General features: G+C 34.6%; 3 protein-coding genes and 1 pseudogene across 4 annotated transcripts; 2 read left to right on the forward strand and 2 right to left on the reverse strand.

Annotated features, from left to right (window-relative positions):
- Window positions 1–889: 889 nt before the first annotated feature.
- On the reverse strand, window positions 890–42826 carry LOC133182514 (breast cancer type 2 susceptibility protein-like; the record flags this gene model as incomplete). Its single annotated transcript, XM_061317359.1, has 27 exons — window positions 890–1236; window positions 1988–2272; window positions 2469–2541; window positions 3414–3514; window positions 6269–6377; window positions 6626–6722; window positions 6821–6902; window positions 7534–7650; window positions 7959–8068; window positions 8536–8686; window positions 8923–9102; window positions 11251–11409; window positions 18341–18479; window positions 18935–19006; window positions 19108–19236; window positions 21803–21972; window positions 22055–22502; window positions 22597–22669; window positions 22781–22834; window positions 22989–26649; window positions 26802–26863; window positions 29296–30607; window positions 31721–31761; window positions 36487–36644; window positions 36844–36943; window positions 41335–41496; window positions 42709–42826. Coding segments are annotated over 27 exons (8361 nt in total), but the record flags the coding sequence as incomplete, so codon positions are not given.
- Window positions 42827–48431: 5605 nt separating this feature from the next.
- On the forward strand, window positions 48432–50780 carry LOC133181978 (uncharacterized; annotated as a pseudogene).
- On the forward strand, window positions 50644–52778 carry LOC133181977 (uncharacterized). 2 transcript variants are annotated; one of them, XM_061316657.1, is made up of 4 exons: window positions 50644–50776; window positions 51365–51530; window positions 51660–51788; window positions 51889–52778. In XM_061316657.1, the coding sequence occupies exons 2-4, from the start codon at window positions 51368–51370 to the stop codon at window positions 52656–52658; spliced, it is 1062 nt and encodes a 353-aa protein (XP_061172641.1). In that variant the 5' UTR covers window positions 50644–50776; window positions 51365–51367; the 3' UTR covers window positions 52659–52778. The 2 variants fall into 2 exon arrangements, with proteins under 2 accessions (XP_061172641.1, XP_061172640.1); XM_061316656.1 differs by having other exon boundaries at window positions 50652–50776; window positions 51356–51530; window positions 51889–52776.
- A 10632-nt stretch (window positions 52779–63410) lies between these two features.
- LOC133183425 (E3 ubiquitin-protein ligase TRIM71-like) lies at window positions 63411–65639 on the reverse strand. The gene has a single exon (XM_061318385.1). The coding sequence runs from the start codon at window positions 65634–65636 to the stop codon at window positions 63717–63719; it is 1920 nt and encodes a 639-aa protein (XP_061174369.1). The 5' UTR covers window positions 65637–65639; the 3' UTR covers window positions 63411–63716.
- Window positions 65640–72089: the final 6450 nt, after the last annotated feature.

A 72089-nucleotide genomic window follows, 5' to 3' on the forward strand; every position in this document is an offset into this window, starting at 1 on the left:
CCTAGCACCAACAATTCAAAAATTATGTGCAAGGTTGAAGTTTTTACAATAGACAGACCAAAAACTATATGCCCCAAATCTTCGATTATGGGGGCATAAAAAGGGAATCAGCATTAATCTTATATGATTTTGCAACTAGTACTTTCAGTCATCGTGGGAAATACAAATTAGTGTAAAATTTTAACATTGGTAATTTTATGTTCATAACCTGTGACACAACCATTCAAGGAGTACAATCAATTTGACATCATGACCTTGGTTTGACCTAAATTTTCAAAAAAAAAAAAAAAAAAAAAAAAAAAAAAAGAAACTTGGCCATAGCTTTTGCAACTGAAGAGATAAGGCCTTCATATTTTTACACGTGCACTATTTGTGACAAATTATTCTGAAATGTCTGGTCACAAGTAATGCACTTCAATGTTCTATGACTTTTGACCCGATGACCTACCCTTGGAAGTTTGACTTTCTAAAATTTAATCTTGGCCTTAATCTTTGCCCCAGATTGCTTCAAAAATATAGTTTCTCTTTGGATGATTGACAGACAAGCCAAGACAGAAAAAATAGTTACTCACTGCACTCTAACCAATAAGAGCCCAAAAGTGGGAAACCACAATTTTCTGAATTTGCTTGTAATTACTGCAGTGGTCATTAGAGGCCATATTTATATCTTCTCAAATTTGAACTTAAACTGTGTGCAATTGTATGGTTTTAAGGTCTGAATCTCCCCTTTTTCATCATATATATGGTCAAGGTCATAAATGGCATCTATCTTTTTCAACCAAAAAAAAAAAAAAAAAAAAAAACCAAAACAAAACATCCAAATTAATTTTGCTTTAATATGTTCTATAATAATTTGAAGAAATTTCTTCACATATAATGTATTTGGCACATACTACATATATAATCAACTAAAGTTATACTTAAATTTTTCCATTTTTAACTGCATACTCTAACTGAATAATTAAATTAAAAAACAACATGCTAGCACCATACATATTGTCAACATTTGGAACTATAACAAATCAAAACTAACTCCTTCTAGACATCTGCAGGTTTGGGAATTTTGAATTTCTTTCTTGCTGATGGAGTTACTTTTGTGGGGATAGGAGACAGAGGAGAGGGGGATCCATAGGACATGAGTTGGGCCATCTTGGCCTGGTGTACGGAGTGCTGGGGGTGTGGACTAACATTCTCAGCCATTGACTTATGGTCAGCAGACTCTAACATTGAATTCTTCTGAAAGATAATAATCTCATTCATCATTTCATAGAATCTACTGTCCAATTTAAGGTACATGTATTATCCTATCTTATGTTACTTTTCTTGTTTAACTAGTCTAAAACAAGTTTCTTTAAATGATAATTTAATTTTAATTATCTTTTGGTATTGAATTTCAGTTTTTTTTTAAATGTTGTTCATTATAACAGTTTTAAAAACCTATAGTCCCCTCCGGTTTCACCGGTAGGGGACTAATAAAATACAATGAAACTTCTCTTAATCTCTATGTACATAGCATGTTTGGATTCCCTAACAAAAATTTACTACAGTAAATACTTTGTTACTTTGATTTACTCTGAATTTTTTACAATGAAACTCTTCTCTAGAACTATATTGAGATTTTGTAGCTTACCATTTCTTAAATTTAACAACAATGATGTCAATTTTGGAAATAAATGTGAATATACAAGTAATATTTCCATTTAATGCGCATGTATGAAATGTACAACATAAAATATAACAATCTGAAATCCCTAGTAAAATTATGTTGATTTAGTAAAAACTTTAATACTATAGTTATCTAAAGTCAATTTTAGTTAACTATAGTATTTTTTTTTGGGGGGGGGGGGGGGGTTAATTGGACAGGTTTTACTATAGTTTAACTATAGTTAACTATAGTATTTTTTGGGGGGTTAATTGGACAGGTTCCCTCAGACTATAAAACAGAAATCTGTCATTGCAGGAATTTTGTTAAGTATGAGACACTTACTGTTGGTGTATGCCCCAGTGTCATATTCCTCTTCTTCTCCAATAGTTCTGTCACCAGCTGCTGACCTCTCTCTATAAGAGTCTTCTCTCCTGAAGTCTTTATTCTCTCTGTCAGTACCTGGTAGGCATTCCTTTGAGTCGGCCCCTGGGGGGACTTGGTGAATACAGAAAACTCCAGACTGGCTTCTACTACAGGAAGGATTGAGGAACGGTAGGGAAACTTGTCCTGAATGTTACTTCCACAGAATAATGTCCCTACAGTGAGGGTAGTATTCATTCCAAAAGCCTGAAATAGGTTAACTTGCATACGATTGCCCAGAAATTTTTCCAAATGTCAAATCACATCTAACTTTGTCTAACATCAGTTTCAGATAAATTTACTAACTTATTTTTAAATTATCATACATGTTTTTCTACATACAACATTCACTTCTACACAAAACAGACCTTAAGCTACAAAATGCTACCAAAGCTATAATTACCTTGAGACCTCCCCAAAACTTTATTCCTATAATGTCTCCATTTTTGTCCATGCCATACAAAATTTCCTGATTCCTAAAATTAAGTTTTATTTTGCAATATAAAACTTTGCCTTTATGTACTGTACATATGTAGGACTCCAAAGTGCGATGGGACTCCAAAGTCCGATGGTCATGCCAATGTCAGATGGTCTGTGCCAAACCCCAATGGTTTGACATGCCAAAGTCTGATGGAGCGGAAAAACGATTGACAATTGTGATGTCATAGTACTACTGCGCCAAACTGCAATGCCGCGCCATGCCAAAGTCTTAAATATGTATAAATAAATATCATTATGTGAAAACTAACCCTGATCTCTCGGATAGGTGTGAAACCAACCCTAATCGCTCGAAAAGTGTGTAACAACTATAACCTAGATATCTTGGGTGGGTGCGAGACTAACCCTAGTCACTCGACTAGTGTGCGAGGACAAACCCTAAATCTCTCGGGTTGGCGTGAAGCAAGGACTAACCCAAATCAGTCGAGTGGTGTACAAGGACTAACCCTAATATCTCTGGTGGGTGCAAGCAATAAGCAAAATCGGTAAAATTGTATGCGAGGACGAATACTGAACTGATGGCTTTTGAATGCAGGACAACGGCATCAAGGATTGACATTGGAATATTGTGAGGTCATAAACGTTGATGGTTTCTCCGCACCATCATACTTTGGCATGTCAGACCATTGCACTTTAGCGCAGCGCGTCTCATAGGAAACAGGCCATCGGACTTCGGCGTGACCATCGGACTTTGGTGTCCATACCAACATCAAACCATCTGGGTTTGATGCAGACCATCGGGGTTTGGCGTCACCATCGGACTTTGGTGTCACCATCGGACTTTGGAGTCTTACATATATATGCGTATACTGGTAAATATTTTGTCATAAAATGAGAAAGGTTTCCTTACCTTTCATTTATTTCAGCTGCTTCAGTGCTAACAAGTAAGCACACAATATCTAGCTCTCCAAATATAGGCTGCCGCCTCTTCAAATCACATGCACACAGCACCTGCAACATACAGAAAATGAATACAAGAGGCCCATGGGCCTTGAATCGCTCTTCTGATAAACTGTACAACCTATCACTTCTATTTGAAGCCTCGAAGTATCCTGTATATTTACATAAACCCTTGAAATTCCAATTCACACTCTGAGAACCCAAGATGATTCTAAGCCAATTAGTACCTGAGAATTGCTCATGGTGACCTACTTATCACTTGTCATTCTCTGAGGACCCATCAACTAAGTTTGATGATTCTAAGCCAATTAATACCTAAAATATTTTTTAAAATTATAATCATAAAATTTTATAAGTAGGTCAAAGTGACCTACTTTTCAATTGTTTTACTCCAAGGACCCAAGATGCATCAACTGACAAAGTTTGATGATTCTAAGCCAATTAGTACCTGTTATATTTAATTAAAGCCATAAATTTTCAAAAGTAGGTCACTGTGACCTACTTTTCAGTTGCTGTACTCCGAGGACCAAAGATACATCGACTGACAAAGTTTGATGATTCTAGCCAATAAGTACCCAAAATATTTAATTACAGCCATAAATTTTCAAAAGTAGGTCACAGTGACCTACTTTTCAGTCAACCTACTCCGAGGACCAAAGATGCATCAACTGACAAATTTTGACGATTCTAAGCCAAATAATTCCTGAAAATATGAAATACAGCCATAAAATTTCAAAAGTAGGTCACCGTGACCTACTTTTCAGTTGTTGTACTCCGAGGACCCAAGATGCATCAACTGACAAAGTTTAATGATTCTAAGCCAATTAGTACCCGAAATATTTGATTAAAGCCATAAATTTTCAAAAGTAGGTCACCATGACCTACTTATCAGTTGTTGTACTCCGAGGACCCATGACGCATAAACTGACAAAGTTTTATGATTCTAAGCCAATTAGTACCCGAAATATTTTATTAAAGCCATAAATTTTCCAAAAGTAGGTAACAGTGACCTACTTTTTAGTCGACCTACTCCGAAGACCCATGACGCATCAACTGACAAAGTTTGATGATTCTAAGCCAATTAGTACCCGAAATATTTAATTAAAGCCATAAATTTTCAAAAGTAGGTCACGGTGACCTACTTTTTAGTCGATCTACTCTGAAGACCCAAGATGCATCAACTGACAAAGTTTGATGATTCTAAGCCAATTAGTACCCGAAATATTTAATTAACGCCATAAATTTTCAAAAGTAGGTCACTGTGACCTACTTTTTAGTCGACCTTCTCCGAAGACCCAAGATGCATCAACTGACAAAGTTTGATGATTCTAAGCCAATTAGTACCTGAAATATTTAATTATAGTCATATAAATTGAAAAGTAGGTCAAGGTGACCTACTTTTCAGTTGAACTTTTTTGAGGACCCAAGATGCATCAACTTACAAAGTATTATGATCATAGGACTTAAAATGTCCAAATTATGCCTCTAAAATGCTTTGAAATCGAATGCCTGCAAAGTTCAAAAAGTAGGTCACTGTGACCTACTTTTTAATAATTATGTTTTTTGGCCCCAAGATGCCATCATCTTACAAGATTTAATGATTCTTAGCCTCCCCGTATTCGAATTAATGACCTTAATTGTTTTAAAAAAGATTAGCCATAAAATTCAAAAAGTAGGTCAAGGTGACCTACTTTTTAGTTGACGTACTTTGAGGACCCAAGATGCATCAACTGACAAAGTTTGATGATCATAGGCCTTAAATTGTTCAAAATATGCCTCTAAATCATTTTGAAAAAGAATGGCCGCAAAATTTAAAAAGTAGGTCACCGTGACCTACTTTTGAGTCAACATGATATGAGGTCCTTAGATGCACCAACTGACAAGATTTGATGATCCTAGTCCTTATAGTAAGCAAAATATCAACATTTTAATAAAATGTAATTTTTGGTCAACTTTGAAGTGACCTTGAGACCACGCCCTTTGCCCCAGGGTAAATCCCCGTGCAAATTTTAATCTACAACATATCCTCATCCTTTTATATAAGTTTGGTGATAATCTGCCCAGTGGTTCTTGAGAAGAAGATTTTTTAGCAACCAGTACTTTTGTTTCTATTTTCCTAATTATCTCCCCTTGTTAAAGGGTCACAACCCCAGTTTTAGTACAAAAGGGAGCCCTTGGGCCAAGGATACCCTGTGACAAATTTGACAATAATTGGCCAAGGGGTTCTTGACTTATGGCCCATATTCTAAAAAGTTTACGCACACCGCACAAATGGCCATAGCATTAGCTCTTTGAGCCTTTGGCTCAGAAGAGCTAACAAAATGTACTGTAAATCACTTTTCATTCGCGAGATCATTATTTTCGCATTATTACGCGAGACGGTCTGCTCATGAATATGTCATTCTCGCATAAATTTTGGTAAGTATAGATTACTGTATGTGTACTTAAAAAAGCCGGCTTCAAATTTTAGCAGCTTTGGCACAGACAATGATGCGCTAATTCATGAATACCACTAAGAAATCATTTATAAAACAATATACGGCACGGACATGTATAGCATTAATTCAGGATTTCGCAAACAACTCCATACCCAGTGATTGCACTAAATTTTGAATACACAAATTTATGTACTCGTACAGTATATTCAACAATATCCAGAATTCATGAAAATTTTGTTTCACTTATAAATACCAAATACATATCTCGTGAAAATAAGGTGTCGCGAAAATTTGGTGATCTAGAGTATATGGCATCTTTCACCTTAGAAAAGTAATCATTTATTGGTGAGTTAAACACAGAACTTACCTCTCTGGGTTCAAACACCATGTCTAGAAGATTCTCGTCTACACCAAGAGGTAAGAATTTAGTTTGTCTGTTAGCTGTAAGTTGTACACTGTATTGACTGAACTTGGTTCTATAAAATAAAGCTATATCTAAGGTACGTTCAGAAAGAAATCAATCTAAAATCACCCATGAAAAAATTCTAACAATGACTCTGTAAAACATAATCAATCCACTTAAGTTTTATTTTTTCCAGGTGTTAATGTTGTAAAAGCGCCCAACCTAATATATACTGACTAGCACAAATAAAAGGTGCGCTGTACTTGGAGTTTTAAGTCTTTCTATGTAAGTTTTCTTTGTTACTACAAGTATAAAGCTAACCTTGATTGAGAGGCTGACAGAGAGAGTATCTTGTATCGCTGTCCCTCTTTCAGCTCCATCACTTCCTGTCCTGGGCGCCACACAGAGATTATTGTTGCTGAATAATTTGAAAGTTTCTATATGTAAAATCTACTGAGATTTAAATGAGAAAATGCTTCAAAAATTGAATACTTTATTGTTCCACCATAAACTTACATATTTTGAAATCCACATCTTTTTTTGACAGTCCTACAACTCTAAGCTTTAACAAAGGAACCACATTTCTGCTTTTCCCATCCTGAAATATAATTGTGTACTTTACTATGGGTCCATTCTTGTTGCTGGATACCTTCCAAAGTATTTTTTCTTAAGTTGTACTCTTTCACAAAATAAACTATAAAATTATAATGTTTTTTTAAATATTGTAAATGTATTTTATTTGGTGTGCATAAAATTTGGCAGAAATTGATATTTCAACAAGTTAACATAGATTTGATTTAGAGCTTCCTGAATGTGCTTTATATGAGTATATATACACAAGACATTTAGCAATGTACTTGATATGTGGAAGCCTTTTCTGTGAAATAGAATACATGGCCAAAGATAATACAGTACAAAATACATGTATAATCCAGCTGGGCAGCACTGCTTACAGTGAATCTTAATATACAATAAACATACAATAAACATACAGTAAAACTCGGTTAAACCGAAGTCCTAGGGACCTGTGAAATTACTTCGTTATATCCGTAAATTGTTATATCCATATAAGGAATTCGTTAAATTTATATAGCTGGGGATCCAAGAAAACTTCGCTATATCTGTTAATTCGCTATATCCGTGTTCATACTAAACGAGTTTTACTGTAACTAAAAAACCCTCTACAGAATCTTTCCATAAACAATTATTTAATAAAGTGACTAGTATACCCCTTGTTCATCATTCCATGCTTTTTGGAACTCATTCTGTAGTCGCTGAAGTTTCCTCTGATGAAGTTCTTGTTTGTAGTCCATTAATGATCTCAGCTGTGAATCACTCAAGTACCCCTGAAATGGTATCAAACCACACCTAGTGAAATAAGAATACTAATTTGCTGTTCTATATTCTGAGGTTTTGCAGGGGAAATATATTTTCAGGTGTCAAGATTAAAACTACAAAGATACATTTTCTATGAAATATGAATCTTCACTGAAATGTTAAATCACTGCAGAGAGAGAGAGAGAGAGAGAGAGAGAGAGAGAGAGAGAGTTGGTCATCTAAGATACATCCTTATTCACAACTCTGACAGAACTTACTTTGGACTTCAGTTAAATGGCTGTTCCTACAAACACCCCGCACTACTTTTCATACTCACTTCTATAATGTCAGGTCTCTTGGCTGTTCTGAGAGCCTCCCACACTTCTTGTCCACACTGTAAATCCTCTATTTCACCCTTACTCCACTGTCTTTTCACGGCACAGCTCTCTGGCAAAATGAATACAAAATGTCAGCTGACATACACTATATAGAATTCATATTTCTGACGCAGTTGCAAAAGCCTAGTGATTAGGCACTCTTATTTTGTGACTGGAATGTCCTGGTTTGATTTTTATTCTAGGCACCACTTCGAACCTAGACTTTTAACGTGGATAGTGATGTTAACTTGCCAATGCAAGGGATTAGAAGTGACATTCACTGACAGGTCTTTAGGATATGACCTTTAAAAGAAGGACCCATGTCATAGTAGGTGTTGGCATGATAAAGAAACCTTATTGCTACATCCTTAAGCATCTACATATAGGTCAAAATTAGTGACACATCACCTATAGCTGCTTACGTTTCTACATGAAAAATTCTTGAATGAAATGTAAAAAAGCATACAATAAAAACAATCATTACATGTATGTTTATTTATAGAATTCAGATTTGTTTAAACTTTGAAACAATACTACCTTCATAATCTTCTTTATCAAATTTGTTCTCTATTTTCCTGTACAATGTTTCCTTGGCTTCTTGTTCTTGTTTCTGATGAAGTTGACTGAATTTTTCCTCAGCCTGAGCTGTTCTAAAAATAGAACCTCCTCCTGGCAATTTCTCCATGTACTACAAAACAGAACATCAAATGTATACCAATATCACTGGCTCTGCATCATTTGATTACTTCAAATGCAAATTTTAATCATTAAAACAAATTAATTCTTCATGAAAAACATAAAAGTTATTTATTTTCATATAAAATTCAGGATATTGTTATGTACCAAAGAATTAAAGCATTCTAATTCCCTTGCATACACATGTAAATATTGTCCATAAAAAAAATTGTAAACCTTTTCACATACCATTAAAGGATATTTTCTTCCCAATATTACATCAATGCATCCCACCATTCCTCCCTCCCCATTGGTTTCTGACAATGGGACACAGAGGGGACGGGGATCCATCTGAAACCCCAGCATGGTGTCCCAGGGGACAGGCCTTGTGGAATTGAAATTGATCTTCAACTGAAGAGAAGCTGGTGCCTATAACAGTTCATAACAGGGTTCAGGTAATGTACAACAGTTCATAACAAGGTTCAGGTAATGTACAACAGTTCATAACAAGGTTCAGATAATGTACAACAGTTTATAACAAGGTTCAGGTAATGTACAACAGTTCATAACAAGGTTCAGGTAATGTACAACAGTTCATAACAAGGTTCAGGTAATGTACAACAGTTCATAACAAGGTTCAGGTAATGTACAACAGGTTCAATAGAAATCTTTACACAGATGTACACATGCTGACAGGGTTGGACATTAATGTCTGTTTGCTTGTCTGATAGTAGTGAAAATTTTTCATGGACAAGTGATATTGCTGGGAACTTATCCAATTGGACAGTGATTTTTTCTGTGAGAAATTCTTTTATAAAAAGTTGAAAATAAAAAAACTAAAACCTGTTGTCAACTTTTTATTGAAAGTTCAAGTCAAAAGTGTGCAGTCTGTAAACAGCTTACTTCAATCCCGATAGTAATAATGAATTTAGATCCTGACCGTTAAACTCAAATGTGATCAAACTTCACTATGGAGATTTCCCTATGAAGTTTGGGTTTTTGGCATTGGGTAAGAAAGTGATAACAAATGAAGACAAAGGTATGAAAGAGTTGGAGAAAAAAGCAAATAAATGTTTGATGTTGAACCTATTTCTTTTTGTTGCTATTTTTCTATAATTTTTAATTTAGCATTAACTACTTATCTAGAAGAAGATTATGTAATTAAGTTTCATAATTTGCTATATGTGTCAAAATAAAACTAGAACTGTCCAAAAGGGACAAATACCCCCCGCTGGGTTTTTCAGAGAAGGTACCAAATCACTAATGTTTTCTAGATGTGAGAGGTGTTCACAATTTGCTTAAACATTTAGAGTGAAAATTTAATTACTCATTATATTTTTTTTAATGAATGAAACTAAGGTGCAGCCTAATAAAACATCAATACTAGTAATTTTTATTACATTGAAAAAATAGTTTGCAACTATCTGTCATCTTTGTGAGACATGACACTCTGCAAATTGATTGTTGAAAAAAAAATACCATAATTAATTATACAAAATCAAATTGATCTTCATACCTTTATATCAAAATCATTATAAAAATAGAAGGCTGTTTCCAGTAACTATGTGTTTTGACAGACATAAATTACAATTAAGAGACTTAGACAACAGAGATCTTTATTTCTTTCTGCCCAATTCCCAGGAGATATAGATAAGACCTGCTTGATCAGAGATGCCCTAACAGCTTCCCACACTGAACTCATTAATTAATCTTTAACTGGATGCATGTCCACTCATTACTCCCAAGGGACAAATGGATTTACACTATCTGCTGTGTAATGTAAAAACTGTTTTTAATACTTTGTGATTTTTTTTTACTTCTAATGAGTAGTTTTAAGCTGTAGTTCACATTTTTGTACAGATGTTGTAGATTCTATGTCTCAAACCTTAGACATGAACCCGAAATGACTAAGTCAATAAAAATGAAAAGAAAAAAAACACCTGTAAAATGCAGAAAAATTATCAAATAATGTTGAAAATACCAGGTGAACATCTTCATATGGTAAATAATAAGTGTACAAATTTTCATACAAATCTATGCAATAGTCTCTGGGAACATATCCGGACAAAACCACATAATAAAAATGAAAAAAACACCTGTAAAATGCAAAAAAAATATCCAATCATGATGAAAATACCAGGTGCACACCTTCATATGGCAAAGAATAAGTGTACAAATTTTCAGACAAATCCTTGCAACAGTTTCCAAGAAATGGTCCGGACAAAATCTCGTCTACAGACAGACGGACAGACAGACAGATGGACAAGCTGATTCCAATATATCCCCCCTAAACTTCGTTTGCGGGGGGTATAATAATAAAACATACTAGATGAATATATTTAATATAGACTCGATTTTCATTTACAATATTTTTTAAGTTTTCAAATAGTTCCTTGTAGAAAAATTTTAGACAATTAAAAATTATGTTCGGACAAGTAAATTTTACAGTCACTTGTCAGAGAGGACAAGTAAAAAAAAACATTAATGTAGAGCTTTGATTAAGCTTACCTCTAATAGAGAACACACTAATGTACCTGAATAACAATGGAAATCTTAATACAGATGTACTTAGCTAACCTCAAATGGAGAACAGGGCTCCTGACTTCCCACTAACTCCGCCCCTGAAGTACACAGTTTGTGACCTGTTTGGATCCTCTTTTTATTAACAAGGTCCAGTAAAGGGACATCCAACTTTGCTGGGATACAATACCAACCATCAGTCAGCTCTACTGTTACCTAAAGTAGCAAAGTTATTGTTGGCCGAGTTGGAAATAAAACACGTTTGTAACCCTGCAATTTCTAACTTTACCACTTACATGTATTTATTTAATGAGAAATCCTTTCATACAAATACTGTATATACTTGCTTATAAGTAGGTTCTCTTACAAGTTGGTTGCATTTTTTTGAAGATTGTTTTGGAGGAATTTTGTCACTGATCCGCTTATAAGCTGGTGCAGTTTTTTGCCAGAATCTGTAGGCAATTTCAGATTAATATTCTTTTGTATTTACCTGTGTTTCAAACTATGTTTTGGGGTATGACATTGACTATTGATATTTTATTAACAATCTAACAAAGGCAAGATCATTAATCTGAAAGCACCTGTGTTTTATGTACAGTGCTCCCTCGGTATATTGCCAACTTTTGTCCAAGACAGATTTTGGCATTAAAGCGAGGGTGGCAATATAACGAGTTCTGTCATAAATTACAATGCAATGAGCCCAGTTCAAGATGAATACGTAATTTATTTTAGTTAAAATCAAATGTCATGCTTTTGTGTGTGTGTACATACATATACACTCAAGCGCAACTTTCATTTCTTCTGGAAAAAAAGTCATTAATTTATTTGTTTTTAAAATGAAATGAAAATGTCACAATATTACGACATTTTTCAATTTCCCGCTCTTTCGCTCTTCTGTTGATCCTGAGTCGAAGAATTTAACAACCCGACGATAACGGTGTCAATAGCAGTTTTAGCCTCTCGGTATACAAAAGTTTTTGAGGTTTATCGTCAATATCATCTGAATCGAAAGTAGATTATTTCACCATCTCAAATAACTAGATCAGTTAAAAAAGTTCGGTAACAGACGAATGGAAAGTCACGTGCCAGGGTACACGTCTAGATCTTCATGAACCTGTTGTAATATACACGTATTCTCATGTTTGCTAGTACCTGAGTACTTTCTCTTCTTAATCTGTTTTGATATTCATCAATCAATCCATTATGTGTCCAACAATTGATGACTGTTTCAGGGGTAACGGAATCCCATGCTATTTTCACGTGCGGAATTATAGTAGTCTAAAAATAGAGATGGGATTTCCTTAGAATTTTGATCTATGGGGAATAAAATGATTTTTTCATTTATTATGGCCTGCTTCGGTGAAAGCAACAATCGGCGATTTACAGTTAAATAAAATGTACAATTATTTGTTTGGGTTTATTTTAAATTTTCGTTTGTAATCTAAATTTGTACGCTTTCTCTTCCCTGACTTTCCCATTATTGTGATGAAATAATACTTCTATCTTATAAAAACAACACAAAAGAAATTGCTAATTTTGAGTTTTATAAAACAATTATCTTTAATTTAGCTGAACTCCTTGTTCAGCCAGTCACCTGGTCACGCTTCACCGCAACCACTGTCAAAGCACGGGTGTGACGTCCAAATTACCGACACGCGCTAGATAATTGGCATTGTTACCGAGGGTTTTCCTTATATAATTTGACCTTTTGTTTCCCCAAACTAGTGGCGGATGGCAATAAGCGGGGGTGGCAATATAACGGGTGTATTAACACAGGGGGAAATCCGTTCTTGGAGAATTCCTGGCAATAAGCGGGGGTGGCAATATAACGGTGGGCAATATACCGAGGTAGCACTTTATATGGTAACCTTAAATCTTCCTTTCCTACATTAGATTAAGTTCTGACCTTTATACACAGATTATCATTGAGTTGTTACAAAGTTACTATCTGTCTTCTCCCACAAAAATACCAAATTTTTTAGTACTCACTTACAAGTCAGAGTTTGGAACCAAAATTTTAATCCCAAAAAATCCAACTTATAGGCAGGTACAACATGGTTTTTAAAGATATTTCCTATATACAGTCTAGACGAACTCCAAAAATGGCGTGAACTCCAAAAAAGAAGTCTTTGGCTCCATCATGCATTGCAGCAAAATGGCGTCCGATGTAAACAAACAATGAATAGTCGTTCACTTTCTTCATATATATACGACCGCTAAATGGCTGTATTTAGTACATTGTGACTATATTTTAATTTTTGTTGAATGAATAATTAAACTTTTTAATTATATAATGGATATTGACTTATTTATCGCTTCCAACTCTTGCATTATATAGTGATTTTGGATATACGACATCGAATTCAATACTGCCGGTAAGAATTAATTTTTTAATTAATATATTGTCTCCTTGATTTAAAATTTATGTCGTTCCTATAATAAAGATGCCTAAATTTTATTTCGAAGACACCCAAATTGTAATTATTTAATCAGAAAATGCACAGTTTTCACCACGGAGCAGAGATATTAACAGGTTCATTTTTAGAAGACCTGTTGTGACGTTAATTTTTTAAAAGAGTGATTTTTTAAGTTTTCAAATTGATAGATAATGGTTTAAAAATGTTTTCATGATAATACCTGTTTGTATTTGATAAAAAAAATCGGTAAATAGCGATGGTGAGAACTTATGCTTTCAATTCAGATGTTGAACACAATTAAAATACCGAAATAATAATAAATGTGTAAAATGTGTAAAAGTTTTTAACAGATACAATATATATTGTTCCATTTTAAATATATTGCCCTTTTTTAGGCATAATTAATTCTCAAACGTATAATTTTCTCACATAATTGATCTGACTTGAAATGTTAACTTTGAAAGTAAATATCCCTTTATTTGCAATTAGAATCTAAAATCTGACAAATACGATCTCTTTTGAAGCCATTTATTTAGCATTTCTGAGTACTGGTATAATTGCCATACTTTCCCAAACTTTGCACGGACAGTTTTTGTAGACCCATCATTTTTGCTGAAAAATCGCCAATTTTTGTGTGTCTGTGCATGCGCGAACTCTTTTTTCGGAGTCTTTTTCTGTCTCAATTTCTTACTTCTGGAAACGCTGTTTTTGGAGTTCGTCTAGACTGATATATTCCTACAAATAACTTTGATTCCTTGTTGTAGCCCAACCCTACACAGGGGGGGTCATGTCATGTTTTGAACAAACTTGAATCTACACTGTGTGAGGATGTTTCTGTACTAATATGACTAATTACAGCTTTAGCTGTAAGGAAGGAAAGGGAAGGAAAATTAATAGTTTTTGTTGCAGAAATGTTTTTTTTCAGACTGTGAAAAAAAAATTGTTCATTTCACATTGTAAAAATAACACCTGTGAGGTGAAAATTTCATTTCCTTTATAAATCTTTACTAAAAAAAAAAGTCTATCATTTGCAATGTTTTACTAAGTGGTCAAAAAAAACCCATAGGTAATCAGAGATTACAGAGCTCACCTCAACGAATGTTGTCTTTAAGTAAGGCAAAGTCCCACACTAAACTAATAATCTAGGAGTGTGCATCCCTAGATGCAACATTTATGCAATTTTGGTCTGATAGGGTTTGCAGTTACTTGGGAATAGACTTATCTGAAAACTTAAAACTAGTCACTCATTCAAAAAATGTAAGTCAAATCCAGCTTCCGAAGCAAGTTTTGAGATTGTTCGTCCCTTGATGCATCATCCATGCAAGTTTGGTTCAGATAGGCCTTATAGTTACTTGGAAATGAGATCTGCTCCAAAAACTTTAATCTGGTTACTCATCCGGAAAATGTAGGTCAGATCCAGCATCCGAAGGAAGTCCAGTAGTGTGCATCCTTAGATGTATCATCCATGCAAGTTTAGTCAATATAGGGCTTATAGTTACTTGGAAATGACATCTGCTGCAAAAACTTTAACCTGGTTACTCATCCGGAAAATGTAGGTCAGATCCAGCATCCGAAGCAAGTCCAGTAGTGTACATCCTTATATGTACCATCCATGCAAGTTTGGTCAATATAGGGTTTATAGATACTTGGAAATGACATCTGCTCCAAAAACTTTAACCTGGTCACTCATCCGGAAATTATAGGTCAGATTCAGATCTGAAGCAAGTCCAGTAGTGTGTATCCTTAAATGTATCATCCATGCAAGTTTGGTCAAAATAGGGCTTTTAGTTACTTGGAAATGAGATCTGCTCCAAAAACCTTAACCTGGTCACTCATCCGGAAAATATAGGTCAGATCCAGCATCCGAAGCAAGTCCAGTAGTGTGCATCCTTAGATGTATCATCCATGCAAGTTTGGTCAATATAGGGCTTATAGTTACTTGGAAATGAGATCTACTCCAAAAACCTTAACCTAGTCACTCATCCAGAAAATGTAGGTCAGATCCAGCATCCGAAGCAAGTTCAGTAGTGTGCATCCTTAGATGTATCATCCATGCAAGTTTGGTCAATATAGGGCTTATAATTACATGGAAATGAGACCTGCTTCAAAAACTTTAACCTGCTCCAAAAACTTTAACCTGCTCCAAAAACATTTACCTGGTCATTCTTTAGCTGAAATTGCAGCATCTGAAACCTTGACTGGTACATGTACAATGAAACGCACTAGAAGCATCCTCCATGCATCTCTGACTAATATAGGCCATAGAAGTACTTGAAAAGAAAACTGCTCCAAAAACCTTAACCTGGGACGGCGACACCGACGGTATTACATAAGCTCCCCCAACTTCGTTGAGGTGAGCTAAAAATCGATGTTGGACCACTGAGTGAGATATAGAACCTGTCAATGACATATTGGACCACTATAACATTTTTTCATGTCACACTCTAAGGCCAAAGTTTTTTTTTTTCATTTGGTTTACGATTCTGCCGACCCTAATTTTCACCAATCATGAAAATAAAAATAATGTCTTTTTCCGACATATTTTCCCGGATTTTTCTCAGCTGAACTGGTGGGTTTTAAATTTTAGAATGCATCTTAGTCTAATAAGCGCTTATAAATATATGACACCTTTACAAACATTTAGGTGACCATAAATAAACACGTGCAGACCAAAAATGGCGGTTCTGTCATGTAACAAGGTAATTCTTCGCTGAAAGCAATGACATACACTTAAAGAACTTTTTCTGCATGGAAAAGTGAATAAAATCTTGGATGCATGATCCCTTTCTCCAATTGCATTGTCTCAATTGGCTAAATTCATACCGTAATATTGGAGAGTGTATGCCCAACCCTGATCAACCTAGCAGACACGGTTACACCTATAGATAATAAGGATTTATCAGTGCCTTCTCATGTACAATTGCCCAATTGGAAATGAGTTCAGTTTTTTCCCAATTTGGCAGTATTTTTTGCCAATTGGTGAACAATGCTTTTATTTTTAATTATCTTGAAAAAACACAAAGTAAAATTGTCAGACTGTCTGTAATTTTCATCTATTTAACTCATTTAGCAAAGCTACAGTCATAACACGTTTAAAAATACTGTAAAAACATCGCCAACTTTTAATCCGAATTTCCTCCGTTTTTCTAAAAATGATCATATTGTGTAATTATATAGATTTATTAAGTTATTTCCACCTACTCAATTGATCTGCGAGTGAATAGTAAGGACTTTAGGCATTATTTCAGATAGAAAAATATATTTTTAATGCATTAATATATATTAAAAGAGGACTTTTAGAAAATGTGTACTTACTATTTTTGCAGGAGGTTTATAATCTCCAGAAACAGATACTATATGATCTAAATTGAAATCTCATACACACATGTACAACCCTAAGTTGTATAAATGCTTTACACTAATTGAAGTCCAATTTACTTTTATTAGTCTATTATTCATAATTGATCTTGTATGATGAAGATGGATCATATTTAATTGTCGTTTGGTTGCCCAAATTAGAGTTCATACTGAAATGTTAAATGAATTACCCCTGAATACAGGATTTAAGTAACATTTTAAAATTTTTTCCAATTTCATCAAATAGCCGATAATTTATTCCCAATTCCCCAAAAATGGTGTTTCCCAGAATAGGCTGATAAATCCATGGATAATAGTTAGACGAATTTAGTGTTGAGAGATACATCTTAGTTGAAGTAACGCTGACCGGTATTTCACTGGATAAATTCAAATGTGTATAAAACATTTGTTAATTTATAGAGGTAAATTCAATATACAAATCTTTGCAAATTTCATACTCAATTTAGATCAAAGCCCTTTGAATTACTAAGTAAATAATGAGCATTGCCTACTGTGCAGGTACATAACAAAAATTTAAAGAAGGACTTGATTGAGAAATTATTAGGCTTTTGTGCTGCAGGTTGAACATTAAATTTGATAGCTGCATGATCAAATTATTATAACCTTTATTTCAACATCAATTACTTTTGATATTAAACAATTAAAATGTATTTTTCTTCAATCTATATTTAATTTAAATTTGGATCCTTATTTTTAGTTTGTGGGGATACCGAGGTTTATAACACATCACATATCACTGAAAAGCACAAAAAGAAGTTGAACATCATGAACCATGCACTGACTGACAAACAAAAATCAGAACTATATGTAAATGAAAATGACATTCAGTCTAAAGTTAGAAATGAATCAAAATTAAATAAAAAGAGTTATGTGATCTAGACAATAAAACTTAAAAGTACTATTGACGTGTATTATTTTTATTAAAATAAACATTGCTGGTATTTTAAAATGAAACTGTTGAATCCTAAATTATTTTTATTTTTATTTTTCGACCACCCAATGCATTTTTTTGAGACAGAAAATCGTAAATCAAAAAAAAAATAAAAACTTAGGCCTAAGCAGGATCAGCTATATATTATCAAATATCGCAAATATGGAAGCCAGTGCAAGATATATAAAAATAAAAAGTAAAAGATATAACAAAACATTTATTGATTGTGTTCATTGGCAAAATGTGTTATGTCAACCCTTCAACCAAACAGTTGCCTTGGGTTTAACAGCCTCAGGCAAACAATTTGGTTCTTGGGTCTGACAAAATGCATGTTGCCCTTGAACCCAGTTAATAAATGTACAGTATTGCAGTGTTGAAAATGTAATAAATATGTTTAAATGAAACTTGAATAGAGAAAAACCTCAGTTTCTTGAGGAGCCTGTTGTTTACTGGCCGGTGTAGAAGCTCTACACTGTTGCTCTCTATATATACCAGATACACACAGTACCAGTCTTTTGGTTGATGTGTCATCTCTCTCCATAATTTTTCTTAAGGCTGACCTAAAAAATACAATCATATATCTCATTTTTTAAAAAAAAATTGTTGAATACACATTTATTCAATGATTGTCATTAAGGACATACGCAACGTAGTTGGAAATTATTGTCTTTTCCCCTGGAGTTGAAGAGTTCCAATACTTACAGAAACTGTGTGCTACATTTTAATGTCTATACATGTATATGCTGTTGAACACTTCTTCTAAAACAAGTTTGGATAAACAAAACATCTAGAATATATGTTTAGAATTTTTTGTATATTTTTCTCAGAATTATACAAGAATTTTTATCAATTGATATCTTTTCAAAACCCCTGGTAATGCATGCTGATTTTTTTGTCTACAAACATCTGATGGCAATATAATCTTAAATTAAAAATATCTTGAAAAATTATCAGTAGGTAAAGTATGTTGCGTACATCCTTAAAACATTTCTTCTATCTAGTATCTCTGCAGTACCTATGACAACTGTCTATTTCTCGATCATATCTGTACTTCATCTGCAGCATTACATTTTCTGGAGTCAGAGCCCTGAAGAGACATAACAAAGTAATTCAGAAGAAAATGTGCCTAAATGGTACCAAAAACATTAAAAGGAATGGAACATTTTGACAATTCTTGTCTGGATTTACCTGCCACCAAACTTATCAGGGGAAGCAACTTCATATGATGCCAACTTCCACACAATCCACCTATAGTGATTACAGAACCATGCCTCATTGATCAGGGAACAGTCCACACTGTCTATTGTCAGAAAGGCTCTACCAAAGGATTTACATATTTTTTTATTGTTCAAACAAAAATTAGCCATAGAGATACCTAATGAATAAATCTAAGCTTGCTTGTTGTTCGGACAGCTTCATAGAGTAAAAGAACAATGAAACAAGATGTGTTTGTGAAACACTGATGCCCCCGTATGGCAGCTTTTCTCAAATGCAAGTCAAAATCCAGGCCAAAAGATAAAAAATGTTGTTACCCAAAGAAAGGTTTTGTCTCGAGGAATATACCTGTAAAATTTGAAAGACCTAGCTGCAACTGTTCAGAAGTTATGGTGAAGGTTAAAGTTTTTTTTAAAAGTAAGTAAAACTTCAAGGTCAAGGTCAAAGTGGTTGGTATCCAAAGGAAGGTGATGTCACAAGGATTACATATGTGAAGTATGAGAGCCCTAGCTCTAACCATTCAAAAGTTATGACCAAGATTAAAGTTTATCAAAAGTAGGTCAATGTCACATTAAAATCATCCTAACATACTTTTGGTAATGTATTTTAATTTTCATGTAAATATCCCGTGGGGAACCCCTTCGTTTTAAATGTGTTATCACTGTACATATCCTTCACTGAACCTCAATTCACTGGACCTTAAAACCCGCCAGTCCGTGCCAGTTAGTTTTGGACGCGGCAGTCCAGAGAGGAGGACGCCTTTATCTCCTCTTATATCTTTGTTTTTTACATGTATGTACCCTTGTGATTCATGGCAGTGCTTGCTCTGGTGTGATATTATTTTTAGCAGTGTAATGGTCCAGCTTTTCTGAGGTAAGGCTTATATTTATAATTCTATTTTAGTTATTTCCTATATATTATTCATTTGTCCTAAAACATCCAGTCACCGCATTTCTCATCAATTTTAGCATGTGTGTTTCCTTTAATTTGATTTCTATCTATAGTAACACGTATATGAATATTTCAAAGTACGGTGTACAATTTCTGTCATAATAGTTTGTCCGTAAAGTAGCAATTCGCAATATTGCATTTGTGTAAGAGTTGTATGTATAATTTAAACAACTCATGTGTGTGTAATTGAGTCTTATCTATAGCTAAGACGTGTCCATTATCTATAAATCTGATAATGAGTGTAATGTGTATTTGTGTAAAGCCACTAGAGCTTGTAAGTAAAACTTGTATGTATATGTTGGAGCAGGTTCCATCCATATGTCAGAGTTTTTGTACAACAGTGAGGCCACCCAGTGCCTAAAGTCCGCCCATGGTGTGTAGTAGATAGGCCAGCCAGCCTTGGAACCTAGAGTCCATCCTCCAGCCTGTGAAGTGGAAAAGCCAGCGGCAAGACGGGAAATTACGACAAACAACAACAATGACATTTGTATATAGTATCATCAGTAATTAAACATGTAAATTGTAAACAAAAGCATTTGAGTTGTATTTTAATTAGTTAAAAGATAAATCCGCTCGACAATCTGTGACAGTCAAACTCCTATGTCAAGGTCAAAGGGTCAAAGTGGTTGGTATCCAAAGGAAGGTGATGTCACAAGGATTACATATGTGAAGTATGAGAGCCCTAGCTCTAACCATTCAAAAGTTATGGCCAAGGTTAAAGTTTTTCAAAAGTAGATCAAACTCCTAGAACAAGGTCAAAAGGTCAAAGTGGTTGTTATTAAAAAAAAGGTCTTGTCACAAGGATTACATATGTGAAGTATGAAAGCCCTAGCTTCAACCATTCAAAAGTTATGGCCAGGGTTAAAGTTTTTCAAAAGTAGGTCAAACTCCTATGTCAAGGTCAAAGGGTCAAAGTGGTTGGTATCCAAAGGAAGGAGATGTCACAAGGAATACACATGTGAAGTTTGAAAGCCCTAGCTTCAACCATTCAAAAGTTATGACCAAGGTTAAAATTTTTCAAAGATAGATCAAACTCCTAGGTCAAGGTCAAAAGGTCAAAGTGGTTGTTAATAAAAAAAGGTCTTGTCACAAGGATTACATATGTGAAGTATGAAAGCCCTAGCTCCAACCATTCAAAAGTTATGGCCAAGGTTAAAGTTTTTCAAAAGTAGGTCAAACTCCTAGGTCAAGGTTAAAGGGTCAAAGAGGTTGATATCCAGAGGAAGGTCTTGTCACAAGGAATACACTTGTGAAGTTTGAAACCCCAAGCACCAACTGTTCAAAAGTTATGGCCAATGTTAAAGTTTTTCAAAAGTAGGTCAAACTCCAAGGTCAAGGTCAAAAGGTCAAAGTTGTTGACATCCAAAGGAAGGCCTTATTACAAAGAATACACATGTGAAGTTTGAAACCCCAAGCACCATCTGTTCAGAAGTTATGGCCAAGGTTAAAGTCTCATAAAATTTTGCAAAAGTGGGTCAAACTCCAAGGTCAAGGTCAAAAAGTCAAATATGATGGTACCCAAAGAAAGGTCTTGTCACAGGGAATGCACATGTGAAATATGAAAGTCATAGTTCCAACCAATCAAAAGTTATGGACAAGGTTAAAGTTGACAACAGACAGACAGACAAACAGACAAACGGACAAACAGACAGACAGGCCAAAAACAATATACCCCCAGGATCTTTCGATCCGGGGGCATAAAAATATTGAAACTAACTTATACATCTCCTTCATGCCGGTAAATCCTTTCTCATCAGGAACAAGAAGAGCCCCATCTCCAACATACACCTGAGTAACATCACTGCCATAAAAATCTGGTAGGTAAAACTTATGCTTGGCAGCACTAGAAGCTCTCACAGAACATACAGATGGTGAAACACTGCCTAACTGTAAAAAAAAAAATCAAATAAAAAAATATGAAAACATTTTTTTAGCACACCTCTGAACTGCCATTTATGCAGATACTTACACAAGTGTTTCCCTGACTTCTAGTTATCACCTCCCTAAGTCTCACCCTCTGTCCTGAATTTTTCAGCTGGAACAATCGACCAGCACTCGGCTTCACAGTTCGTGAAGACTTTATCATATCCTCCTGTTTATTCATGGCTGTGTTCAGAGCGTTTAAGTACCCATCTTTGTTAACTCCATCAGTCCTACTAGGTATACTTTGCTCTGGACATGAAGTGTGTTGAGTACTTGGTTTATTCACTGTTTTATTTATTGATAAGGAGGAGAGGGGTTGACCACATGGCTTTGTTTTGGGTACAAACACAGGCTGCACTGATTTAACCACAGGGTTAGGTGGGGTGGTAATAGAGCCTGTTCCTGCTTTGTATGGGGTTCTGAAGGTGGAACTTTGTATAGTTGAAGCATGAGTTGTTTGTTTCTTGGCTTCCTCTGCCTTGATTTGAGCATTCCTAGAAATGGCACATAAAAATGTACTAGTAACTGATATAAAAATTAACAATTTAAAAACACATAAGGTATCACAAATCACAAACAAGTACAAACCTGATATGGGCATCAATTGGGTTTTCACACTTTAATGGTTTACTGTAGAAATTTGATCTGTCCTTAGTATAACCTAATCAGAGAAATAAAATATTTCTTAGCTTTCTAAACAAGCACATAATCAGCATATAAAAGCATAGCTGAATACACATATACAGCAAATATAATGTAACAAGTAAAATACCTTCAGGAACTGTTGAAAGTGCAGCCAAATTCTTCCTCTCAGTTGAAATGCCACCTACAATTCAGATGAAACAAATATCTGAGATACACAACTATAAAACTTTCATGTATGTAACATTATTATGTTTATAAATAAACTGAGCTCAGTTTCTTCAAAATTTCATTTTTGACATCAAGAGACTTGGGTAATGTATATTGAATCTAATTACCTAGATTCTGGTTTGATTCGTCTTCAGAGTCCATCTTAATTTTCTTGTTGGGAGTCTCCATGTCATCAAAGAAATCATCAGGCAGCACGAGATTGTCATACTCCCCGGGATCTCCCACGTCTTTGTTCCTTGGCCTCTTGGGAGTCAGCATGTCCTCTAACTTCCTTTTCTGAGTATTTATCTGAGACACCACACTAGATCCATCACAACTGTGTCTTGTTGGTTTGTCAATATTCCCTTCATTGTTTTCATCTAATCTTTTCTGAGCCATTTCAAGAGACTCTTTAGTCACTGCAATGGATTTCACACTAGCACTTTGGAAAGGCGAGATCTCGGGATGTGTTTTTCCATTATCCAAAGCTTTTGAAGATTGTTCCTTTGAATCCGTTTCACAGTTTTCTGCTAGCTTAGAACGCACCATATCAAGTGATTTCTGAGATACTGAGATACTTTTGCCACTAGCACTCTGAAAAGGAGAAAATGGCTTTTCCTTCAACCTTGGTTCTACAGTTGTACTATCTGATGTTTCCATTTCATGCTTATCTGCAAATTTTGCTTTCATCACCTCTTGAGATTTTTGAGACAATGAAACGGATTTAACACTATCCATTTGAAATCGAGAAAAGTTCTTTCTCTCTGTTGTGAGAAGACTGACTTCATCATTATCTTCACTGAAGAATGATTTGGTGGATTCTAAAGCTGCAGATGACACAGAAATCTGTTTTCCAGATGCACTCATAAATGGACAAGCTACAATATTTGCAGAAGACTTCTCAATGGGTTTTGCATTTTCATTTTTATTTAAGGTCTTTATATTTTGCTCACAGTCATCTAACTTTTTCATTTCACATCTTATATGAACTAGAGCCTGATCAGATACATGCACGCTTTTGCCTGAGGCACTGATAAAAGGACTAAGTGAAACAGATGACTGTACACTTTCATTCTCCTTTCCTGGCTTGCTCTGAAATTTTTGTAGAACATTAAGTGATTTGGCAGCAGCTTTTGGATCATTTAACTTGGGAACAGCTTGAATATTTTCTGATGTCTCTTTAAGAGTTACCATTGAATCTGTGTTCTCTATTGAATTTGTGTCCTTTGTAACAGTTTGTGAAAAATTGTCATGAAGGAATAATTTTTCCAATTCAGATTCTGGAAAATTGTCATTATTTTCTTCAGTTGAAGAGGTCCAAAGTTTTTTGGCTTCAGCAACAGCTTTTTCATCCACTTTAACCACCTTCCCTGATGCTGTTTGAAACCCATGAAATGAAAACTTATCTTGACTTGGTTCATTCCTAGCAATGTCACATGGACTGATAGATATTTGAATATTATCTGCTGAAAAATTTTCTAATGACTTCTTTGATTTTGAAAAGGCACTTTTACTGATGTCCACAAGTTTTATAGGGTTGAACCTGTCCACATTTGCATGTTCCCCCATGGAACTTTTCATCCCATCCTTGTTTTTATTCCCACTGGGTACATCAAGGGGCTTCTCCCATAATTTCTTGGCTTCCAAAATGGAATCATCACATACACTTACAGTTTTGCCAGAAGCTGTATGAAATCCTTGGAATGTTTCACTTTTACTGTTTCTATGTACAGGCTTCAGAAAATCTTCTCCAAGAGATTTTTCCCATAATTCTGTTGCTACAGATAGAGATTGCTTATCCACACTTACACTTTTTCCTGAAGCAGTCTGAAATCCTTTGAATTCCCCTGTCATATCATATCCTTCATCTTCTACTGCAGAGGAATTTCCTGTCTTAGGTTTATCACTTGCTTCATTTAAAGTTTCTTCTATTGTTTGACACATATTTACAGTTTTTCCTTCAAAGTCAGTACTGCAAGAATCTGAAAGATCAGCATGTAGAATTACTTCTTTATCTTTGAATGTAATCTCAGGATCAAGATCATCAAATTTATCTGAAATTTCAACTGTCTGTTTTTCCCATAATTCCTTTGCCTTCTTCAAACTCTTGTCATCAATGCTGACTGTTTTACCAGAAGCAGTTTGAAATCCACTAAAACTGGATTCTGTCATTCCAGCTGATGATTTTATAACTTGCTTATCAACTGGTTCAGTACAATCTTTCAGCTTATTACAAGATGGGGAAGGTACTCTTTCTTCTTTTCTTTCTACAGATACTCTACTTTCATTTGCATCACTTACATGGACTTTCCTCTCAGCTATAGCTTCCAGGGTAAATTTTTGGGAGATTTCCATCTCTTCATCAAACATATCATTCAGAAACAGATTGCTTAAATCTGCACTGTCATCAGGTTTTTCAGCATCTGTTTCTTTCTGGTTACTATTTTCATTCATTTTCCTCTCCTCGCTGCTTTCTGTCTGAGGGGTAGACTCTGTAAGTTCACTTTTGTGCATTTTATTTTTAGAGGATACCTCAGATTTAGTCTCATCTAGCCTTTTTACAACATTAGATGCTTTATGTGTTGAGTCTTTTGATTTTGGCTTGGCTAAAATTTTAGGTGGTTTAAATGGCCTAAAACCTTTAGGAATGTTTGAACCAGGGGGAAATTTGGCAGCAATTGAGGAAGATTTCATCAGCTGATCAGTTTTCTGTGGCTTCAAGGGGAAACCACTCGTTGGTTTTGATTTATGATCACTGATTCCTTTGTTCTTCATTCCAGAAAATAAAGTTTGAATAATTTCTTCTTCATCAATGTTAGTGAAATGTTCTTCCTTACCATCCAATTTTTTGGAAACTGCTTTGCTTTCTATTGGACCAATTTTTGCACTGCTAAATTCCTTCCCACCAGCTGTCTCAAATCCTGTGAATGAGTTTGAGTCAAGATTATCATGGACTTGAAATTCCTCAAATATATCTGAGAATATGTTTTTTCCCCTTGCTTTCAGATTTCCAGAATCTACATTTCTTGAGGATACTGCAGTGTTAGTAAAACCTTCTCTGAGATGAAGTTTGTTTGCACTGGAGAAACCTTTAAAATGTGTCCCAGTCATCAAATCAGCTTCTTCCCTGTCCCCAGATGGCATTATTTCTGAAGCATTACTGTCACACCCTGTATCTGGAAATTCTTTTGCATCACCCTCTTCAGAGATAATCATCTGAGCCTTTCTGAGAGAACTTTCACTTAGTTCTACTTTCTTTCCACTTGCTGTATGGAATCCTTGAAAACCAGCAGTACACTCTGAAGACATTTCCATATTGTCTTCCTCTACTTGTTCAAATTTTGTTCTGCTTTGGGAATGAAGTAGATAAAGTTTTTCTGTAGGTGCTTTCTCTGAATGGGTCTCCTTCACAGTTCTCTCCCCTGTATCACCAGTATCCACTTCTAATATTGCTCTTGCTTTCAGTAAAGCATCTTTTGTTTGAGAAAACTTTTTACCACCTGCTGTGCAGAATCCCTCAAATATCTCTAGGGTTTCCCCAGCTGTATCTGTTGCTGATTTATCATTAGAAACTTGACAAGGGAGATAACTAGGTTTTGTGTAGTAAATGGAGGGGTCTTCTGAAGGCTTGTCAGGATTAGACATGGTGGATGGTATGTTTAGATTTCTGTCTTGATTCATATTTGGTAATGTACTTACTTTCTCTGATCTGACACTATTACACTTTTGCTCTATTCCACAATCCTCTGTAACGACTTTCACAGGGACAGAGATGTCTTTTGAACAGTCCTGTATAAAAGGAAGTATACAATACATGAATAATAACTTTTGAACAAATCAAGAAATACATGTATATCTAGCCAAGTTTTTACTAGCTGATTATTTTTTACTCAAAGGTGTTTTTCAAAAAGGAAAGGAAAAAATTATTCCAAATAACTTGCCTTCTTTTTGACTACTTTCTGCATTGATGAGAATTTCTGAAACCCTGTGGAAATGAATGAAGCTGTGAATAAACTTTCAAAGCATTCAATAAACATAGGTAATCAAAAAAGCTCACCACTAAAAATGTTATCTATGAGTAAAGCTTAGTGGAACAGCAAATGAATACTCAGTAAGAACCGTTTGTTACATGCCAGTTTGTCATTACACATCAAACAACTAACCGTTCACGGTAGCTCAGTCGGTAGAGCGCTCGCTCCGTGATCGGGAGGTCGTGAGTTCGAATCTCGGCCACGACTGACCTAAGTCGATAAAAAATGGGTAGCAACTGTTCCTTCGCCATGCGCTCGGCACTTTGAAGTGAAAGTTGCGGGTCCTTCGGATGAGACCTTAAAAACCGAGGCCCCGTGTCACGGCAGGCGTTGGCACGATAAAGATCCCTCACTGCTCAATGGCCCTGAGTGCCGAGTAAAGGTCAAAATTTGAAGCCCTTCACCGGTATAAGGTGACGTCTCTATATGAGTGAAAAATTCTCGAATGGGACGTAAAACAACATACAATCAATCAATCAATCAAACAACTAAAAACTAGGGATGTCAATTTTGTCAATAATTCATATTCGAATATTCAATGAAAGTATTCGAATATATTCGAATATTCGATAAAATAAATCAAATCTGTTTTATTTTAAATATGCATCATCCTACTCTCATGAAAGGTTTAGCGTAGGTATACTTATATTGGAAGTAAAATTGTATGAAGACTTTTGTAGGTGTACAATAAAAAATTCCATTTGACATTTGTCAATATTTAAAATAAATAATTGATTTAAATGTAGAGAAGTATAATTTTAAGAAGTGAAACATGTGTATTTATAGAAGCTTCAACTGAGGAACCAGTCGTCTTATCAAAGGCAAGATAGTCGTAACGGTATACTGTTCAGATTTCAATATGTGTAATAAATTACAATTATCTGCCTAATAAGAGATATGACAATAATCTTTGGTGTAATGTTTTTAGAATATAAACAAATATTTCCGTAGACAATTGTCATAGGTAATTAACTATTTTCCCGATATTATCAAGTAATTTACACATTTATTCTTAAATTGAGCCCTTTACATTAATTACAGACAAATCCTATCGGACATTCATTCATTGATCAATTAAATTTATTTTGGTCGTGTATACTCTTCACGTCTTTTAGACATTCTAAGTAGGTTTTTCTTTTGTTGTCCTCGATTCTAGATTCGACTGTATCTAACTAATAAAAACATTGAAGTAATTTTTTTATTATACATAAAGCATTATTGTAGAATTCTTTACCATCTTACTCAAAACGAAATACATGTAATTTAGAGATCTATAAGATAAGAAAGTAGTGAAAGAAATCAGGCGATCGAAATTGATCGCTAGTAAATTAAACAGGGGTAATTCCAGCACTGTTCTAATCAAAATTTACAAATTCACAGTACTTCTTTTTATGAAATCTGAAAAACGCCGAATATTCGAATCTTAAATTCATATTCGAATATCAACTTATCGAATGAATATTCGAATGTTCGAATATTCGTTGCCATCCCTACTAAAAACACACACACCAATGTTAAACAAGCAGGACAAAATGTGTCTCTATAATCTTTATCCATGCAAGTTTGGTAGTCAGATAGTTACAGAAAAACTCATTTTGTACAAACACAGATATAGCAAAGTTTTTGAGGTCCCTGTCACCATTCTTAACATTTCCTTGTAAAATGTTTGGTTATACATGTAATGAATTCTAATATAATGAATTTAATATAGCGAGTTGCTTTTGTGTCCCATTAAGGTTAAAAATAATGCAATTTATATCTTTTTATATAACAAATTTTTTTAACATCCCTGACTTTAAATTATCAACCTGAAATTATTTTTCATAAATATTTACATGAATAACAGACATTTGATTACACAGAAAACTAAATTCTTCAAGGTAGATTTTGTATTTAACACTCAAGTGAGAATATATCAGTAGTATAAAAAGGAAAATACAGTATGTGTATTGTGAATTCCATATATATGTATACTTTTACAAATTCCACAAACAGATGAAACAGATTAGGGATATAACAAAGGAAATCTGCCTGTCCCCAGGACTTTGCTATAAGTGTACTTGGAAACGGGTCTGCTTAAAACTCTTTGATCTTTTGCATCCCAAAATGCATCATCAGTGCAATTAATTCAGCTTATTAGGAATGGATCTGTTCAAAAACTGTTTACTGATCACCCATCCCAAAAATATAGGAGTAAGTCAGGTATTGTGCATCCTTATATGCATCAGCCTTACAAGTTGGTCCAGGTAGGGCTAATAATTACAACTCCAAGCATATTAACCTGGAAGAGTGACACCACAACATTGTCATGAGCAAAAAAATTATCAAGTTAAATTTCTTAACTCTGAAATACTCTCTATCAAATTCAGAACATAGAAGTACAATCCCCCAATCTTCATAATACCTTGAGTTGAACTGACTTTGGGGTTTTCAGTCTGTGCTGACCTGTTGACATCAATCTCTAGTCTCTGACTCACTATTGTTTCATCCTTCTGTATTGCCAAGGAATCCCCAGGTTCATCTGCTATAATGTGATGGCTTTGGAGAGGTGACTCCACTTCTTTAAAGCCATATACAGTCTTGGGGCAAGATTTTGTGATCTGGTTATTGGTAGGATATGAAAATTTTCTGTTCTTACACCTAAGGCTGGATACATTAGAGCTGACTGGAGTTTCCTTTGGTTTAGAATTTAAAAGCTTGTGATCTTCTTCTGACTTTGTTTTGCATGCTTTGTCACTAGACTTTACTTGCTGTTTCTGAATATTATCAATGATTTTGGGGGATTTATCACATTTGTTTAGTAATGTATTAGAATGCACCCTATTCTCATCAAATGTTAATAGATTTTCATTATTAAGGGAACACATCTCATTCAATGAAGTTGGTGATACTTGCGAAAACAAATCATCTACATCCTCTGTAGTCACATCACTTTCTTCATTTGAGTGGGAGATCAATTCCTTGTTTAATTTTAAATGACTTGAATGGTCAGATGAGCTTTGTTCAAAGGACTGACCAGTTACCTCTATTTTTATTTCTTTGACAAGCTCACTGTTTTCAGTACAAACTTCATTAGACTCTTTAGCAGTGTCATCAGTATGACTAAAGGTTACACGTTTCCTTGTACTTGATCGTCTAGTCCTCCTTTTCTCGTTAGATAAAATTGACTTGACTCTCTTGTTACTTTCCATAGGAGTCTTGTACATTTCTGCATTGGGCCTATCTTTAACATCCTTTACTGGTGAGGATGATGAGATGGGAGAATTCTTTATAGTAATGCCAACTGTTGAATCCTCCCATGACTTCCTCTTCTGTCCTCTATTTGGAGCACACCGACGCTTTCCAACAGATTTGGAGGGTGGATCAAAGAAATCAGAGAGAGTTTCATCAATAACCTCTTGCTTCAGGGTCACAGCTTTATGTTCAATCAAGGAAATACTATCCTTTTCTACAGAGCTTGAAGATTTTTCATTCCTACTTGGCAGAATATTCTCGACTGTATCTGAATCCTCTGGTAAGAGTTCTTGAGAAAATATAGGCTCACTCTCCCACTCTGTAGGTTCAGATTTCACAGGGATGTCAGCTAATTCTTTGATCTCTGGGTTACTTTCTATATCCTCCTTTGATTCTGCCCTCTGTTCTTGTTCATTAAAACTACAGCACAGTTCATCCTGACTCTTAACAAGTCCCGGTGAAAACAACGCCCTAGGTACTTTCTGGAAAGGTTAGTATAAGTATGCTTTAAAAAATCAAAATCATACGAGGGGTGATCAAAAAGTTCGTGAACTTTTTGATCACGCCTTGTATAAACAAAAAATAACAGAACTGTTGGTCGCCAAATTTTGTGGAATCTTTTTTTCCACAAGATAATTACATGTATTTGGTTTTTATAGGTGAGAATAAATTTTCACAAAGTCTGATTAATGTTGTACATGTATATGAACTTTGATTTATAATTATACGAGAATATGATATTTTTGCAAGCAGACAGTCTTGCATAATTAAATGGAAGTACAGTTTTTACGGATAAAAAGTGATTTACAGTTTTCAACACTAATCAATACAACTGCTAGAAAAAGCAAAATTTAGATTATTATGCATAGTCTTTTAAATAAGACAGACTACTGAAGTACAATATTCTTAATGCAGATTTCAAATAATTTGTTCTAAAATTTTGCTCTGAAAATTGCTATACATCTCAAATAAGAAGTCCATGGGCCACAACACTCACGTGAGAAACTCCCTGGTCATGCTTGACCCCAAATGTATAATTTAAACAATTTTGAATCTACACTACCTGAATATGCTTGCATATTGATATGAACTAATCATGGTCCTGCTGTTCTTGAGAGGATTTTAAAGGTATTATTCCTACATAACCCCATGTAAACCTTTGATCCCTATCCCCCTATCCTACATGATTTATATAAACTTGAATCTACATTGTATCGGAAAGCCTTAAAATAAATTTTATTTTCTCTGGGACAGTGGTTCTTAAGATAGCTAAATGACCCCACCCTATTTTTGCCTTTTCCTGATTATCCTCCCCAGGAAGGGGGTATGACCACTTTAAGAAACTGATTCTTATTCATCAAAGGATACTTTGTGCCAAGTTTGGATGAAACTGATCCAGTAATTATGAAGAAGATAAAAATATGAATAGTTTCGATAAAGATGTAACTGACAATAATGACAGACAATGGACGAATTTCTATCAGAAATGCTCACTTGAGCCTTTGGTCCAGGTGAGCTAAAAATCATTAACAGCCACATGTATTTTTAAATTCTTTCAATTTACAATCTTTTCCAAATTCTTTTTCAATATTTACCTTCTGTTTTCCTACATCTGTGTATTCTTTTTCACATGAATCTGAAAATAAAATATATATCTCCAGCTGATTCAATGATCGGGTGCATAAATAGTGAAGAGACTTCAAACAAACATAAACCATTGTGACATTTTACTTTAACTCTTACTATTTAATCAATCAAAATAAAACAACTGAATAAGTAGAACAACAGCAATCAGAAAATGCAAGCTCATTCCAATGTCTGATCATATGATAACACAATTTATTTCCTCCAATATTCATCTTAATGTTACATCCAATTAGAATGTGGATCTTCTGAGCATGTAAGTTATTCAATCACATAGGGCACGTAACAAACACCATACTTTTTTTTGATTTCTGCTGAACAATTTCTCTGCAATTACCTCTTTGTCCATGCTTTAATTTTTGGCATCTCAAAATTCTTCACTGCTGTTTACAAGTTTCAAGTATAAAAATCTCTTTACATGTGAGCATCATTTAATAATAGAATTTTTTGCCAAAGGATTAAATATATTGTCTAGATTAACAACAAGAAAAAATTATAATTCATTTGGGAAACACATTGTACCATATCGATAACATTATGGAAAGAGATTTGGTTTTAATACAATATATCATAATTTGAAAGCATTGAATAACTGATTTGTATACTGCATGCATTTATATACATGGAAATTTTTGTCCCAGATTTTTGCCCTTTTTTGTCCTCAACACAAAGAAGAGAATTTAATACATGACAAATTCAAAGACAGAGTAATCTCTTCAACACAACAGTCTTGGCAAAGAGCTAGGTTCACTTTATGCATAAAATGGCCTTGTAGATAAACCAATTTATCCACTAACAAACTATGTCCCTTTCTCAACATCAATATAAAGTAGAGACTTGGCGCTTTCAGTTTGTATATAAAAGTTTCCTCTAAAGAGTCCAGGTACTCGAAAACAGGTTGTGTGAAATTGCGATATTCTTGAATTTTGCAGAAAACAGGTGAATTTCAGAACCTTCAACAAAGAATTAAAATATGAGCACACCCCTCGATCCAAAAATTACAATGTATTTTATAATCTTAATAAGCAGTTCTTTCGTAATATATTTGCACATTTTGGATCGGAGGTTGTGCTGTATACGAAATATTGAAAATAGCATCATATTTTGGCCATTTTTGAAGAAATATTCGGGATATGTGAATAATGACGCAATTCATGACGTCATAATGCATTGACTATCAAGAAAATTACATCATTTTTAGTAGAAATTCAGTCACCAAGTGTTCAAGTGATATTTATTGCCTTGTCGACTAAAACTATGCAGTTTTAATTTTTGCAGAAATTTACAGGGCCAAAAAAGGCCCTAAGTGGCCCTTGCTCTTTAAAATGAGACAAAATGTTTGTGTGATATGGCAAAAATAACCCTGTATAGAGTATTTTTTTTATATATATAAAAGATGTTTTAAAAGCTTGATCATTATTTTGATTAATAAAAACATAGGTAATCAAAGATTACGAAGCTCACCTCGACGAATGTTATCTACATGTAAGGCAAATTTCACATCATATTTTTTTTCTAGTTAGGGTACATCCCAAGATCAATGGCCATGCAAGTTTGATTTAATTATAGACCTGCTCAAAAACTTTTGACCTGTTTAGTAATCAAGAAAATTTTGGTCACTTCCAACATCCAAAGCAAGTCTGGAAGTTTTCATCCTTAGATGCACCATCTATGCAAGTTTAATCATAACAGGCCATAATATTATATAGCTACTCCAAAAAATTACCCTGGTCACTCATCTGGAAAATGTACATCAGATTCAGAATCCAAGGCAAGTCTGGAAGTGTCCATCCCTAGATACATCATCCATGCTAATTTGGTTAAAATATGGCTAAAATTCACTCATGTGGAAAATCTAGGTCAGATCCAGCATTCGAAGCAGGTTGGTTAGTGTACATCCCTAGATGCATCATCCATGAAAGTTTGGTCCAGGTAGGGCTTATAGTTACTTGGAAACGAGACTACTCCTAAATCTAAACCTGGTCTCACATGTGGAAAATCTAGGTCAGATCCAGCATCCGAAGCAAGTGTGGTAGTGTCCATCCCTGGATGCATCATCCATGCAAGTTTGGTCCGGGTAGGGCTTATAGTTACTTGGGAATGGACCTGCTCCTAAAACTTTAACCTGGTCACTCATCTGGAAAATCTAGGTCAGATCCAGCATCCGAAGCAAGTGTGGTAGTGTCCATCCCTAGATGCATCATCCATGCAAGTTTGGTCAAGGTAGGGCTTATAGTTACTTGGGAATGGACCTGCTCCTTAAACTTTAACCTGGTCACTCATCCGGAAAATCTAGTTCAGATCCAGCATCCGAAATAAGTGTGGCCATGTCCATCCCTAGATGCATCATCCATGCAAGTTTGGTCCAGGTAGGGCTTATAGTTACTTGGGAATGGACCTGCTCCTTAAACTTTAACCTGGTCACTCATCTGGAAAATCTAGGTCAGATCCAGCATCCGAAGCAAGTGTGGTAGTGTCCATCCCTAGATGCATCATCCATGCAAGTTTGGTCAAGGTAGGGCTTATAGTTACTTGGGAATGGACCTGCTCCTTAAACTTTAACCTGGTCACTCATCCGGAAAATCTAGTTCAGATCCAGCATCCGAAGTAAGTGTGGCCATGTCCATCCCTAGATGCATCATCCATGCAAGTTTGGTCCAGGTAGGGCTTATAGTTACTTGGGAATGGACTTGCTCCTAAAACTTTAACCTGGTCACTCATCTGGAAAATCTAGGTCAGATCCAGCATCCGAAGCAAGTGTGGTAGTGTCCATCCCTAGATGCATCATTCATGCAAGTTTGGTCCAGGTAGGGCTTATAGTTACTTGGGAATGGACCTGCTCCTAAAACTTTAACCTGGTCACTCATCCGGAAAATCTAGGTCAGATCCAGCATCCGAAGCAAGTGTGGTAGTGTCCATCCCTAGATGCATCATCCATGCAAGTTCGGTCCAGGTAGGGCTTATAGTTACTTGGGAATGGACCTGCTCCTAAAACTTTAACCTGGTCACTCATCAAGAAAATCTAGGTCAGATCCAGCATCCGAAGCAAGTGTGGTAGTGTCCATCCCTAGATGCATCATCCATGCAAGTTTGGTCCAGGTAGGGCTTATAGTTACTTGGGAATGGACCTGCTCCTAAAACTTTAACCTGGTCACTCATCTGGAAAATCTAGGTCAGATCCAGCATCCGAAGCAAGTGTGGTAGTGTCCATTCCTAGATGCATCATCCATGCAAGTTTGGTCAAGGTAGGGCTTATAGTTACTTGGGAATGGACCTGCTCCTAAAACTTTAACCTGGTCACTCATCTGGAAAATCTAGGTCAGATCCAGCATCCGAAGCAAGTGTGGTAGTGTCCATCCCTAGATGCATCATCCATGCAAGTTCGGTCCAGGTAGGGCTTATAGTTACTTGGGAATGGACCTGCTCCTAAAACTTTAACCTGGTCACTCATCTGGAAAATCTAGGTCAGATCCAGCATCCGAAGCAAGTGTGGTAGTGTCCATCCCTAGATGCATCATCCATGCAAGTTTGGTCCAGGTAGGGCTTATAGTTACTTGGGAATGGGACTTGCTCCTAAAACTTTAACCTGGGACGCCGACGCTAACGCCGACGCCGGGGGTATAGCATAAGCTCATCTCGACTTCGTCGAGGTGAGCTAAAAATCAGATTTTGTCATTTAAGTTACAATGCTTCTTTTCAGTAAAATAACATCAATACACAAATGCAACATTTTATGTGAAAATTAATCAATCTATCATATCTGAATCTTAATTTATTTAAACAACAAAATGCTTTCTTTGGTTGTTAGTATGAGCATTAACATTGCAGCTATTGCAGAAAAAATACTTAACCCAAGTAAGCGGGTTATGTTAATTTTTTCACAATAGCTGCAACTTTAATTCCCATACTAACAAATAAAGAGACATTTTCTTGTATATATTTATGTCTGTTGTATATATTTATGTCTGTTGTATATATTTATGTCTGTTGAATATATTTATGTCTGTTGTATATATTTATGTCTGTTGTTTATATTTATGTCTGTTGTTTATATTTATGTCTGTGTAAATAATCATATAAAGTAGTATCAATTCAGTTAAATATTGTATTATTGATGTATGTTTTATTGATGGAAGAGTCACTGCTCCAGAAATCTATACAGGTGGCTTTCTTAGCCGTGTTAAAGTACTGATATTAAAATGATCACAATTTTCATGAAAAATAAAGAGATAATATTCAGTGGATGTAAATATTAACAAATTATACATCCTACATATTTACTTCAATATTATGTAGATGAAGAATGGAGAAAAGAAAATGAATCAAATAGCTAATGCATTAGCATACTCCTCAGTGTATCAGAATAACCTGTTTCCTTTTTTTAAAACCTGCATTTACCATTCTTAAAATTGTTGCAGACTTCTGACATATACCTGCTATTTAAATTATAAAGTTAAAATAAATCAGGTTAGGTCTTCCTGATATCTATTCTAGTAGCCAAGTATTCACCATTTTTTCTTGAAAAACTAAATTTGCTGTGGACTTGTGGATTTACCCATGTGTCAAGACCTAACAACCTTGACAATTTATCAACTACTTTCTTCGTATTTATATGTATCTATAAAGAAGAGAAATCAGCAAAACCAAGAACTCATATCCCATCCAAATTAGAATGATTTTAGGCAAGTGTCTTCTATTTTAATTGGTTCTGCTATACCTTGCCTGACAGCTGGAGATATGGAGAGATGGGAGGGTGTTGCCAGGGAACTTGTCCACGATGCCACGGAATCGTTAGCTGTGATCCCCAGACTTCTAATTAAAGCATCCTCAGAAGTTATGGTAGGGGATAATGCTCCAACCTCCCTACCTTGTGGACTGAAATAACGACATACACATGTATCCCAGTCATTTTACTATGGCAAACTAATTTTGTCAAAAAACAGAAGTACCCATAATTATGCATGAACGCATTACCCTATTACTTCATGAATTCCAACTTTACAGTGCAATAAATTTGCGCAAACATTTTCATGCATAGGTTTTTAATAACCCACAAGCTGATCTTGTTCCATACCTGAGACCAAGAGATGGTTGTAGCCAATCAGCATGTGGACTGCTAGTAGTGGATTGAGAACTCAAAAGTCGCTCAAATGTGGAGACTTCTGGGGAAGATTCTAAAGACAATGAATAAACAAGAGGCCCATGAGCCTTGATGGTCACCTGAGTATCATGAGTTTTTTTTGGCTCCATCCAGATCTAGAACTCTGGACTCATGTGATAAAAATTTGACAGTTTGGTGAAGACTCAGTTTCGAAGGAGAGAAGGTGTACAATGTATGAAAAACTTCAATATATGACCAACTTAGCCCAGACATAGGGTAAATTACTTTGAAATGTGATGCATTAAATTACTATTACATTGCAATTTTTCCATTACAAATACCATTTCCATTACTTTCATTTTAATAGAAAATTCAGGGTATGAAATGTACTGGATCTTTTCGCTTGAAAGCACACAGCTTACACAGTATCTTTAGCCTTGAGCAGTTTAGGGATAGAGACAAATATTAGATAACGTTATTCTATTAAACTGGTAATGAAAGGAGAAGCTGTGTGTAAGTGAGGTGAAATATATAGAAGATATTCAATGTTTTGTAGATGAATATTGAATTTATTTCACGAACTGGACAGGATTTTTTTATATTTTCACACGTGCGAAGCATGAGTGAAAATATAAAAAATCCTGTCTCACGAGTGAAATTAATTCCATATTCATCTAAACATCGAATTTTCTGTTTATTACATTTCCTTAGATTTTTCCTCTGTCTTTTCATAACAAAGTGTCATAGGCTGTGGTGTCATAGTTGAGCGGTTGAGAGGTCATAGCTACAAGCAATTGTGAGATTGAAAAACGTTGTAAACATGGATTTTTAATGAAATATTTGGAAAAACTTTGGCAGTATAACTATAAGTCTCTGTCAGGATGGCTCATTAACGCTATCTTATAAAAGACCAGGGATTTTTTTTTAAAAACACTGAAAGGAAAGAAAATCGTAAGTGTTGGCACACTTCTGATATTCTCACACTGTGACAATACCATTTTGATACCCTTTTACACTGTGTCAGAATATCACTTTATTCAGTAAATAAATTACAGTATTTCACTATTGTTGAAGAAAATGTAATAAATTATTATCTCCTGATAAAAACAATTACTATCAAAAAGGATCATTTATTTTAAACCAAAAGTAGAAAAAACTAGAAATATGTCCATAGGACATGAATGCCCCGCCAAGGGTATATTAGTAATGCAACATTTTAACACAAATTGAGAAAAGTGAGGTCAAGGTCAAAGGAAAGGTCAAGGTCAAAAAATATTGCTGCAGTTGAATAGCTTACATCAGTATGTATCAGCATATGACGTTTGATTCAGAAACTAATTTAAGAAAAGTGAGGTCAAGATCAAAGGAAAGGTCAAGATCAAAAAATGTTGATGTAGTTGAAAAGGTTACATCAGTATGTATTAGCATATGAAGTTTGATGAAAATATTATGAATGGTTTCTTTAAAACTGAGCTAAACACTAATTCAAGAAAAGTGAGGTCAAGGTCAAAGGAAAGGTCAAGGTCAAAAAATATTGATGCAGTTGAATAGCTCTCATCGGTATGTATCAGCATATGAAGTTTGACACTAATTTAAGAAAAGTGAGGTCAAGGTCAAAGGAAAGGTCAAGGTCAAAAAATCTTGATGCAGTTGAAAAGGTTACATCAGTATGTATTAGCATATGAAGTTTGATGAAAATATTATGAATGTTTTTTTTTAAAACTGAGCTAAACACTAATTTAAGAAAAGTGAGGTCAAGGTCAAAGGAAAGGTCAAGGTCAAAAAATGTTGATGCAGTTGCATAGCCCTCATCAATATCTATCAGCATATGAAGTTTGATAAAAATATCTTGCCAATGGATAGTTTCTTTGAAACTGAGCTTTGAACAGAGCTAAACGCAAAGTGTGACGGAAGGACAGACGGAAGGACGGAAGACGGACATGACAAACACTATATGCCCCGGCCATATTCATGGCGGGGCATAAAAATCATGATTGATGACAAAAAGTAAAGATTTTACCTGAAATTAAAAGTCAGAACAATTTAAAAACAGGCTTGGGAAAAAAAAACCCAAAGTATATACAATGTCAATTGCAATTTCACTGAATGATGTCATTAATGTTAATACACCAGCGGTCCACCTTTCTAATCTGTAATGAATTTTTAATGGAATTTACATCCTTTACAAACTTTATATTTTGTGATATGATTAAAGTTGTTACTTGATAGATAGATTATTTTCTATATCAGAATAATGCCTTTCACATTTTTCCATGTGTGCCCCCCTCCCCCCCTTCTGAAAAAAGGAAAAACACTGCATGTATGATGATAACAATTATCAATTTTTTGGGCCGTTAGTAAATGCTTCCTTAAAAAGAAACTTTTCAGAGTATCCTTGTTCTGCAATCAAGTTCCTCTCTGATTCTTGAATTATTATATGCCCTTTTTAAGGTCCATAAAAAAACCCCACTCAATCTAAGTTTACTGAGCTGGTGCCTAAAAGAATTGGCCTGGTACCTAAAGTTTAAAAGGTCATTTCGAGGCCTGATATTACACTCAGCAAAATACAGTAAATCTGATAACGTACAGGGTTTGACATTTACTTTCACGAGTACTAGACTAGTCGGGCTACTTCCCATAATTTTTACTAGCCCTGATCGTAAAATCACTAGCCCTGACCAAACCTGCAAATTTAATTCTTATAATCTCTAATTTTGAGGTAATTTTGAAATCGTCTCTAGCGCATGTCAAGAATTTGACAGACTAGCCAATTGAGTGTGTTCATCAAGACATGCGAATATCATAAGCTTTAAAGATAATTCAACAAACTTTAAATAAAATTTGTATCCTAAATATTAATAAATTAAGTACAGAATATATTTTTTTTGGCAACTACTGTATACAGGGAAATTTTCGCCCCCATTTTATTTTCGCCCCTTTCGCCCTAATCACAGGTGGGCGAATTTAAAACGGGGCGAATTCATAGAAAACAAAATAATTTCTTAAACAGAACTGTGACTGGGCAAATTTAAACCGGGGCAAAATTGTTCCCAAGTGCAAAAGGGCGAAAATAGTACGGGGCGAAAATAACCCTGTATACAGTATTTATACAACATTGATAGTGAACGCTTGTTTCTACCGCAACTTGTTTATTACAGCTGTGGCTATATTTTCATGAACTATCTCTAAACGTGAGAAAAAGTACGATCTGCTTGCATGAAATGAAATATGGGTGTAATTGACAGAAAAATATAATACTTTTGAGAAATTATAAGCTCTTACTGATTTTTGAATTAATGTGTGTGTGTTTGGGTGTGTTTGTTGGGTGTGGGGGGAGGGGGGAGGTCGATGCACACTTCTGGTGCCTTTGGCTAAAACAGTGATTGTATCATACGGGGATTTTTTTCTTTACCATGTATTTACAATCAGACAAATAAGTAAATTTCTTTAAAAGTTTTTTGAATATTTATTTGGAAGACTGAAATGGAATTTAACAGTTATTTTATCAACATGACCAAACCATTCAGTCGGTAGAGCGCTCGCTCCATGATCGGGAGGTCGTGAGTTTGAATCTCGGCCGCGACAGACCTAAGTCAATAAAAAATGGGTAGCAACTGTTCCTTCGCCATGTGCTCGGCACTTTGAAGTGAAAGTTGCGGGTCCTTCGGATGAGATCTTAAAAACCGAGGCCCCGTGTCACGGCAGGCGTTGGCATGATAAAGATCCCTCACTGATCAATGGCCTTGAGTGCCGAGAAAAGGTCTAAATTTGAAGCCCTTCACCAGTATATAATGACATCTCTATATGAGTGAAAAATTCTCAAATGGGACGTTAAACAACATACAATCAATCAACATGACCAACTGGTCTAGTTCACGTACATTTTACACGACCGGACCACTCATTTACTAGACTGGGTCAGTCGGACATGCCTTAGTGTCAAACCCTGACGTAGGAGTTGTGAATCTCTGTTATTTATGTCTCTTATGATATATAATGCATTTCAATATATGACCAACATAGCCCTATCCTGGAGCCTGAACTCTGAGCCCTGAATTTCAAAATTTTGGTAAAGGGCTCATGGCATATTATAACCATGGCAACAGTATAACTGCTTCATGTCCAGGAGAAAGGATTGCATTAATTTTGATGGTTTTGGCCACACACCAGGAAGGCAGACACACAAAATTCACATTCTATACACAAACAAAAAAATGGTTGAAATTGGTTCAGTCATTTATAGGAAGAAAGCTAAAAATGTTCTAAAGTTTATGATGGATTCAAGATGAACGATGCACAATGGATGAAAACAGATGGCAATAGGTCACCTAGTGACTCAGATGACCAAAAAAAAAGATATATGCACGTATCATGATGCTGAATAAACATTTGATTCCTCTTGAAAAGACTAATAGTCAAGATAGTCTGTTCAACAAATGGGTAAAAGTTTTACACTGCAATTACCAAATTTCCTTCCTCTGTGGAATTTGAGGATATCTGGTGTGAGCTGGGAGGAACACTGCGACACAGGAGAAATAAATAAATCCCTCTCCTCCTCTCTCTTTTTGTCGTCAAGTCTCCGTAATGTAGCACTTTGTAGCCAGTCTTCACAACTGGGACCCACGGCTGCATAAGATCAATAATCATAAAACACATCAATTCTATTTGATTCAGCTAATCTTTATTTGAGAACAACACAAATAGGCAGACTTTTTTTTAAATTTTGACAAGTGATCCAATCAAACAATTGCATATACATACAAGTATATATATATATTTATTAATTACTCCTCAGAAGTGACTATCTATTTGAGAAAGAGGGAGATGGTGGGGCATTGCTCATTTTTAAACAGTTATTTTCTAAATCAAACTCACTTCACTTCATAAACTTATAAATGGTGAGTTTTGTAGAGTCCAGAGTTTTTGAAATGAAAAACAATTTACTGGTCAAGTGGACCAGTGATTTAGTGAAATTCACTGGTCCATCAGCATATTTGGGATACCACAATTAAAAAAAAAAGAGAAATTCAAAAACTGAAATTTTTTTTCATTCCAGTTACACATTACAGTAAAGAATAATTCTGACTACATATCTCTTTCATCTTCAATTTCTCTCACTATTTCTGTTTTAGGTTGTTCTTTTCTTTTTTTTTACTGAATATGAAACATTTTGTGAAAACTAATTGTCCAAAAAGTGCTGAAGGTTATTCTATCATACATGCACCCAGATTCAAACATTTTGATGATCTCACAAATAAGCTTAAAAACTGAACATTAAGAGGTTAAAATTCTGGAAAGGTTGAATTTTTTTACTAGTCACTCGGACTGATTACATGAAGAAAATTACTGGACTTTTGAAATATTCACCAGTTTTGATGGTGGGACCAGTGGATTTCAAAAACTCTGGTAGACCTTGATGGCAAGGGTCCTTGACCACAATTTTTTAAACAAAAATTTGTATCTTAAATAAGGGAGTGATGTAAACAGGGATGATCAAATGACAAATTGTTCTCTGACACAATTACTGAGAACCAACACTATAAATGCAGACAATTTTTTGAAAACTTTTGAAACTTCCAGTGTTCATTTGACAAGTCAAATCTAAAAACACAAATTCATTCAAATTTCCCAAATATTACTGTAGACCAGTTTTTACAAATGACCAAATGTTCATGAATTTACTAACATGTCACTGATACAGCGTAAGACATTATCAGATTAATGGGGTATTTCAATATTTTTCTTTCCTAACAAGGCAGCATTATCTAAGTATTAACATAATTTACCCTTTTTCCATCAGTCTTTATTACCAATCTGTTTAGCAAAATTAAAGCATACCTTCTTCTAATCTTTTCTTGGATCTTGAGAAACATTTCTTGGCTCTTTTACTGAGAGACAGCCTTAAAGTTTGATGATGTTCCCCACTTTTCCCACATGGCAATTTTTTTTCACTTTGTTCCATTTCAACTATTTCAAAATAAAATATGTCAGATTAAATTTAAATTCAGTTTGGAAAGCATACACAGGATTTTTTTTAAATATTTAAATTAAAACACATGTCAGATTAAATTTAAAATCAGTTTGAAAATCATAAACAGGATTTTTTTTAATTTTAAAATTAAAACAATGTATTTTTAATTATTTTATCATCATGTTTGTGTAAGATACTGTTTTAATTATTAAATATATAAAAGTAAAATTGCACTAATAAAAAAATTGTTTGCCATTGGGTGTATTTGATCTGGGGACCTCTGGATTGTTAACCGGGTGCTGACCCACTTGACCAGTCACACCTTGCACAGAATGTCCATTTAATTAATACTTATATAGAGGTATGTTTCATTTAAAAATTTTCAGAATTTTAGATTGCAATAATTTTGAATGATAGAAACTGGTTTATTAGGAATATAACTATAGTATGAAATTGATAAAAAGTAATTTTAAAAAATATATTTTTCAAAAATATAATGTTCTTAGTCTAACTTTGTCTTCCTGTTTTGAAAGTAATTATCTGAAGCCATATTTGCTTTGTTCGACCTAAAGAAAAATACATGAAAGATCTCCTGGACTGTTCTGTAATGTTGATGTGAACTTAATGTCACTCACTGGCTCAACTACAACACCTCCTGTTTAAATCCTTACTTAGGAACAGTCCTTTAAAGAAGGTTGTCAATAAAATATTTGGAAACCCATCAGTCTGGTTACATTTGTATTTGAAACAAGAGGCCCATGGGCCACATTGCTCACCTGAACATTTTGGCTAGTTCAGTATTGAAAAGTTTTAATATTAAAGTGGTTCTGGGATGGAGGGGGGGGGGGGGGGGGGGGTTATGATTTGAACAAACATTAATAATATCTTTGCTGTTCTTAAGAAGAAATTTTTATTGATTTTTCCTTTATATTCCTTTGTATAACTATGATCCCCTGTTATGACCCTTCTATACTCCTGGAGGGTCATGACTTGATCAAATTTGAATCTACATTATTTGCAGAGGAAGATTTTATTTTATTACGACCAATCACGGTTTCGTTGTTCTTGAGAATAAGATTTTTAAAGACTTTCCTATGTATTCCTATGCAAAACTTTGATCATCCATGTTGCCCCACCCTACCCCGGGGGGTCATGATTTGAACAAACTTGAATCTACACCATCTGAGGATGTTTCCATATAAATATGATCAATCATGGCTTTGCTGTTCTTGAAGAGAAGATTTTTTAAAGATTTTTCCCTATGTATTCCTATGTAAAACTTTGATCGCCCACTGTGGCCCCACCCTACCCCTGGGGGTCATGATTTGAACAAACTTGAATCTACACCACCTGAGGAAGCTTCCACATAAATATGACCAATCATGGCTTTGCTGTACTTGAGAAGATTTTTAAAGATTTTCCCTATGTATTCCTGAGTAAAACTTTGATCGCCACTATGGCCTTACCCTAGACCCGGGGGTCATGACTTGTATAAACTTGAATAAACACTACCTGAGGTTGATTCCACATGAGTTTCATCTTTCCTAGCCCAGTGGTTCTCGAGAAGAATATTTTTAAAAGATGCCATTAATTTTTCACTAATTTGTAATTATCTTCCCTTCCAAGAGAGCATGGCCCTTCATTTGGACAAACTTGAGTCCCCTTTACCCAAGGATACTATGTGCCAAGTATGGTTGAAATTGGCCCAGTAATTCTGGAGAAGAAGATGAAATTGTGAAAAGTTTACAACAACACCGACAGACAACGGACAAATTTCAGGCAGAAAAGCTCACTTGAGCCTTTGGCTCAGGTGACTTAAAACCAATCCAAAGCAGAGATAGTTTTAACATTGCTGCGTTTGAATACTTTTAAGGAAAGATGTATTTCAATTGTTTGAGTAACTGTACACCTTGTGTGCGATGAGGCCTGGATAAGTATGACTGCTTCACATTGTGCTCATGTTAAAGTGACAGTACGGCGCATCTCATCAAAAAACAGACTTGATAAAATTTTTTGATAGGATTTGGAATTTTTTTTACTGCTCATAAATGTATACACTTTCAGAAAATTACAAGTTTCATAATTAAAAAATTTGATTATTTCATTAAAATTAATAATTATTTATGGACCATACATATCTACATCACATGCTATACACGCATGCAGAGTTTTCATAAACAAAACGGCATGGTAAGAGAGGGAAACCTGTACTGTAGGCCTGCTACATTGTCAAGGTTGACCAAGAAGAAAAAGAAACTGAAAACAGAGCTTGAAAAAGCAACTTTTCTGATTAGAATTTAGTTTGGGATTAATATAATCATTGGATGAAGAAGAAACGGGATCTCGGCGACACTCACGCAGGGCTCGTGAAGGTTCTACTCTACAGGTTTGTTGATACATGTTATCGTTTCTCATATCTCCATGGCTTTCAAAGAAAAAAAAATCAGTGTAAACTCAACATAAAAGGGCACCTATGACATATAAACATTGTTGCCATTCGAAGTGCAAATTTTAGTGGAACTGTGCAGAAAATATTTGTTTGACGTTTTGCCGCGATAACATATGATTAGGGTTGGATACCATTAAGCATGAAACGGTATGATACCATACCGGTATTTTTGAAATGATACGGTATTTTTAACGATACGGTACTATGCATTGATGAATGAGAATGGGGTTCATTTTATAACAAATGTGCTTTCACCATTCACTAACCTTTCAATGATATAATCTAAAATGAGCTTATAAACTGTTCCATGCTTTTAAGAGATAACAATAGATATTCCTGATATTCAAATTACAAACATATCATTTCAACCTTTTAATAATGATCAACAAAACAAATCAATTGAATCGCTAACAAATTAATTTGCACAAATCGGCTGACTGCTTCACCCGGTTGCCAGGACCCCTTTTGTTTGGTCGCACTAAATGACGAAACAGTAGATAATGGATAGATCACATTTTTTGCGACATTTTGCCGTTTTAATTAAGATTTATTATCAGTTTTTATTTGTAAAATTAAAATAAGATTGATGTGAATGTATTTTGATTTTTTTCTTAAATATACGTATTGATTTAACTCGAATATCGGCAGTCGAAAGTAAGTATCTTTCTAAGAATCCATTTCGTTACATATAATTAGCCTACCCTTACAAAGAGCGGAGAATTCGATTTTAGCAAGTTTGGAATCGTTTTTTTTAATCAAATTGAATGTATTAAAATATTTTAAAGATTAGAAGTACCTTAATATTAGTACCGGTATTAAATGAAACGGTATTTTACCGGTATTTTTGAAGTAACTATTCGGTACGGTATTGGTACCGAATACCGGTATCCAACCCTACATATGATTTGGTGGTTTTCCTTTCTTGGACCCCAATACACAAATGTCAACAATTGTACTTTTAATTCTGTTAAATTCGTCTGAATGCAGACTAAAATGTTTACGATTATTAATTTATCAGAAAGTTTTATTTTGCTTTTGAGAAATGCTTTTACCTCATATTCCATTACAATTGTAAACTCTACAGTGTAGGCATGTGCCATTTTAGAATTCACATGGTACAAATAAACAGATCTAAGACTGCTCCAGTTTGTACGACCCTTGATTTTCCGGCAGATTCTAATTACATTAATTTTGTATGAGAGAATAAAAATGTTTCTCAAACTGCTGACTTCAACTTTATACCTTATTCCTTAATGATATATTGGGTAAATTTGAATGAAAAAGCACACGTTTTGCAACCAACCAAAACTGGTTTTCTTTGTTATTTCATTCAAGCAGTAACTGTTTGGTCACAAATTAACTGCTGTATATAGCCCCAAAACTTTTAGAACTTTGACTGCAATCACGCAGAAAAAGACACATCTCCAAGAGTGATTTTTTCATGAATTGTTTTCAGATGAGTTCAAAGTTGAAGATAATCACGGCATCAAAGTACATATTTCTGCACTTTCTGGGGAAAAATGCTAAATCTAGTGATTGTAGTACCAGACATGACTAACGAAAACGTCCTTGCGAGCCAGCTATCACCAGTACATGAGTATTTACGACATTCCGTCATGACTTACCTCAGGTATGTTTAATGGTGATCATCAAAATTATTAATTTCCGAGACATACCATTAATTGTGACCAAAACTAGAGACTGGAACTGCCAACATTATGACATAAACTTTCCCTCGTTCCATCAAATATGGCGCCACGGAAATTCAACATAATACACAAATCGAAACTATAGAGGAAATCCGGAAAAAACTACATATCCATTGGAATGCATCTAAGAACCAAATGTATTCTACAGAATGGGAATATGTAACATGACACAAAGTCTATGGCTTTTCCGTAGCAGCTTGCTATCACGATGATCAGTCTGGTCGAACCCCCGAATGGGGGTAAACGGAAATGGGAAATCCATACCCCCAAACGGGGGTATGAGCATGCGCAGATGCTTAATAATGTGCGTATTTCACGCAAAAAGTAGGGGTTTATAAAAATCGCTGGTGCAAAGTAACGGATTATTTGGCAAATGTAAAACCACTCAGAAATGATAGATTAAAGGTGTTTTTAGAATTTGTATTTTACAAAAATACAACTTTATTGTACAAATCGGGATTTATTCACTGGCAAAGTTGGCGATCTTTTGCTTCTTGACATGCAGATATTTAAGATAAAATATTCGATAAACAGACATAAGCAATTAATATTAAATTGAAATTATAAAAAAAAAATGTATTATTCTACCTTATATCTTTTATTTTCATAATAAAATACAAGAAAAAATGGTGCTAATATCGATTTATTTATGATCGTGGGTTTCGGTCCGCGTTTCCTCTGACTAGCAATCGACGGTCTTTATTATCGATAATCATGCCCAGGAAGTGTGACAAAAATACATATAAAAATAAAATTCAAATGAAATCTATCGTATTTATTGTCTTTTATATCTTATAAGAATTAAATAAAATGTTTGGCAACTTGTAGTTTTTTTTTTTTAATGGATACGATTATTTGGGAAAAAACAAGATTATATTTTATTTTATTTAAATCTAGATTCTAAATTAATATTTTCCTAATTCTCAGAATATTTTTCCTTGTGTTTTAAATTCCATAATCTTAATTGAGACGTCCTACAAAATAATAAATAATTTCACGAAATGACGGGAAATATTTCATTATTCCTACAGTATGAATTCAAACTATAGAAAACTTAACCTGTTATTTTTTTTCTGTTGACATTTTACCAAGTTCATAGCAGAAATAACAAAATTATCGATCTTTTTTTTTAAGATAAATGATATAGGCAAGTTTGTTTACTTTGGATACGGCAAGAGTTACTGTTCTTGCGCATTGCATGACGGGACGGAAAACCCTCGTTTGGGGGTATACCCCCGTTCGGGGGTTCGACCAGACTGATGATGTATATGAAGTATACCTAGTATAAATGTACAAGTTCACTCAGTTATTAGTGTATTAAAACTGACAAGTACTGAAAATTGTTGATATTTTAAAAGCTGTTTATAAAATATCGTACATTAAGGAAAGGCCATAGTTTTTCGCTTCCGGTTTTAAATTTTATACACCGACTCTAGACTTCCGGTTATGACTCGGCTTTGGCGCAAAACATTCAGTCTGGTCATTTATCATAAATTTCGTGTGATTATATAAAAATACAAGAATGCCCCGGTCTAAAAAAGGAACGTTCGTGAAAGCTTCGTTCCTCCGGAGACTTGAGGGTCTAAGGAGAGCAAGAGAAGCCCGTGCGTTAAAAGGTAAACAGGGTAAGTGTCTGTATTAATAATTATTGTGTAAGCGTTCTGCTATGGACTGTTGGAATATGTAGCAAAAGATTCAATCATTATTGTGTAAATATTAGATGTTGAAAATGATGGCCTATGCTTGGAGAATGATTCTTCCCCTGTTCTACGAAGTGTTGAGTGTCAAAGTGCAGAAAGTTCATGGCGTGTTGGAAGACGAATTGTTGAACTTGGCACTCTTGTAGATAATCTGAAAAGAGGTTGCGCCATGTGTGGGAATGCACTTCAGCTTGTTAACACTATAGGTGAAAGGAAATTTGGACTAGGGCAGGTATTTATTATTTTTTATAATATTGTCAATGACTTTGTATTTCAAAGATTTGTTTTTAAAGATGTTGTATACCCTTTACATTAATTTTTGACCAAATGCAGGTTCTTCAGATAAAATGCACACATTCCACCTGTGCCCATGTTAATGACATACCCACGGGCAGTAAGCATAGGGTTAAAGCAGATATGAAGCAATATGCTTGGGATGTCAACACAAAACTTGCTGCAGGTATAAATCAAAAATTTTATTTTGTAAATAAGCAGATAAAAATAAATTATTTCCAGTTATACAAAAGTTTACATCTGAAAGAACTATTTTGTTTTCATTTTATTTCTGTGATATCTTAGGTATGCTAAATGGTGGTTATGGAATAACTCATGTAAATGCATTACTGGCTGCACTGAATATCCCAGGGATCACAAACAGGAGTCTAAAAAGCAGAGAAAGAGAGGTTGGGGAACACCTAGAGGAAATGGCACGGCAGAGTTGTAATAAAGTTCTTCAAGAAGAAATGAAACTGTAATTTTATATACCAAATATTGATATTTAAATTTTGCTTTGTATTTACATGTTTTTTGTTAATATTTGCACATTTGTGTTAATTACTTTGTAGGAGTGATGGAGACATCACTGTGTCTTTTGATGGTGCCTGGCAGAAGAGAGGTACTGGTAGAGGATACAATAGTCTTACTGGTATGCCCTGGTGATAATGTTACATGTTTTGATTCTCCCTCCTCAAGAAGGATTGAGATTTCTTATAGAGTAACATATTTTAATACACATACATGTAGTTATGTACTAGCAGTATTTATCTTGTTACAGGTCATGCATCTCTAGTAGGAGAAAAAACTAAAAAGATAGTAAGTTTCTCTTCGAAGAGTAAAAAATGCAGAATCTGCTCAGCTGCATCAGGTAAAGGAGTTCCACCCAGAAAACACAACTGCCGAAGGAATTGGCATGGATCGGCAAAGGCAATGGAGCCAGCCATGGCCTGTGAAATGCTGAGTGCAATCCAAGATGAAGGGTGCAAGGTAACTTTTCATTGAATGTTTGATTCTTATTAGAGCAATGCCAAATATGTCTGTAAAGTTGACTACATTATATATTAAAACTTTGCTGTTTTAATTAAAGTACATATTTCCAATGTATTTTACAGATAGGAACTTTAGTCATGGACAACTATTGCCCATGTAAAAGCCACTGTGGACCCAACCATCAACAAAAGAGCTGACAAAAACCACACAAAAAAAGGTTTCACAGGAGCTTTGATTGAGCTTGCCAATACTCACAAAGTTTTGAAAAATCAAAAACTTAGAGGTCACATTGAAAGGTTTGTGTTTTTGAAGTGTAATATTTCAGTAAAATATCCCTTGATCAACTGTGGTCCAACAAAAACCTTGTTAATTGTAAGTGCGATAGCTAATTAGAAAATAAGTATCTTTTCCTTCTTTGTTTTAGATGTTTTACATATTGTGTACAGCAAAACAGGGGCAAGGCTAAAGAGCTTGAAATTGAACTTGGCAAAATTGTTCCACATTTATATGGTAAGTGTATCAATAAAAAAGTCATTACAAAATTAGGAATGAAGAGTGAAAATATTTTAACTACTTTTTTTTTTGAAGGTGAACACGAATACTGTGGAACTTGGTGCCAGAGTAAAAAGACTGACTATAAACCACGAAATTTGCCGTATGGAAAGCCTCTCTCCTGCACCTTACTTCGAGAAGCTTTAGAAGGTCTATTCAAAAAGTATTGCTGTAAGGCAGAAGAGCTAGCCATGATGGGGTCCACCCAAGTCAATGAGAATTTCAACCATATGGTCTCCACTAAAGCCCCCAAAAGATTGTAAGTACTTTGGTTTATTTCTCTTTGTTTAAAACAAAAATTCTAGGTATAATCTTTTAAATTGAGTCTGAAATATGAGATTCAAATTGCAAAAAAATGTTTTGTTAGGTTTTATGGAGGTTCAGAAAGTCTACATGCTAGACTCTCAGCCACTGTATGTCAAAAGAATATGGGTTATGGTTACATATCAGAGGTAGAAAAATGTGTTAAAAGTTTCAAGTTGATCATTTTTAAATTTGTTTTTCTCTACATTTATTGTTTGTTATGTTTTGTTTTCTTTCTTTTTTATAGCAAACCTAAGAAAGTTATGTTCACATGTGTTTAGTGTCCTAGAAGTTTATTTTGATTTTAATGGTTTTCCACAATAAATATTATAAACTATAAATACATGTAGCTTTTAAAAAAGATGTTTACAATCATGTTTATCTAAATAAACATGTACATAAAGTACATAAAGATATGGATTTACTAAGAAATTCACATTCAAAACTATAATCCCTGTTCTTATTAACCATTTGATTTGAATATGGAACACTCACAAAATTAAAAATTTACTGAAACATGAATTATATTTTACAGTTGAACAAGAAAATGGCATTGTCACCAGGCAATTTCACAATGAAACATACCATTAGACTTGCCAACAAGCTCAAACGGAAGCGTCTGATGCAGAGTTTACCCACCACAAAGAAACGTCGATTGGAATTAAAAGCTGCCAGGTTGTCTAAAGAAGCAGCGAGGAATGTACTAGAAGGTAGTGCTTCAGTTAAAACAGAATTGAATGTAATGTTTTACTTTGATTTATTGTGTATTTTTCACACCTTTAGAGAAGCCATTGCTAGTGGAATTTCAGTATTATTTACTTGAATTTTGTTTGTAACAGGTCAATCATATAAGTCAGATATTGGTCTTGAGGAGGATGTTGATCTTGATGACATTGATCCAGAGCCTCTTAGGATTTCTCCAGAGAGCAGCTGCTTGATGTATTTTGATTTAGAAACTACTGGACTTAGTAAGATTTTTTTTTAGTTTACCTTTTCCCTACTAACAAATATAAATATTCTTTTATTTTCGAGTTTGGTATAAAATATAATTAATAATTTTGCTTTCAGGTAGAACATCTGACATCATACAGATTGCTGCAGTTTGTGAAGATAGGTCAATCAATGTTTATCTCAACCCCAGTGTACCAATCTGTAAAGAAGCATCGGCTGCAACAGGTCTCAGATATGACATGGGACAGCTCACTCTTCATGGAGAGCCTGTGCCTTCAACAGATCAAGTCAGTGGTTTGACCCAGTTTGTAGACTTTACAACAGATTGTGCTTCAAAACCAGTCATTGTGGGCCATAATATTCAAAACTTTGATCTTCCAATTCTTCAATATCACTTGCAGCGACATGGTCTACTTAAACGATTTGATGAAAATGTTTTAGGTTTTTTGGATACATACAAACTTGCACAGAAAGTGTTTGACAAGAAAACAATGGGAAATTTTAAACAAGAAACATTGGTCAGATTGTGTTTAGGGAAAAGTTACGATGCACACAATGCTCTAGCTGATGTTTGTAGTTTACGAGAACTGTACGAGTCAAATTTAGCATTCAAATGTGAATCTTCAGATATATTTAATATGAATTATTATAATGTCAAGTCCTCACTAATTCCATTGATACAAAGCAAAGTAATTTCTACACTGATCTCTAAAAGGCTTACAGCTAACAATCTAAGCTTAAACAAGCTAAAACTCATACATAAGCGTGACCCCCATTGTGGGATTCAGACTGTCTTTAGTGAGGTTGTGTCTGGTTCAAAGACACCAAGAATTACGAAGTCTCAGAAGATCATTGGCAAAGTTGTGGAGTATTTGAACTCTTGTTAGTTCATCATAAGTATTTTCATTCAACAAAATTATTTGTTTATGAGCTATACTTGCTAGAATCTACATGTATGTTTGTTACACTACATTTATTCTCTTTATATGTATTAGATTATAAATTGTTAAGAATGTGTACTTGTATGTAAAAAAAAATTGTGAAAAAAGGAAGGGGTCCCCCCCACCACCACCACCACCACCCTACCCCTTATGTTCTAAGTGTCTAGAAGGACCAAAATTTCAGTATTTTTTAATATTCCATTTGTATTTCATTCTAAGACTGTATTTGTTTGTTACATTTTGATATTTTTCACAGTGTGTAAAATATAACTGTAAAACATGCTATTACCAAAGTGGGGGTAGGGGTATTCGAGATATGATTTAATAAAATATCTCTGGTCTACTGTGATAAAATATGTTTTTTTTTTAACCTTAGATATAATTTTAGATATTTTTAAAGAAAAAATGGCATGTTAACAATATAAATTTTGGGACTTTTGAAAATAATGATATTTTGTGATTTTTTTTTCTGATGGATTTGAGCAGTATAAATGTTAAATGTGCATGTTTTCAATTGAATATCTCGAAAAATTCTCTTTGTAGTTAATTATCTATTAGATTTAATGAATTATAGCACAATACAGTGTGCTTTGGTGCATATTTGAATAAAATATGAAATTATACATCCTTGTGTTAGAATTTGGCTGTTGAAGTTGGGGGTATATGTGCTCTATAGCACATAGTATGAAAATAAGCGTGCAAAGGTATGTGTAATATGGGTTTTTTTGTTGGCTCAAGAGTTGTTCAAGATATTTAAATGAAAAAATAAATTGTTTGACAGAAAATTCTGATAGTATTTACCTACCTTAAACAAAAGTACGACAGTCAGTCACAGATAAAATACCTCCACCGCTGAATGAATTTTTAGCGACATTCAACTTTAGAATTCTTAACACTCCTGCTAATATTGCCGAAATTTAATCCTCATTAAAATTCTGCTTATACGGTATATCATCCTGAACCCCCCCCCCCCCCCCCCCCCCCGAGAATTTTCCTGCAGATTCAACTCGCAGCATATCAAGAATTTATTTTTATTCTTGTTCATATTTGTGCAAAGTGCAAGACGATGTTTTAGGTCATAAACATAAAAATGATAGTAAATTTTATTTCTTCATTTCATCACAGTTCACTTTCCAAAGGAAAAATGCTTCACAATCATATTTCAGTGTTTAATACTTTTAATATACCAGTCAACCAAGGTGAACTTTCAAAAGAAGAATTTTTTTCAAATCATATTTCAGTGTTTAATACTTCTAAGGATATCCGCTCCTCAGTCAAAAAGGATAACTCTTAAAATTATTGTTTAATATTTACATTTCCAAATATTTCCTTAAGATTCTTTGCAAATTAGTAAAAGTCCATGTTCTCATGAACTACCGTGGCATGCACGGATCTAGAGGTGGAGGGTCGGGTCTGGACCCCCCTTGGAATTTGCAAAGTCATTAAAAGTATATACCGAAGCAAGTAAAAAATGACTTTGGACCCCCCCCCTTTTAGAAAAAGTGGACCCCACCACCATCATCACGATATAGGTATTTTCTACTTTTGTAAATGGTATTTTTTTTTTTTTTTTTTTTTTTTTTTTTTTTTGTTGCTTATCAAGGTATTTTCTGGGTTTGATACGTTTGCTTGTCAAGAAATTTCTGGATAAGAAATTTTTTGGGACTGGGATGGACCCCCCTGGAAAAAATTCCTGGATCCGCGCCTGGGTGGGATGATGAAGAAAATCTCCATTGTGATGTGATTGAAGTCAAAAAATAATGCAATTTTTTTTTCTCAAATGATCGTTGAATGACAAAAATATGTGGCAAGTCATCACCAAAATAATGTAAATATAAGATATAAATAAAATTTTAGAAAATTCATGAGTTACATGAACTACAACACTCCACGCCTGCATATTTACGAAGCGCTATTGATATACCAGTCAACGAAGGTGAGTTCGATCTACCCTACCCGTACTGGATTCCTAAACTCATAAAAATCCTTACAAACAAAGATACATTGCTGTGTCCAGCAAATGCTCTACCAAGCCCTTATCTTTATTACAAAAATATTAACTGCTGTAAAAGAGAAACTTCAGACGTACTGTGCTACAGCTTATTCTAGAAGTGGTGTAAATCAGATGTGGATCCTCAAAAACTCGAAAAATCTTTTAGAAACTTTAAAATCATCAAATTTTTCAAAACTTATAACATCAAAACTTACGACTTTTCTACACTTTATACAACAATTCCTCACGATAAATTAGAATTTAGACTTTCTGATATCATAGAAAACCGCTTCTTTAAATAAAAATGGAAAAAGTTTTCGAACAATTAGTGCCCATCGAAATTCCAACAGTTTGAAACTGTTGGAATTTCGATGGGCACTAATTGTTCTCCTTTATTAGCTGACCTGTTTTTACATTCTTATGAAGCAGAATTTATCCCAAAACTTCTACATGAGAAGAGGAAAACACTAGCTGTGGCCTTCAATTCGACATTCAGATATATCGACGATGTTTTATCAATTAACAATAGGTATTTTCATTCGTATGTCGACTCGATATATCGAAGTGAACTTGAAATAGAAGACACCACAGAGTCTGCAACATCCTGTTTCGTATTTAGATATTTTACTGACTATAGACGATAAAGGCCAATTAACAACTAAATTGTATGACAAACGAGATGACTTTAGCTTCTCCATCGTCAACTTTTCTTATTTATGTAGTAATATTCCGCTTTCACCTGCTTACGGTGTGCATGTCTCCCAACTTATTCGCTGCTCAAGAGCTTGCTCTGAGTACGATCAATTTTTAAAGCGAGGCAGGCTTCTCACCAATAAGTTGATGTTACAGGGATTTCAACGGCCTCGTTTTAAGCCAGCATTTCGTAAATTTTAGGGTCTTTATAATGACCTTGTTAGCAAATATAACCTAATTTGGCTGACTTGTTTCATACCAATTGTTAGGCCTTCGTTTTTGTACTGAATTGACTGCAGATAGTTCCATCTTCCGGTGTGACCATTCAACATGCTTACTCCTCCTAGGCACCTGATCCCACCTCTGGAATTTCCAAGGATCCGTGTTTTATGCCCTCTTCACATATTTGTATTGTTTGTGGATTTTTTGATATCGATCACTGTTCGTTATCTTTACCTTTTACATTCTCATTGCTTTAACCTTTAGGGGCCACATTTATATTTAATCTTAATGGACCATACATGCTAATCCACCTCGCCAAAAATAAAATGGAACATGCACCAGTTCTGCAAGACTTATAAAAAGAAATAAACAAATACAGTCATATGTAAAGAGGGAAACACGATAAGGCGTATAAGATAAGCTTTACCGGATAAACGAACTTAAGGATGTGCTGAAAATAAATCAAAACTTTCCAATAAAATCCATCAATCCAATTAGAGGACAGGAAACACATTCACACTGAACAAAAACACTAAATATGGCTATTTCGACAGGCGCTCTGACTTTTTCATATAGATAAATTATCATTAGCCTGTGAACAACAAGAATTTGGTATTCTTTTAATACTTTCAGGCTATCTTGGAATAACACTCTAAACCTGGATATGCTTTATTGCATATACATAAAAAACTATCTATTGGCAAAACACATTCGCAGCAATTATAAGAATCATCATTTGGTCATATATAATATTTTAAAAGTTTTTTATCTTCCAGAATACTAAAAAAAATCAATGAAAAGGGAGATGTGGACGTATACATATTCAGATAATGTACTAGAATTGAATGCATAAGATTTATTAGACCCATAAAACATAAACAACACTTTAAATATTGAAAGACAATTATTAAGTGTGACCTGAAACACAACAGTATTTGGTGATGCAGTCTTGATAAACATTTATAACATTAATAGATATTTTGAACTGGTTCTATAAAGAATAATGGGTAAGATGAATGCATTGGCATAGTTGCAAAGATGTGTGCATTATTTCAACACATGTAAAAAAAAAAAAAAAAAAAATAAAAAACAAACAAACAGAAGCTAGGCCTTACACAACAATTGCTCACTAATGCATTTTACAGTTTTACAGATGATGTAATTAGACAAAGCTGATCAACTTTTTTGAGGAAATAAACAGCATTATAATATTTTTTCAGATAATGACTGACAGAAAATTAATCGAAAATGTATGAAAAATTAGATTAAATGGAAAAATATTCTTAGCTAGTAAAATATGCGACATCTGCAGCTATACATTTTTCGTGACTGAGGAAATATTCTACATAAAACACTATAAAATACATGATCCATGGCGAGAAATAAAAGAAAATCACAAAACTCGCGGGTATTTCTCACATTTGGTTTACAACATCGTTTGTATTCTATAGCGGATTATATACTTTTCCGACAATAGTAATTAAATAGCACCTATTTAAAAACAGATTAGAAGTTTTCCTGTTTTACCAACGACTGTCTCTTCTTGGTTTATATAATATTGGTAAAATTATCAAATACAGTAGAAAGATTTTTAATTAAAAATTGAAGCTTTTTAAAGTTATTGACTAATGATTCTCAAACCGTGCACTGGAAACAACGTAATATTGTCATTGCAAGACAGTTTCTGATGAAAACTTATGAATAAAGAATGGATCAAAATTTCGAATGAAATTGGCAAGGAAACGGAAGCAAATATTTGCATTGTAGCCAACGCTGCACAAAATCGGAAATTGTCATTAAAACATGTCAATGCTTATGCTGCGTGTATTTGAAAAACATTATTCACTGGGTATAGGATTGAAATAATGTTGCTTTTGAGAGAGAAAAAAAAGTTAATTAAAGACAAGAATTACACTGTATGAATCTATTCGTATTATGTCTTTAACCAGTATTGTGAGTCCGTGACTACACAGGCCCGTAGCAAAGCTTTCAAAAAAAGGGGGGGGGGACAACTTCCCAAAGAAGTATGACACACAAAAAACAAACAAACAAACAAACAAACAAAAACCTAAACTGACCAAAAAGTGGAGGGGGCAACTTCGAAAAATAATCTGACAAGCAAAATAAATAAATACATAAATAATTAAACAGAAAATTAAAAAAAAAAAACTAATTACTTGTCAAAATCATGGAATTTACCAGTGCTAGACACCACAGCAAAAAGTGTGTGTGGGGGGGGGGGGGGGGGCAGCATCTAAAGGAACATTTACTATAGCAAAATACTTCAATCCGAAAAAGTCCCCCCCCCCTTTCCCGCGTTCTGCCTGCTGTAGAGTATCGCCATACAGTTAAACGATATCCTACATATAACTGTATCTTGTGTAAGAGTAGTGATGTCTCATAACCAAATACAAATGTACCAGGGCGCGTAGCTGCATATACGTAAATTCACAGGCACTTGACATTATATATTTTACTTATTAAAAAATAATAAATAACCCCAGACCTTATAATTCTTATAAAATAAGGTATGTTACAGTTTACTAAGCGTAAACTATAGTTAACAATATCTTAATTATAGCTTTTATTGTAAAACTATATTTAACAGTTATAAACTAATAGTTTACAAAAGCTAAACCAAGTTATCTATACGTAAATTCTGAAAATGATGGTTTTTGTCGATAAAAAATTATCGTTCACCATATAGTTAAGAGTTGATGATCATAGATTCACCAATCGTGAATCCATATTTATCAGATAAATTATGATTTTGATATCTGTAGATTAGAGTTGTTAACCATAGTTTAATATTCATGAAACTGTTTTTCTCTTAATTAACTACATGTATAGTTTACATAGTATACATGTATAGTAAACTAGAATTTAAAATTGATAAACTAACTAGTTTTTCAGCTGTTAAACTATATGTTTAGCTCATTTTGTGAATAATTTTGTGCTAAAGTAAACAGCATACTTTTATTGACTGGGTTCGAGGGCAACATGCATTTTGTCGGACCCAAGAACCAAATTGTTTGCCTGAGGCCGTTAGGCCGAAGGCAAACATTTTGGTTCGAGGGGTCAACAAAACGCATTTTGACCGAGAACACAGTCAATAAATGTTTTGTTATACATTTTAGTTATTTCTCTAATTTTTTTAATGCTATACATGTATCTTTTGCCGCTGGCTTCCATACCAAGGAAATAAGATTTAGCTAATCCCGCCCACAATGTGACGTAAGCGGTCCATGCAATATCTCAACCTGCGGTCAAACATCGATTTTTTATGACCGCTCAGTAAAACTTTAAGAATGTTAGACTTTTTTTTTAGTATAGATTTATATTGGAACTAGTTTTTAAAGGTATAACAATATATATTCTTTTACTAGCCATTTGTCGTGTCTGTATGACACTCGGGGTTATCACTGTCGGTTTTTGGTGTTCTCAGTTACTGTTCTTTATGCTGCCGAATTTTAAATTAAAACATTAGGAATACATTTTCACAAAAATTATCATAACTTGCACTGATTTCTTTTCTTTTAATGTACGAATTCAAAATGAGCAATAGCTTGCAATTTAGCAGTAATACACAGGCCCATAGGAAGAAATTTCAGTTAGAGGGCGGGGGCACAACCTAGCAGAAATTTTTGACAGCCGGAAACATTCAGGTAAAGTTTACATTTTTTGTCATGGTCATTACATACAGGTGACTCTTGATGGCTCGAACTTCGATCTCACGAAGTTCTTGATCGCTCGAAGTGAGTCTCCGGTCCCGAATTTTTCTCCTATATAACTAAGAAATTTACTCTTGATATCTCGAACTCTTGATCTCTCGAAACCCTTGATCCCTCGAAGTCAAAATGCAGTCCCGCTATGCATATTCTATTAGAATTTACCCTCGATACCTCGAAGTGGCTATGTGTACACCAGGTTACATAATTAACATCTTTACTTGGACATTTAAATGGCCCCAGGCAGAAGACGCGAGTCTCGAGGAACGGGATGTTTATTCAGGTGACACTTATGCTGCAAGGTGATAATTGATTTATAATTAATCATATTTTGCCTATATGCTATTAAAATAATTATTATCGACTGTCTTACGATAATTTAGAGACGCAGTGTCCGTGAAAAGTAGTAATTGATTACAAGACGAAACAATAATTTAATTTTTATTTTGAGTCAGTGTCAAAGTTAAACGAAATATGAAAAAGCAGGAACAGCCTCAATGTCAATATGACGACTATTATTGGACAAATACTCACAGAACTGCATTCAATGATCATGTTTGGAATAGTCAATGCTATGTACGACGCTGTAAAATGTCGTTTTCATGTAACGAGTGCGTAGTAGGATGTCCGTATTACAAAGAATAAATAAATAAATATACATGAAATGACGATATACATTTTTTTTTGCTTTACTTAGTTTAATGAAATATTCATGAAATATATGGAGATAACGAACAGTATTCAAGCTCAAAAGTCCATGCATTAAACAATACAGAATAGGAGCAGAACAAACACGGACCTTCAAACATCAGAGGTGGGATCAGGTGCCATGGAGGAGTGAGCATCCTCTGCCGACCGGTAACACCCGCCGTGTGCTCCTTGTCATGATCGGGAAATAACGGAAAAATCCGTCGACAATTCAGTGTGTAAATAATGGCCTAACAATTAGTATGAAAAACGTCAGTCAGCATTTGACTCAATGATAAATTGTATTTGCTGACAAGGTCATTGTATCGACCATAGAACTTACGAAATGATGACTTTAAACGAGACAGCTGATATTCTTGTTTCATCAACTTATTTGTCAATAATTTACCTCGTTTTAGAAATTGTACATACGTAGAGCATGCTCTTGCGTATCGAATCAACTGAGAGATATATACCCCGTATGCAGGTGATGAAGGTATATTGCTGCATAAGTAAGGGAAGTTGACGATTGAAAAGTTAAAGTTCATCACGTTTATCATAAAGCTTGATTGTTAGATTACCATTAACGTCTTTTTCAAGTAAAATATCCAAATATGAAACAGATGTGTCAGACTCTGTGGTATCTCTTATCTCAAGTTCACCAGGATATATCGTATCGACATAAGAATGGAAATAGCCATTGTTAATTGACAATACATCGTCGATATATCTAAATGTCGAGTTGAAGGCCACAGCAAGTGTTTTCTTCTTTTCACGTACAAGATTTTGGAAAAATTCTGCTTCATATGAATACAAAAAAAGGTCGGCTAATAACGGGGCGCAATTTGTACCCATGGGAATTCCAATAGATTGTTGGAAGACCTGGTCTCCAAAAACCACATAGATATTGTCAATCAGAAACTCAAGCATCTCTTTAATGTCAACTACAGAGTACTTGTGTGTACAATCAGAATTCTTTTTAACAAAATAATTTTGCAAATGACCATTGACAAGGTAAGTATATTTACGAGTTCCATTTTTATTGAAAAAGCAGCTGTCAATGATATCAAAAAGCCTGGACTTTAATTTATCGTGGGGAATGGTTGTGTATAAACTTGAAAAGTCGTAAGTTTTTAAGCTGTTGATTTTGGTAAAATCTTGTGATTTCAAATTTTCCAAAAGTTCCTTGGAATTTTTAAGTATCCACATCTGATTTACACCACTTCTCGAATATATTGTTGCACAGTACTCTTGAAGTTTCTCCTTCACCACTGTTAATATCTTATTGAGGAGTAAAGACTAAATCACTTAAAAATATCGTTGTTTTATAAAAAACCACGGGTAAAAGTTAGCACTGCATGAAAATCATTACATCCGGTAAGACTAATTTTAAAACCTGTTAACAAACCAGGAAAATTCCGGACTCTTGAAAACTCGAACTCTTGATCTCTTGAAGTTTTCCTTCGGTTTCGCGGACTTCGAGGTATCGAGAGTTACCTGTATATCTATATAGCTATGGCGGCACATTTCTATCACCTAGAAAAATTTTGTGGTTAACATAAGCATATCGTCGAGACAATTAATTATCTTAATAAGTTATTATATACCGGGAGTATTCCAGCATTTTCAGGCTATGTCGACGAAAAATCTACTTATTTTCTCACCAAAATACTTATCATAAAAATTTATAATAGGTTCTTTTCAGAATGTCTGCATGGACCGGAACTCCTATTTTCATAAATTCGTATGAAGAAAGTTACAGCTGTATAAAGATACACGTGTGATTCGGAATTACCAGACTCGTTTTGACAACACTGGTGCATAGAGATGAAGGTTCATATAGAGACAAAGGAAGACGGCGGGGGATTTAAAGGTAAAACATAGGTAATCATAGATTATAGAGCTCTCCTCAACGAACATTGTCTTTTAAAAGTAAATCAAAGTGCCACACTAAACTAATACTAAGTAATTTAGTAATGTGCATCCCTAGATGCAACATTTATGCAGTTTTGGTCTGATAGGACTTGCAATAGCTTGATAATGGACTTATCTAAGAACTTTAAATAAGTCAGAAAATGTGAGTCAAATCCAGCATCTGAAGCAAGTTTGAGAGTGTTCGTCCCTTGATGCATCATCCATCATTTGGTTCAGAAAGGCATTTCTTGGCAATGGACCTGCTCCAAACACTTTAACCTGGTCACTCATCCGGAAAATGTAGGTCAGATTCCGAAGCAAGTACAGTAGTGTGAATCCATAGATATTGTTACTTGGGAATAATTGATTGATTGTATGTTGTTTTACGTCCCGTTCGAGAATTTTTCACTCATATAGAGTACCACATACAGGTGAAGGGCTTTAAATTTAGACCTTTACTCGGCACTCAGGACCATTGAGCAGTGAGGGTTCTTTATCGTGCCAACGCCTACCGTGACACGGGGCCTCGGCTTTTAAGGTCCCATCCGATAGACCCGCAACTTTTTACTTCAAAGTGCCCAGTGCTTGGCGAAGGAACAGTTGCTATCTATTTTTTATCGACTTAGGTCTGTCGCGGCGTGATTCGAACACACGACCTTCCGATCAGCGAGCGCTCTACCGACTGAGCTTCCGTGACGGTACTTGGGAATGAGATCTGCTCTAAAAACTTGAACCTGATCACTCATCCGGAAAATATAGGTCAGCTACAGAATCCGAGGCAAGTGCAGTAGTGTGAATCCTTAGATGTATCATCCATGCAAGTTTGGTCAATATAGGGCTCATTGTTACTTGGAAATGAGACTCTCCAAAAACTTTAACCTGGTCATTCATCCAGAAAATGTAGGTCAGATCAAGCATCGGAAGCAAGCCTGGTAGTGTGCATCCTTATATGTGTCATCCGTGCAAGTTTGGTCAAAATAGGGCCTATAGTTACTTGGCATTGAGACCTGCTCCAAAAACTTTAACCTGCTCCAAAAACCTGCTCCTAAACATTAACCTGGTCATTCTTCAGCTAAAATTGCAGCATCTGAAACCTGATTGGCACAATGAAACATACTAGAAACATCCTCCATGCATCTCTGATTAATATAGGGCATAGAAGTACTTGAAAAGAAATCAGCTCCAAAACTTTAACCTGGGACGCCGACAGCAACGTTGACATACGCTACATACGTTACATACGCTCCCCCAACTTCGTTGAGGTGAGCTAAAAAGAAAGTTGTCCCGATGTGAAAGGAAAATAAAGGATGGAGAGAAAAAATATACAAGAATAGGATACTGATTTCATTAATTTATTAGATACAGTCAAGTGACATAATCTTTTGATTTTAATTAATACTTTCAAAATCATGTTGTGAATTCTTCATCAAGGTAAACATAAGTACATAGAAAGTTCAGCGTGCTTTATTTTCATTAATATTATTGCTATTTCATTTCAAGCTTGAAAGCCTTTTAAGAATGATAATTTGGTCAATAAATGCACAGAAAAATGAGAATTCGAAGGAAGAAGACGATACGTCCACCTCATTACAGTTTATCTACAAAGGTATACATGTACATGTATATATCCTATCTATCCAATTATCCAAAGAAATACTGCCTCTTGGTTCTTGGAATATTACTTCAACACTACTTAATTATTGCTACAAACTCCAAATCCTAAATCAAAAGTAACATTTGCCAAGTGAAACGGGCTGCAAAAAAACTTCAGCCATTCAGGGAATACACCCCTATTTTCCCCTTCTGACTTCCAACCCACAAAGAACCGTCCTGGCCCAAGGCCACTGACCATGGTTTAAAAATTTTATCTGCTTTACCAAGCACAACGTCGAACATTTGCCCTGATTCATCAATTCTCATTATTCTGCTATTATTATAGTCTGCAACATATACACATCCATTTTCTTCATCACTACAGAGTCCACGCGGGTTAAAGTAGTTGTCGGCATTCTTTTTCAGTCCGTAGTATTCTGCCTCAATGTGCCCATTCTTATTAAGTACTGTAACGCATTCCCTTTTCCAATCCGAAATAGCAATGTACGACTTCTGGGTAACGACTACCCTTGCAGGATATTCAACAGTTGGGTGTGTCGAAAATTCCAAAATGTCAGGCATTTCCCATCTTTTGTGTTTTCCTGTCAGAGTCTTCACTACCTTATTGTGATGAGTTACATCATGGTCGAAGAAGGCATTTTTCTCGGTCATGCAAATGTAAAGAATTCCACTCTTTTGATCAAGAGCCATTCCACGTGCACAGGCGGGTGTAGACAACATTGTCGTTGGTTGGAGTTGTTTATCAACAGCCTTTATGACCTTTCCGGAATTGCAAGACACCAAAATAGTGTTATCTGGCCCTGATGTGATATCATCTGCTGGAAGACCAAGGTGAAGAGTTCTGTGGACTCTTCCTGAGTTATCGTATAATTTTAGTGCGCCCTCCGCACCTTCTACAACCCAGACTCTTCCGTCATTTAGAGGCAGTATTGCAGAAACGACAGAGCCTTCGTTTTCTATTTCAAAATCGTGCAACAATTCTGGCCTGTGAACATTCTCAATTGGAAATCCTGGTTTCACATTTCCAAAAAGCAATCTAACATCTTTTTCTTCCACAACCTTGGGATCAAAGTAAAACATGTCGCTTCTTTTGATTGTGGGAATCGAGTAGTCTGATTTCATCTTCTCTAGTTTCCCTACCAATTTATGACTGTATTCAACAACTGCAATATCATCACCTTGTGCACTAACATTTTTAGCAAACTGAAAGATTGCTGCAGAGGACATTGTTTTTCGATCCAAATCTTTGATTATACTTTTGATTGGTCTAACTTTCTCTTTCACCTGTTCTTTGACTTTACCTAATAATTCGCTTTTTACGACCTCAACAAGGTGATGCAGCATCTCCGAGTGTTTCTGAATTTCATCCTCAGCAGATTGTTGTATTCTTTTGTAGCGATTGACTTCCTGTGATATTTCCATTTTTCTCTCGGCTAGCCAACACAAGTAATTGACGTACTCATCAGAGTTCACAATATCTCTCAGCCTGGTCCTGTTAGACTCCGCAACGTCTTTCACGTATTTTGATGCGTGTTGTTTATGAGTTGTTGCATTGCAATGTTGACACACCAATTCCTTGCATACAGAACATTGATACAAGAGTCTCTCTTCCTGATGAATCTTACAGAAGAGATTGTGCTTGATTTTTCCAGCACTAGGACTTCGTCCGACCTTTATCATGTGATGTTCCCTTGTTGCAGTCATCCCTGAATGAGATTTAACACATGTCACGCAAAAATCCTGATTGCATTCTATGCAATGTTTGTTTGCTATTTCTTCTTCGCCACATACTTGGCAATATTCTCCGATGTTTTGTCGTTGAAGCTGGAAGAAATAGTTTTTTCTCAATGCCCTCGCTCCATTTTCTGGAACTTTCATCTGAGAATCACAAAGTGGACATTCCAAAATTCCATCTTCGCAAACTGTATTGATGTAACCATCTAAACATTCCTTGCAGAAACTATGATTGCAATTTAATAGGCGCGGATCCTGAAAATCTTCCAAACAGAGATAACACTTAAGGTTGTTAAGAATAGTGTCGAGGGTTCGCTGCTTGTTTTTTACTTTGGACATATTTTTGACCAGAATCTGAAACTGAAATATATTGTAAAATTATTCCACATCTTATTGATTTTTTTCCATCTAAATCAATATATATTTTTTAATTTAAACATTACATAATTTTGAAGACATCTCGCATTGATTATCGAGGTATCGATATTTCTATAAACGTATGCTATGTACGAACACATTTTTAAAGATATACACGCTACATAAACGCGATTTTTTATGTGAAACAAAATGATTAAATGATTTGAGAAACATGATGTGTAATAAAAAAAATTACTTTCCACAAAGTTTCACTAAATAAGTCGTTGTAATTACAAAACAGTTAAGCAAGATCTGCAATTAAGAATTCAGCCTATTCATGAATATTGATGAAGGAAGTGCGTAAACAGTATATAGACACGCATGTCCGCGGGAAATCATAGACAACGAGGTACGTTGCAATTTGACTACTATTTTGAATAAAAGTTAATACATGTCATTACAGAGTAGATGGTTAATAATGGTTATTTTCAAAGATAAGTATCTTTAAACATAAAACGTATGCCATCCATGTCAAAAGCTATTTTGTATACCAAACGGCCTACCTCGTTTTCTTGATGCCATTTTTTTTTATCAATCTAAAAGTAGCGACGGTGTCACATGATGCATGAATTTAAATATAGCATTACTTTCCTAGTAGGATAATAAATAATAATAATTTGAGATCTTTATAATGCGTTCATTTCCAATTGTGTAATTTACAATATTTTCGTAACTTTATTTGGTAAACAAGATAAATAAATTTCCAACTTTATTTTTAACTGACGCAAGTTATAGCGTGTATATATATATATATATTTAACAGATCGAAAGTCGTCACTAGATTATAAGTATTAAAAGTATAGTATAAAAATAAACTCAATTTAATTTCCTTTTTTTAATTCACGAGGAATATATAAGAATACGGATATCTTAGATCCAAGAAGAGACACACAATGCATTTTGTTATATATTTGAAATCATAAATAAGAAAATATATGCTTTGTGATAAATTATTCGAGTCTCGATAACCAATCTGTAATTTTTAATAAGCAAGATGACAAAGTGATAAACAAAAAAACCCCCAAAGTGGCCATTTCTAATGAATAACAGACTCCGATTACAGACTTTTTCTGTTGGTGACCTTGACCAAATGACCTGGGATCAAGGTCCTATCACAGCCTCAGGAGAAATCTTTGTGCCAAGAATGATCCCCCAATGTTTCTCCATATAAGATATCGCCAAGACAATATCATATATTTTTCTTAAAGTAATTTTGAACTTGACAAAATGTTCTTTTGTGAGGGTCATATACCCTTTGATAATAAGTAATATTCGTTTGAAGTATCAACTTTTAATTTTTTTCCCATAAAATAATGAACCAGACAAGAATTATGATTTTTTTTGGTAAGAAACATTGACCATGATCAAAAAACCTTTGGTCAAGGTCTTGACACACCCTTGGGTCATAAAAAATCTTTCCGTGAAGTATCAACTTCTAATCGCCTTTCTGGAAATTAATGGACCAGACCCGAATTTTTCAATTTTCCTGCCAGAGACCTTGAATTTGCCCAATGGTTCTTGAGTCAAGGTCATGATACATCCTCAGATCAAAGTCAATCTTTTAGTCATGTATCATCTTCCAATGTTACTCCAGTTATGAATTAGAAATGAATGCCAGTGACTTTGAAGTTGCCAATTTGACCTTCGGTCAACGTCATGACACACTTTGAGGTAATAGACAATGTTATATGTAATATCTATTATGAACTTTCATTGTGACTCCAGTACAAGAGAATTTTCAAAAGTGACCTTGAACTTGACCAAATTACTTTAAGTCAAGATCGTGACAAATTTTCAGGTCATTAGCATCTTTTTATGATGTACGAACTTTCAATATTTCTTCACTTGAGCGTTGTGGGTCGGTAACGAATTGTAGACTTTTTTCTGTCAGTGATGACATTCTCAAGTCAAAATCTAATCTTTGTGTCAAGTATGAGCTTGCAGTGTTTCTCCATCTAAGAATAATGGCTCAGACAGATTGCATGCACACATCTGTTATACGTATAACAATCAAATCTAGTATACCTTACAGGGTAACATTCCAATCTAGTGTACCTTACAGGGTAACATTCAAATTTTAAATATACCATACAGGGTAACAATATCTGGTATACTATACAGGGAAACAATATCTGGTATACCATACAGGGTAACAATCAAATATTGTATACCATACAGGGCAACAATCAAATATTGTATACCATACAGGGTAACAATCAAATGTTGTATACCATGCAGGGTAACAATCAAATATTGTATACCATAAATGATAACAAGCAGATCTGGAATACCTTACAATACCTTACGATGTAACAATCAAATCTGATATATCATATTTAGTATACCATACATCTCGAATACCATACAGGGTAACAATCAGATCTGGAATACCATACAGGGTAATAATCAGATCTGGAATACCGTACAGGGTAATAATCAGATCTGGAATACCATACATGATAATAATCAGATCTGGAATACCATACAGGATAATAATCAGATCTGGAATACCATACAGGGTAATAATCAGATCTGGAATACCATACAGGGTAATAATCAGATCTGGAATACCATACAGGGTAATAATCAGATCTGGAATACCATACAGGATAATAATCAGATCTAGAATACCATACAGGGTAATAATCAGATCTGGAATACCATACAGGATAATAATCAGATCTGGAATACCATACAGGATAATAATCAGGGTAATAATCAGATCTGGAATACCATACAGGATAATAATCAGATATGGAATACCATACAGGATAATAATCAGATCTGGAATACCATACAGGGTAATAATCAGATCTGGAATACCATACAGGGTAATAATCAGATCTGGAATACCATACAGGATAATAATCAGATCTGGAATACCGTACAAGAACAACAATCAAATCTAGTATATCATACAGGGTGACATTAGTAGAAATCAGTTTTGAAGACAGAAATGAAAGAAAAAAAAACCTAAGAGACATTGTGATTTATCAATTCTCTCTCTCTCTCTCTCTCTTAAAAGAAGTGTGAAGGATTTATTTTTACCGTGCCTGTTATGATATTTATAGAAGCACCAAACCCTTGGGTCAAAGGGGTGTTATTATTTATCTAATAAATCTAAATTACCCCCACCCACCCCCAAAAACTTTCTTGGGTTTTTAGAAAATTTTAGCCACCCACAGAGAGAAAGAACTTAAATATTATCAATTATTCATTGATTTCTATAAAGCACTATTCAGAACACCATTATTGATCTCAATCTCCGGTGAATTATTTTTCATCTCGTCCTATGATTTTTATTTACATTTTTATAATCTACTCGTTAATTATTTTAGAAATGCTTTTGTTTTGATCTTCTCTTTAATGAAAGTTAGGAAAATATGGAAATGTTAGTTGAAATGATTATTTTACCGTCAACTTAAATTTAATGAGTTCAATGATTTTATCCCTAAAACTAAAAAGTTAACAATGGAACAAGAAATTTATAGTTTTCATGTAAAAAAAAAAAACAAACAAACAAACAAAACAAACAAACGAACAAACAAAAAAAAAACCACCACCACCAAAAAACCAAACAAATCTTACCACGAAGTGTTAAAATCCAGTTAAAAATGGTATACCAGCTTTTAACAAAGTCTGTAAAGCAGAATTTTCCGCCGAATGCAATCTGATACACGGCGCTCATTCCAGCTGGATTGGCCGTAACTAGTATAACATTATGGCGATTCGATTTCTGTGCTGTTTAACTACTTAAATCACTTCAGAAACAGCACTTTCTGGTTTTATTTATTCAGCTCACCTCGCTTTTGACATCGATTCACGGGTACACTGTGTCGACATGAAAAAGGAAACTACGCCATTAAAATCAATTTTATCCATTTTTGCTGATAAAATTGCCGTTTGTGTCGTGAAAGGCCATTTTTGTCCTGTTGTAAAACGTATAGATTTGCATGGAACCCAATATCAATACTTTGCTTCCATGGCAAACTATCAATTTCAGTTACCCATTTGCAACAAGCATGAATTATTGAGAAAACAAGACATGAAGTTTTAATTTTTTTTTAATTTGTTAATAAACTTAAATTTATTCTTATAGAATTGGTTTTACAAATTCTACATCTGAAAGTAAACATGCAGTGTAGGGAGTATAAATTAACATGAAAGATATTAAAAAGCCTCTACCTTCATAAATGTATTCATAACTGCAAAATATTGAGACGTCGAATGACATATATACACAAGTTCAACACCCAAGAAAATTAATGAAAACTAATAAATCATTGTTAATAAATTTGCTTACATCCGTTAAACTCTTTTAAACAGATATTTATTTAGTTCCAGTAAGCTTCCCTGGAGAGATAAATGCTGTTCTTTCAATAACGTTCTTATGACAAATAAATATTTGCACTCCATAAAAGTAACATACAAAAATATTAAATCGAATTTCCTTCAATCTTGCCTTAGATACCAATGTTAATTTTTAGCATGAAATGAGATTAGAAGTGATCTGTGATGCCTTGCATTGAAATCACATGCTTTTTAGTTTTTATATTATGTATTATATAACAACTGAATTTATTAGCAGAACTAGAATATAAAAGAACTAGAAGATAAGGGAGGGGGGAAGGGGGAAATGCAATTTCTCAGAATGTCTAGATACCTTTATTAGTCCCCTACCGGTGAAACCGGAGGGGACTATAGGTTTCCTCTGAGTCTGTCCGTCCGTCTGTCTGTCTGTCCCTCTGTCCCTCTGTCAGTCTGTCCCACTTGGTTTTCCGCACTTTTCTTCTACACGCTTGCAGATATTGAGCTGATTTTTGGTATGTGAGTGTATCTTGATGAGTTACAGATCAAGTTTGCATTTCGTTTCCGCTTCATTGATTACGACCTTTTCAATTTTTCAGGGTTTTCCGCACATTTTTTCTAAACGCTTGCAGATATTGAGCTGATTTTTTGGTATGTGACTTAACCTTGATGAGCTATAGATCAAGTTTCCATTTCGTTCCGCTTCATTGATTTTTGACGGAATTATAGCATTTTCAATTTTTAACGGGAACCAGATTACACTTGCCGGTAGGGGACTAGTATTGCTAATGCAATACTCTCAGAATGCTTGTTTTATTTCTTTTAAATCATAAAATATACCTGTCGATCAATTTTCATGTAGAAAATGTAGAAAATGCATAATCGGTGCTTTTTAGTCCCCTACCGGTGAAACCGGAGGGGACTATAGGTTTCCTCTGAGTCTGTCCGTCCGTCTGTCCGTCTGTCTTTCTGTCTGTCTGTCCCTCTGTCTGTCTGTCAGTCTGTCCCACTTGGTTTTCCGCACTTTTTTTCTAAACGCTTGCAGATATTGAGCTGATTTTTGGTTTGTGACTTAACCTCGATGAGTTACAGATCAAGTTTGAATTTTGTTCCGCTTCATTAATTTTTGACGGAATTATGGCATTTTCAAATTTTAACGGGAACCAGATTACACTTGCCGGTAGGGGACTGGTATTGCTAATGCAATACTCTCAGAATGCTTGTTTTATTTACATTTTTCCTGAAAATATATTTAAGATTTGATAATTTTCCCCATATAATATGATGAATCATAACGATGAACTTTGAAGAAATAACATGGGTATATACACAGTACAGTGTGAAGAAATAACATGGGTATATACACAGTACAATGTGAAGAAATAACATGGGTATATACACAGTACAATGTGAAGAAATAACATGGGTATATACACAGTACAATGTGAATTCAGTAACATGGGTATATACACAGTACAATGTGAAGAAATAACATGGGTATATACACAGTACAATGTGAATTCAGTAACATGGGTATATACACATTACAATGTGAATTCAGTAACATTTTTGAGCAAATGAGAAAATCAAATGGTTTGCCACCGGCGACAATATGTACGTCGCCGGCGATTATATGTGCATACTCTTATTTACACTGCATATTTATTGTCGTTCATCAATACATATTCACATCAGCGAATATATGTACCGTGAGGACTCTACAGAATGGGCGACAAAATATATACCTTACATATTGGTACATATTTGTCGTCAGCGACAATATATGCTGTAAACATTTGCACAGCATCGTTCTGAAGAATGTTATACTGTAGTCGGAGAGAGAAAGATTAGGTAAATTTTTTTTATGAATTTATATATTAATCGTGTTAATTGCACCATTCTTCTTCTTCACGGTGCAACTTGTATGTTAAAAATAAAAATATAATATGAAAATAACATTATATTGCCGCTGCTTTTTTAAGACTTAAAAATGAGAACTGTGCTTAAAAACCCATTTATTTGCCTTTTAGTAAATCTCATGAAAACTGGAAATAAATTTTCACTTTG

This window comes from Saccostrea echinata, unplaced genomic scaffold (genome assembly GCF_033153115.1).
Source record: "Saccostrea echinata isolate AGI-Se365-2 ecotype Australia unplaced genomic scaffold, CSIRO_AGI_Sech_v1 ptg000009l, whole genome shotgun sequence".
Lineage (NCBI taxonomy): Eukaryota > Metazoa > Mollusca > Bivalvia > Ostreida > Ostreidae > Saccostrea > Saccostrea echinata.

Bases quoted from the DNA above. Each gene is read 5' to 3' on its own strand.
- LOC133181977 (XM_061316657.1), top strand. From the start codon at position 51,368: ATGGCATTGTCACCAGGCAATTTCACAATGAAACATACCATTAGACTT. The intron at 51,531-51,659 runs GTAGTGCTTCAG...TGTTTGTAACAG, and splicing joins AGCGAGGAATGTACTAGAAG to GTCAATCATATAAGTCAGAT. The intron at 51,789-51,888 runs GTAAGATTTTTT...TTTTGCTTTCAG, and splicing joins TTTAGAAACTACTGGACTTA to GTAGAACATCTGACATCATA.
- LOC133183425 (XM_061318385.1), bottom strand. From the start codon at position 65,636: ATGTCCAAAGTAAAAAACAAGCAGCGAACCCTCGACACTATTCTTAAC.